Consider the following 72,089-nt stretch of genomic DNA (forward strand, 5'->3'; position numbering starts at 1 on the left):
TTCATCAAGTGACCAGTGCAAATACCATGTCCGACGACAGAAGGCGAGAACGCCGCTGAGGTTCTAAGATGTGTTCCTGTACTGAGCGCGTCGTTTGTCCTATGTAAGATTTACCGCATTCGCACGTGATTCTGTAAACACCTGCTTTGGGCAACTCTAAGTCGTTTTTAACATATGCCAATAGCGTCCTGCGTCCTGTGGCAGTTGGCCTCTCCAGATGGGTCACATTTTGTGCTCCCTTGGACAGATGGCCGTCAGATCGTCGGAAGGACCCAACCGGGGGAGGGAGCGTTATGGCCTGGGAAAGGTCTTCGTCGCATTCCTTGTGTGATCTCGTCGTTCTACAAGGTACAATGGATAAATACATCTACATCTACATGGTTACTCTGCAATTCACACTTAAGTGCTTGGCAGAGGGTTCATCGAACCTACTTCACTACCATTCCACTTTCGAATGGCGCGTGGGAAAAAGGAACAATTGAATCCTTCGAGCTCTGATTTCTGTGATTTTATTATGATGATCATTTCCCCCTACGAAGGTGGGTGTCAAAAAATATTTAGGCATTCGGAAGAGAAAGTTTGTGATTGAAATTTCGTAAATAGATCTCCCCGCAAAAAAAAACCGCCTTTGCTTCAGAGACTGCCACCCCAATTCGCGTATCATATCAGTGACACTCTCACTCCTATTGCGTGACAACGCGAAACGAGCTGCCCTTCTTTGCACTCCGTCAATCCTACCTGGTAAGGATGCCATACTGCGCAGCAATATTCCAGCAGAGGACGGACAAGTGTAATGTAGGGTGTCTCTTTAGGGGGTTTGTCGCATCTTCTAAGTGTTCTGCCAACAAAGCGCAGTCTTTGTTTCGCCTTTCCCACAATATTATCTATGTAGTCTTTCCAATTTAAGTTGCTCGTAATTGTAATTCCTAGGTGTTAAGTCGAAGTGGCAGCCCTTAGATTAGTGCAATTAATCATATACCCAAAATTCATCTGATTTCTGTTAGTACCGATGTGGATGATCTCGCACTTTTGTTTGTTTCGTGCTAATTGCCACTTTTCGCACCATACAGAAATGCTCTCTAGATCATTTTGTAATTGGAATTGTTCGTCTGATGATTTTACGCGAGTGTACCTATTTTTTTCGACCATGTATATTCCTCCACGCAGTCTTTTTTCTCCCTCGGCACGATGGGATCTACCAGCAGAAGAATGCAACGTGTCATGCATCGAGCTGTGGACGTGCGTGATTCGAAGAGCACCAAAAAGAGTTAACCATATTCCCCTGGCCACCAAACTCCGCTAATTTAAACCCATAGAGAATATGTGGGACGACCTCGATCAGGCTGGATCCTCAACTGAGCAACCTAGCGGAGCTGGTCACGGGACGGGAGTCAGCACGACTCCTCATCCCTGTCGGTGCCTTTCACAACCTCAATGACTGTCTTGCTGCTCGTCTCGCGCTATAAAATGTAGTTGTTCAGTCTTTCGATAGGAGGTCACATTAATGTCAGTGGACAGTGTAGTTCAGTTGTTTTGAAGCAGTGTACAATATTATCAGAAGCGAAAGGCATGAGGACAGACGAGAAGACAGTGACAGCGTTGAGAATGCGCAGAGCGTTTCAATAGAGACCTCTGTGGGACAGGGGCTGGGAAGGTGCAGGATTAACTAGCCTCCACCGATTAACTAGCCTCCACCTAGCCGATTTCAGAAACTGTGAAATCCTAAAGGATTATAGCATGAAGAGAACAACCATTTGCCTAACGGGTACAATCCTGTTGTCGTGCCGGTCGTTGTGGCCGAGTGGTTCTAGGCGCTTCAGTCTGGAACCTCGCTGCTGCTACGGTCGCAGGTTCGAATCCTGCCTCGGGCATGGATGTGTGTGATTCCTTAGGTTAGTTAGGTTTAAGTAGTTCTGAGTCTAGGGGACTGATGACCTCATATGTTAAGTCCCATAGTGCTCAGAGCCATTTGAACCATTTTTGAACCTGTTGTCGTAAAAACTGAGCCACGCGTGCAGACGAGTTTGCACCAGCTGCCAGACATCAGGCCACGTCTAATGGACCAAAAAGAATCGCATCGCATGACAGGTGGGAGAATTCGAGGAGCAAGTTCAGCCGCCTAATTGGAAAGATTTTTCTTACCCTTTGTGCACACTGGCACCTTCCCTTTGTGAAATTTGTGTCTTGAGTGTATATGATACGCTTAGATGGTTCAAATGGCTCTGACCACTACGGGACTTAACATCTGACGTCATCAGTACCCTAGACTTAGAACTACTTAAACCTAACTAACCTAAGAACGGCACACACATCAATGCCCGAGGCAGGATACGAACCTGCGACGGTAGCAGCAGCGCTGTTCCGGACTGAAGCGCCTACAACCGCTCGGCCACAACGGCCGGCTACGCTTAGATGACTGTGTGTGTGTGTGTGTGTGTGTGTGTGTGTGTGTGTGTGTGTGTGTGTGTGTGTGTTGTCTGCGTTGTATGGTTTTGAGAGAAGGGAGATGGTGAAACGTGGTACCAGGACACAGCATAGTCGTCTCGAAGAGGCTGCCGAGCTTAACTTACCCATCCCACGTATATATCACGATCAAGTGTCACATGTCCTCCGTCCACGAGACGCTGCAGAGTGTTTTCGAATTTAATCCATGGTATTGGTACAATATCTAGTGATCAGGAACTTTACACCACCACCGCTCCTCCCCTTTGTCGGAAAAGGCAAGAGGAAATTGCCAATAGCGCGTGTCGGCTGCCCTTCCGAGTACTAGCTACGCCCGGCGTTGCTTAACTTCGGTAATCTGATAAGAACCGGTGTATTCAAGGAGGCAAGGCCGTTGGCGAGTAATGGAGTGAAAATCAATAATGAACTGAGATGATGTATTTAAAGCGAAACCGCTTGCAGTGGATTTGACTAAGTAATAATATACTGAAAATCAATACATGAAAGAGAATAAAAGGGAACAACGACACTCTCCTTTGGAATATAGGAGATTCGGTGTCCGTGTACCAGATGAATAACTGATGGCTCCTGTGTAGTTGCCAGAGTTAAATTTTCCCTGGTGTACGAGGAGCGTTCAGTAAATATTGCAACACATTCTTTTTCTCGGTCGATATCGCGTGAAAAAAAAGTGCGGAATTTGTTGCGGGACATAGTGGAATAATCCTGCTTTAGCCTCTATAGTTTCATGAAATTGCGATAGGTTGCGGCGCTATTCGTAGCCTTCAAAATGCCGTTAGTAACATAGGTGCATTCCAGATGGACATCTATCATCGAGTTTCTTTTGGTGGACCCAGAGCATCGGAGACATGCATAGGTGCATTCAGAAAGTCTACGAAGAGCGGGAAGTGAACAAAAGCACGGCGAGTCGTTCGGCGAGGCGTAAAAAGTTACGTAAACCTGTTCGATCTCCCACCAGCCGGAAGGGCGAACACAGCTGTGACTCCAGCAGTGTTGGAATGTGCGGACACTCTCATTCGAAGTGATAGACAGATCACAATCAAACACCTCGCTGCATAACTGGACATCTCTGTTGGTAGTGCTGACACACTCGTCTACCACTTGGGGTACTCAAAGCCCGCTGAGTTCTTCGCCGCCTAACGGAGGACCGTAAAAAACAACGAAGGACCTTCTGTGCGAAATTTGTTGCGCGTTACGATGCTATCGCGATAGTTTTCTTTTTTGACGAATATCGTCACAGGGAATCAAACGTAGTTTCATCACTTCTTACCGGAAACAAAACGGCAATCCACGTAGTGGCGCTACTGCATCTTTTTTTCGAAGAAAAAGTTCAAGTGCGCGCCCTCAGCCAATAAAGTCATGGCGAAGGTCTTCTGGGACTCTGAAGGGCTTATTCTGGTCAGATGTCCTCTACTCCCCCCCCCCCTCCCCCCTCTCCCATTGTGCCATGATCGAGTCGCAAGTGTACTGTGCTGCCTTCAGAAAATTGAAGAAACGAACTGAGCGTGTTGGTTGCCACAAAAATGCAAACGAACCTCTCCTTCTGCATGACAACGCAAGGCCTCACACGAGTCTGCGCAACCGGAAGGAGCTCACAAAACTTCATTGGACTGTTGAAATGAAATGGCTCTGAGCACTATGGGACTTAACATCTGAGCTCATCAGTCCCCCTGATTTAGAACTACTTAAACCTAACTAACCTATGGACATCACACACATCCATGCCCGAGGCAGGATTCGAACCTGCGACCGTAGCGGTCGCGCGGTTCCAGATTGTAGCGCTTAGAACCGCTCGGTCACAGCGGTCGGCTCATTGGACTGTTCTTCCACATCCATCCAACAGCCCGGTTCTCCGCCATTCACCTGTTTGGCCAAATGATGTAAGCACTATGCAGGAAGCAGCACGTGAATGATCGGGAGATTATTGATGCAGCAGGACGTTGGCTCCGACGTCGAGCAATAGACTGGTACCATGCGGGCATACAGGCCCTTCCTGTACAGGTGCTGTAAGGCCGTCGCATTGAACAGAGATTATGCTGAAAAAGAGAGTGAATAATAGGGTCTAATGAATTCTGAATGAAACCAACCTGCTTTCAGAAAAAAAGTGTGCTGCAGTCCCTCGTAAATCTAAAGATTACGGAATATCGCGGTTATCTAAACCGTGGAAGTAGCGTGCGTTCATCTGCCGTTAGAAGAGAAGAATGTGGGGCAGGCGTGCCGACTGCATACAAACAGCACGGGCGTGCCGCGGCAGCGCGCCGTTTGATCCTGCGCGGCGCCCGTTGCTGAGCCTGGAGATCAGACAAAGGACTTATCTGGCGCCCGCGGCACACCGCGTCGCTTTCTTTGTGGCAGCGCGCCGCGCCGCCAATACCAGCCGCCTTCTGCTGCCACAAAGCGGGCGCCACTGCCGTGGACTCCGGCACAAGCCCACAGTTACCGGGGTCTTCTCCAGCCGCACATCTCTGGCCCCACTTCTGCATCTGCCGGGCCGTTATAACTAAAGTACAGCTACTCACAGATGTCCTATGTGGGCCGTAACTATCGTACCACAACGAAATTTGGTGGATATTCTAATGCATTAATGAGGATCAAATTTACACCGGAAAAAATTAGTTTCATTTTTGGCCACCAAGTTCAAATTTGGCGCTGTGAATGCAAGACAGGGGTATAGAAATATTTACGTATGCAGTGGATCAGGAAAGGGACGTGGGTATAAAAGGTCGAACGAGTGAGAAAAGCTTAAATGTTGATTGTATTATTAACCGCCGCTTACACAATTTGTTCTACATGTGCACCGGAGACGTTGACGAAATGCTGTAAAGCGAAAGGTTTGAACCTGGTGGCCAAAACTCAAACTATTTTTTTCCAGCATAAATCAGTTCTTCGTTAACGCATTAGCATATCTACCAAGTTTCGCTGTCCTACGATAATTATAGCCCACATTGGACTCGTGAGTAGCTGCACTTAAATTATTGTAAGCATCTGATGCATCTACATGACTACTCTGCAAATCGCACTGAAGTGTACCGGGTTATATACTTATATGGATATTGTGTCTGTTCTTCCGGACATGTCCGAACGGGGACAGGTGGAAATGTGTGCCCCGACCGGGACTCGAACCCGGGATCTCCTGCTTACGTGGCAGACGCTCTATCCATCTGAGCCACCGAGGGCACAGAGGATAGCGCGACTGCAGGGACTATCTCGCGCACGCCTCCCGCGAGGCCCACATTCTCACCTTGAATGTCGACACACTACATTCGTAGTGTCCCACCCCAACACACACCTTACTCGTGGAAGACATTCTTACTAAATCCCGGAAGAGTTCGGGGAATATGTGTGCATCCGCACACCATATCCATATAAGTATATAGTTCTGGCAACACCGGCCATGACTTCCTTCTTCTGTGCGAATGCACGCATATTTCCCGAGCTCTTACGGGACTTTGTAAGAATTTCTTCCACGAGTAATGAGTGTGTTGGGGTGGGACACCATGAAGGTAGTGTGTGGACATACAAGGTGAGAATATGGGTCTCCCAGGAGGCTTACGTGAGATAGTCCCTGCAGTCGCTCTATTCTCTGCGCCCTCGGTCGCTCAGATGGATAGAGCGTCCACCATGTCAGCAGGAGATCCCGGGTTCGAGTCCCGGTCGGGGCACACATTTTCACCTGTCCCCGTTGATATAATATATCAACGCCCGTTAGCAGCTGAAGGTATTAATATAGTTCTAATTACTTTCAGGTTATTCCTCCATCGTCCCTGTCTCGCATAGCGCGTGCTAAAAATGAATACGTAATTTTTTATGCACCAGATTTTATTTCTATTATTTTATTACGATCATTTTTTCTCCCTGCGCGTGTGCAAGTCAACGAAACATTTTTACATTCGAATGATGAAGTTCATGATTGATATTTTGTGCAAAAATCTCGCAGCAACGAAAAACCCCTTTGCTTTAATGACTGGCACTCCAGCTCACTTGTCATACCCACGACACGCCTTCCCTATTTCGTGATAACACAAAACAAGCTGCTTTTCGATGTTCTACTAGGTACGTTCCCTCTCTTTATTAAGTGTCCTGCCAATAAAACGCCTTACTCGGCACATTTTCTATGTTGTGGTTCCAGTTTAAGTTCTTCGTAACTGTTATCCCTAGCTACTTAACGGGATCGACATAATTTAAATTTGTGTGACGTACGGTATCTCTTACCCGAATTTTATTGGATTTTTTTAGTACTTGTGTACTTTTTATTCTTTAGGCTTAATGTCACTTTTCGCAGCATACAGATATCTTGTCTAAATCATTGTGCGTTTGATTTTGATCATCTGAGGGCTTTCCTAGACACTAAACGAGAGCATTATCTGAAAACAATCTAAGAGGGCTGCTCTCATTGTTGTCTCCTAAATTGTTTACAAAGATTAAGAACATCAGACGGCTATAACACCTGCTTTTGGAACCACAAATATCACATCTGTTTCGCTATATGACTTCCTGTTAAGTAATACAAACTGTGAACTTCCTGACAGCGTTCTCACGCAAAAGCGCTTCCTAAAAGCTCAGTATACGGTAATTTTCATTGCTTCAGTATAGTTAAAGCAGTACGTCATCTTCGCTTATACTGCTGTGCTCGTTCCCGATTTTGGCATCATTTTAATAAGTGGAGATATTTAGAGCAGCTTTCATTATAAGACACCTCCCAGACCATCCGTAGCTATCATTCCGTAAGTTTCAGTAAGCATTAAATCTTCCACTTTTTCTCCAGAGTAGAGATTTTAGAGCTTGTTAAGTAGGCCCATGCTATAGGAACAATCTCTTTCATTAGTATTCAGAACATCGGATCCCGTGTTAGAATCGAGAAACTGCTTAAATATTCAACCAAAATATTCAGAATTGGCAGCCGAAGATTTCTGGTATAAGGACACCCTCGTTCTGCCAACGGACTTGTGAAAGGGGGTGGTGGAGCGGACAGAGTTTCGGGGCACCCTTTTGCCCTTGGCGTGGAAAACTGTCCCTAAAAGATGTAAGCATCAGCAATGATCAGTGACTTTGAGTTGCAGAAGGCAATGGAAGCCACTGCATTAGAGGCACATTCTGTATACCCAGAGATAACGTCACCCGTAACTGAAAATGTATCATGTTGACCACTCCACTGGCAAAAGATTCTGATTTCCCCCCTCCCCCCCCCACTCAAATCTCCGGGAGGGGATTGCCACAGTGGAGCTGACTGTGAGAAAAAGACTGAATAACGAATAATAGTGTGACGTTCTGTGTGTCTAAATGTAGCATAGAGACTAGAAAATCTGAAAATGGAAATGGAAAGGCTCGGTCTGTATAGGGGGAAAGGGGGGGGGGATGGGGTGTCAATTTAGTGAAATGGAAAAAAGATACGGATTTACGATCAGACTAATATAGGGTAATATCAACAGCAGCAGAAAAGTGGTGTAACAGGAGCAGAATACGTTGTGAATTTGGAGGTGGGGGTAGAGAGGCAGTTACTCTGAACAGTTCAGTGATAGGGCTGTTCTCATCAGAATCGATAGAATACCATCGCCAGGAACAATAGTTTAGGTGTAAGTTATATGTCGACGTCACAAGCAGAATATGAACAGGTAGAGAAAGTGTATGTGGATATTTATTATGTAAAGGGAGATGATAATCTAATTGTCATGGGGGGTTGGAACGAGATAGAAGAGGAAGGAACAGGGGGCAGAGTTGTAGATGAATATGGGTTTGGTATTGACAGTGAGAGAGGAGAAAGGCTTACTGAGTTCTATTACAAACTGCAGTAATATATCGAACAAATTACTGAGAGCATAGGGTGCAAAATGGCTCTGAGCACTATGGGACTTAACTTCTGTGGTCATCAGTCCCCTAGAACTTAGAACTACTTAAACCTAACTAACCTAAGGACATCACACACATCCATGCCCGAGGCAGGATTCGAACCTGCGACCGTAGCAGCCCCGCGGTTCCGGACTGCGCGCCTAGAACCACTAACCACCGCGGCCGGCATAGGATGCAAGTGTCACTCTGAGAGAAAGAGGTTGCCACAAGAGGGGAATTGGTGGCGGCCACACCAAACCAGTCAGAAGAGGGGTAATTGAAAAAAAAGGTAATTCACTAAGAGTCTAAGCGAATTGATCGTGATAGTTACTTCTATCTAATCGACAGCCTTTTCACAATACCAAATTTTGTAGCAATCGATACTGTAAAACGCAAATGAGTCTGTAAAAAACTTGGAGTTACGGTACTTTACATAACACTTTTAACTTCTGTTGCTCACTTGCAGCACACTTGAAGAAAACTGAATTCATGAGTTAGGAAGTTTATGGAATCTGATGGATGTTGGAAACATTAGTGATTAGGGGAGGTCGTTTTGGGGTCGTTTTTTAACATGATTGGGGAAGTGACTATACCAAAGTCAGCCACTTGAGCTTCGCTTGATTTCGTTAATCCATTTATGAATATTCTTCAGAAACAAACAATTCATATTTTTAAGAATTACTTGATAAGGTTCAAATGGCTCTGAGCACTATGGGACTCAACTGCTGAGGTCATCAGTCCCCTAGAACGTAGAACTACTTAAACCTAACTAACCTAAGGACATCACACACATCCATGCCCGAGGCAGGATTCGAACCTGCGACCGTAGCGGTCTCGCGGTTCCAGACTGTAGCGCCTAGAACCGCACGCCCACCCCGGCCGGCACTTGATAAGGCGTGGAAAGTAAACACTAACTAAGTAATTCATCGAATGTTTGAAATTGAGAATCAGTCTAAGACTTCTACTATTGAAATTTCACAGTAAAATACGCTGGCAGTCAAATGCCTTATTTATGGGCAACTATCTATCAGGAAAGTTGGACAGCATCTTCATTAATCGTCTGGAAAACAAATTGTTTAAAGGAATCCTAGAAGTCAGGCCACACGGAGATACATAAACTGGCTGACAACAATAATAAACACCAACAATGGAATCACTTTCACCACTCTTCCTGATTGCTAAAAATTAGTTGGCACCTAATTTGCATTTTCACGTCTTTCAGTAACGACAATGGTGTTAAATAGTTCAACATTGTCACCGGAGCACTAGGGCCCCACAACGCTGCGGTGGCACGGCATCTCTGCTGGCATAGCTGCCAGACACTACGCATGGGACTCGATGGAGCCTCCCACGTCTCGCAAATCTACCTGAGCCTGGCAGCACAGCAGCTTCCCTGAGGTTCTGCAGGCAGGCCTGCCCTGACAGCACTACCAGTCGAATGCACAGTGGCTTACGGACACCCCACACCAGCATGCCAGCAGTCTCACCATGCACGACCTGGCACTCACTCGTACGTAGTTTTCTTCGAATTCCAAGTGTGTGCTGTGGATTGCTTGGACATCGAATTTGAGGTACTTCATCTCATTACTATTCAAACCACAAACTGAAAAAAGTTTTGAAAACGAATTCTAGAAATTTTCGGAAGTCAAAATGGAGCCGGGAGTTTCAAAAACATTTTATTTTACTTCATTTTAGTGAACGTAAATATTTTACACCATAAAGGGATCATGTTTAACAGAGCACACTACAAGTCTGTCTCCGATCGCAAGCGCACATCTTCTTCCTGTGCCTTAATATCTAACGCGTTCGTTATTGGTTAAGAAGAGGAAGAATCTCAGGAGTTCTTTTAGTCATGAACTGCACTGCGGGAAATCCGTAGTCAGGATCAGGTGCATCCATAAGGAAAAGAAAGTAAATATTTTTCAGTCATGTGTCAATTCTCCAGGCCTTTAACAGAATAAGAGAAGATGCGCACAAAGACGAAAAAACTCCCGTACCTGGTGCAGCTGCATTATCAAAAAATTTTAAAAAACTGCAGAAAGAAGATAACGATGACTCGTTAATTATGGTACTTAATGCGAGTATACAGCCAAGAGAATTACGCGGTGGACAGAAGAGAGCAAAGACAAAATGTTTGTATCTTCTGAACCCACTCCAAAATATTCCCAAAGAAAAGAACATTTCTACCAAAAATTAGAATAACGGCCGTCGTAAATGAAGCCCAGTTCGAAGAGTATGCCCCAGGACTTAACAGTAAGATTCAAACTACTTATAAAACCGCACTATGGCCGGCCGGTATGGCCGTGCGGTTAAAGGCGCTTCAGTCTGGAACCGCGTGACCGCTACGGTCGCAGGTTCGAATCCTGCCTCGGGCATGGATATGTGTGATGTCCTTAGGTTAGTTAGGTTTAAGTAGTTCTAAGTTCTAGGGGACTGATGACCACAAAAGTTAAGCCCCATAGTGCTCAGAGCCATTTGAACCATTTTTGAACCGCACTATCAAGGCAATTGGCAGTTGGGGAGTGCAGAGATCATCGTCCCTCAGTTTCCTCATAACCTGTTCCTGGTGTTCCAATCCAGTTACAGGAACTTCACATTACAGATAAAGCATATTACAGTCTGGGATGCAAAAGTTTATCTCAAAACCTACTTCCAGACCGAAATAGCACAGCTTCGTCTCCTGCTGCAGTCAGTGTTGCTAATGGGCCCTATACAGGAGATGTCGGAGAACTATATTAAGAAATAACATATGTAAACAAATGAGGCAGGTCTCCTACTTTTTATGTCAAATATTTGTAGTATAAAACTTGAGTTTATAATGAAGTGCGCTTGACATAAAAACTGAAAAATCGCTTACATCTATACGTTACCGTTAACTAAATTGTAAAAAAATCACTTCAAACAACAAATAATTACCTTCTGATAATACATTAATGTAACAAAAACCGTTTCTTCTTGCTACAAAGCTTTCATTAAAACAGTGTCCTTTTTCTTCAGTTCATCTTGGCAGATCTCCAATAACCCGTCGATTGAACATACTGACATTCTCACGTAACTGAAAAATTTATCATACTAGTTTCTAAAATCATTGTACAGTGTGAAGTAACACGTTCATATCACAATCAGCAACGAAGGAATGTACCCAGATCTACTTATTTTTCTGAACTCTCTTTTTATTTCGGAATCGCACACAAAGCTTAACTATTAACTCTTCTACAACCATTTTGATACTGACCTTAAGCGGAAGAAATTTCTTTGGCTTGTCTTCTGGCGTCTCGTACTGGCAGACCGGAGCTCTGCCAGAGGACCTGGAGTGGCGTCCCAGTGCAGTAGGGATTTAACAACGACGTTGAGCACATGTTATCAGCGGCAGCCAAACTTTATCTGTAGAAGGAAGGTACACTATCTGATCAAAAGTATCCGGACACTCTCAAAAACATATGTTTTTCATATTAGGTGCATCGTGATACCACCTACTGCCAGGTACTCCATATCAGCAACCTCAGTAGTCATTAGACATTGTGACAGCAGAATGGGGCGCTCCGTAGAACTCACGGACTTCGAAAGTGGTCAAGTGATTGGGTGTCACTTGTGTCATTACGCGAGATTTCCACACTCCTAAGCATCCCTAGGCCCACTGTTTCTGACGTGATAGTGATGTGGAAACGTGATGGGACACGTACAGCACAAAAGCGCACAGGCCGACCTCGTCAATTGACTGACAGAGACCGTCGACAGTTGAAGAGGTTCATAATGTGTAGTAGGCAGACATCTATCCAGATCATCACACAGAAATTCCAAACTGCATCAGGATCCACTGCAGATACTATGACAGTTAGGCGGGAGGTGAGGAAACTTGGATTTCATGGTCGAGCGGCTGCTCATAAGCCACACACCACGCCGGTAAGTGCCAAACGACGCCTCGCTTGGTGTAACGAGCGTAAACATTGGACCACTGAACAGTGGAAAAACGTTGTGTGGAGTGACGAACCACGGTACACAATGTGGCGATCCGATGGCAGGGTGTGGTTATGGCGACTGCCCGGTGAACGTCATCTGCCAGCGTTATCTGCCAACAGCAAAATTCTGAGGCGGTGGTGTTATGGTGCGGTCGTGTTTTTCATGGAGGGGGCTTGCACCCCTTGTTGTTTTCCGTGGCACTATCACAGCACAGGGCTACATTCATGTTTTAAGCACCTTCTTGCTTCCCTATGTTCAAGAGCAATTCGGGTATGGCGATTGCATCTTTCAAAACTATCGAGCACCTGTTCATAATTCACGGCCTGTGGTGGTGTGGTTACACGACAATAACATCCCTGTCATGGATTGGCCTACGTAGAGTCCTGACCTGAATCCTATAGAACACCTTTGTGATGTTTTCTAACGCGAACTTCGTGCCAGGTCTCACCGATCGATATTGATACCTCTCCTCAGTGCACCACTCAGTGAAGAATGGGCTGCCATTCCCCAAGAAACCTTCCAGCACCTAGTTGAACGTATGCCTTCGAGAGTGGCAGCTGTCATCAAGGCTAAGGGTGGGCGAACACCATATTGAATTTCAGCATTACCGATGGAGGTCACCATGAACTATTAAGTCATTTTCAGTCAGGTGTCTGGATACTTTCTACTACATAGTGTATTCCTGACTCACCTCTCGGAGTCAGGTGAAAATTACTTCTTTCTCTTCGGGTTTCATGGACTCGGAAATCTGGCTATCGACGGCACTTGCGATAACCTGTTGCAAGTACCCCAGGCCGCTAGCCGCTCTGGGTAAGGTAGTGGCTAGCTCGTCATCAGTGGTGTCAACGACGGAGAGGGTCACAATAATATAATTTCATTAATTTTGAAATCTGTGTTGGCGTAGGAGAATGCATACTGGTTCCACGATAAGCGATGCCTGATTCATATGGTCTCTATCAGTCCTACGTCCGACCGTACATTCCTGAAACGCAGGAGATGACTTCGAAAAGTATTAGCGATAAACAGGGCAACTATGCCAATTTGTTGCTCCACAAGCAAAGAAATGGGAATACTACAACTTGCTTTTTAGATACCGGATTGGAACAAAGTGAGTGAAAAAACGACGGGCATAATTAAAAGCCGTTTCAGAGCAAACACTGACACAGTCTTTCCCTCACACAAGGCTCGTGAATAAAATCTTGTAACACAATCTTACATGTCACCAGACAGCAATTCGACTTCCATTTTCCGGCGAAATATGTACTGTTGAGTTTACTTAATGTGGTCGTCTGTGAGTCCGAGAAAATAAATATGAATGATCTAACAACAAGTACCCAAGTTACCCCGTGCGTTTCCACTGGAACGAGAACGGAGACAATATGGTCAGGAACGTTTATGAGGAGTGTGTGGTAATTCAGAGTGCGTTTCCACTACACGATTTTACGTCACGCGTTAGAAGAATGCGTGCGTGCCGGTGGGAGAATGCTGGAGTAACGAACCAACAATCTACCCCAGTTGAAACCCACCACTTAGCAATCACAACCATGATCCCGAACACTCAAACGGATAAAAGTGGTGCTAACAAAACTAAGAAAAGGGCAACGCCCTATCAAATACACCCATCTCCTCCAGGGAGCAGATGCTCCGGTTTCTGGTGTTTGAGACGTGCCGACAACAGTGCGCCACATCTTGACTGATTGCGTTCTGTATTCAGAAAAACAAAACATTTGTCTGCTTAGTGACTAATCGTGTACTTTAATGGATAATATGTTGAGTGTGCAAAATTTTTCCAGTTCTGTGCGTGTTATAGACTCCCACAGCGCGGCCATAAAGCTTTGTGCACACTAACTGTACAATGCGTGGCTACTTGCAAAAATTTGCTTCCTCCGGCAGTTGTTTGCGAAGTGAGCGAGCTTGGTAACGCTATGAATATTTCCTCGCTCTTATAAATTTATTCTGGCGAATGTTCTGACTAGCTCTGTGGTGATTGTTCAGATTCGAACGGAAATAAAATGGTTGGATTGTTTAAATTCAGAACCGGAGTAATGAAATGTGTGGCGAGGGCCTGCCGTCGGGTAGACCGTTCGCCTGGTGCAAGTCTTTCGATTTGACGCCACTTGGGAGACTTGCGCGTCAATGGGGATGAAATAAGATTCCGTTACTCGCCAGCTCCATTGTCACGGTGGTGTTTGAAAGGGACTGCTTTGGGCTCCAAACACAATGTTGCAATTTCCGTCCAGTCTTTGCCTTTCGTGTAGTAGTACTCTCACAGTCCAACCTGTGAAGGCATTATACACTGATGACTTTCTTGCTCGTAGCAGACAGGTAGCGTGTTTTCCGACTCCTCGTCGCAATATCACCTCGTCTTCTGCTCAAAAAATTGGTTCAAATGTCTCTAAGCTCTATGGGACTTAACATCTGAGGTCATCAGTCCCCTAGACTTAGAACTATTTAAACCCAACTAACCTAAGGACATCACACACATCCATGCCCGAGACAGGATTCGAACCTGCGACCGTAGCAGCAGCGGCGTTCCGGACTGAAGCGCCTAGAACCGCTCGGCCACAGCGGTCGGCTCGTCGTCTGCTAACTCCACTTGAGCTGTACCACTTAACCGACTTAACAGGCGCTCCTTCTCAATGTACAAACATATGGTTCAACCAGAAAAATATTTCATTGTGTTTCAGAGCAGCAGTTTAATTCATTCTCTCAATGACGTGCCAACCATGTGTCAGGATTTCTTTTGACGTGAAGACGTTTATTCGCTCGTTGCCCAAACTTCCTTGTGATAAAATACTGTTAGATTTGAGTCACTAATAATTACGAGACTAATAACGCATGAACAATAGCTGAGATCGCAATGGATACGCCATGTCTGTACGTGTTTGTCGCGCGGTTGTTGTTTTGGGTGTGACATCATCGTACCAGTGTAGGGGCATATGCGCGATTGTTACCATTGTGTAAGGTTATAAACTGGTGTAGCGTGGAAATGCGTTTATGACATTGATTCGGGTGTTATTGTGAAGCACTCGCGGAGCACTACTAGGGCCCAATGTGAGGCAACAAAAATATTCGCCGAAATGTAAGTGAAAAACGGTATAAAATTGAAAATTACAAATCATGAATTACGTTGTCTCATATGACTCGAGATACAGTGGGAATTATAGAAAACGCTAGGCACAGGAAAGCTCGCGTCAAAAAAAGTGTCCAAAAAGCATAAAAAGTCCAGTGCTAAGCGAATGCGAAATATGCGGCAGCGTCGAAAAGGAAACGAAAAATGGTGCAAAGCGATTACGTAGCTGGACTATCGGGCACACAGCAACCAGCGACAGTCCAAACCTCTACAGATTACGTGCAGGCATCTTTGGAAGGCAATACTGTGTGTGACCATTGCATTTCAGAGACTGACTGGTAAATTATGTATTGATACGAAAACTTTTTATGGTTTTATCTCGGCGCTTCCACCAAAAGTCTATGGTGCGGACGCGAACTGCGCGCACAGAAGTCTTTTTTATACTTTCACTTGTTTTACACTTTCCTTTTGTAAGAGCTTTAAACAGGACCACACATGTAATTGTGTGTATGTCTCTCACAGCAAACATTATTTAATCATACGTGTGCGACAGCAAGTACCGTATGGGCGCTAATAAACCATATAAACGCAAACCAATTCACTCAGTCGAGGTACAGTGGGATGATGTAATTTGGTTGTCGCCTGTGGCCCAGCCACCAACCACATAGTGCTCTACCGCGGGTTGTCGCCCTTCCAGTACGCTAGCAGCCTATCCGCGGGAGATCACACTTCATTGGTCCCCACAGTACCAAGTGGTGCCTCGTTCGCTGTCTGCAATGCTGCTATCGTCGATACTATCTCTTTTCCGTGATTCATATGCCATCACCACACTTTTCCGGTGTTTTTCCCCTCGGTGGCTTTGTAGGACGCTGGCCGGTCACTCTATAGCAGATCGTCATTGGGAGTTAACAGCTCAGAGTTCGCTGGGCTTAACGCAAACCATGCAAACAGTCCCTCAGTCAGAGCTCCATTCATCGAGCTCGCAGGACAATCTGGGCTTTAGGCCAGTCAGTCAGAGCCCACTGCCTCGCGTACTGTGTTCAGATCACCGAGTAGGACTGACCAGTATACTTTACTCAGTGACCATAACTGACATAAAAAGTGGCTTGTACATTCCAAGAAACTGCTATTGTGTATTCTGTCATTCTCATATCAGATTTAGACGATTTTTAATAGGGTTATTCTCAAGCTGCTTTATGTTGAACTTGTTTGATGTGTTGCGTTAATAAAGTTCCATTCTGCTTTGGCTACCTGGGCCATTCATAAGTAATGTGAAACATCCAAGGCAGAATTTAACATCATACATCACCGATCTCTCCCTTCACTTGAGACTGAGAAGCCGGTTTCAGGTCCCTAGGATTGAGATTACGAAACAATCGAATCTTCTGTCACAACTGATTGTGCGTAGCATAACATATAGGTTACTCGAAAAAATACTGACCCAAAAATTTTTGTAAGACTCAAGTGGAACTGACACTTGTTAATAAACACAAGAGTTGCCCATCACTGAAAATGTTGGTCACCGTGACTTCGAAACAACTATCAGTTTATGCATGCGCATCTCCCGCGAGCTGTTGTGTCTGAATTAAAATGTGGAGAAGAACTTTCACGTGTTGAGTCTTGATGGCGGTTTCTGCGTGAAATGAAATTAGGACTTTTGGAGCCTCAGTTTTTTTTCTTTCTTCCGATAATAGACTATAGCTGTCTCATGTAACTTCTTTATCTACTTATCTGCTAAATGTGGTATGTGTGTCACCACGTTCTTTGATTCAACCTCCATGTAAATATTTGAAGATTTTTCCCTCTTCATTCGTATCGCTGTAATTAACGTATGCATACAATTTGAAAAACCGTGTTCCGTAAAAATACTGAAATCTTGAAATAGTATTTGTAGAACTGGTTCATTCATAGTGAACGTTGGTTTTTACTGATGTAAAACCTGGAGGCAAGCCTTTCCACAACGAAACCCGCATTGGGGGAATTGGAAAGGTGGTTTTTCGTTTAATACCACAGGGAGTCTTTGTGGCACAATCAGTCGCTGACTAGCGTGCAAATTGTCCACATCTCGTATGTTGAAGGGGACAATAAAAGCAGCGAGATTGAGTAATAATGCCGCTGATGTATGAGTACTGGCTAATTATTCATTTATTGGTTGGCTTTGGATCGCAATAACTAAGGCCAAGCACCCAATTGTCAGAGCTTTATGCATCAAGAGCGACGAGTACGTTTGCCGCCGGACGTGGCCGCCACCTACAATTCAAGTAAACGTTTAGCATTGTAATTGTTTGCATGGACCAGATATTTGCCTTATATCTTCGAGAACGTTGAATCACTCCTTAGTCATTTTACCCAGACGGGGTCCTTTTCCTAGCGATGCGATGCATCCGAGTGTCCTGTTTGATTGAACTGCAACGTAATTCTTGTTTCAACTGTTTTCGTTAATTTTTGTGGACAAGTAAATTCCATAAGCGTTCAGTTTTGGAATTCTCCATGTAAAATTTCAAAGGTGAACAGTTACAGTTCTGCAGCAGCTTAGATCCAAAGAAAAGATCTAATTAGTTGACTTAAAAGTCGTTCTTACTAAAATCTCTGTTGTGTTAAAAGTAAAACAGTGATCATCATTAGTGGTTACTGGAAATTGCAGTTTAAGGACCAAATGAAGTGAATGCCTGCTTCATGCGTTAATAAAAGTGTTTAATTTTCGTTTATTTGTGTTTAAAAGTGTTTTCATATTGTGTCTCACCAGAAGTGTTCTGTCCTGATCTCAGTCAACTGATAGAATAGTTTCTGGGTTCCCATGCTAAATGTTGAGTCAGTATTAGAATCATTGTCATAGTGAAAGTACTTATGAATTGCGTCTATCATTTTAATTGGTTTTTGTTATTTAAAGATTAACTGGCTACAACTGTTCAGATTATAACAGATTCACGGACCCAACGTTTCACATGTGCTCTACTTAAACAATATTTGTTAGTCCTATCTGCAAGACAAATTTTTGTACCAAGTAAAGTCAGATACAGTATTTAATTTTCCTAATGAACGGTATTATCACTTGGTAACACCTTGCCTAATTAGCTGGCGACCGTTACCTTTTAAGTAAATTACAGTTTACTTTAAGACAGCCATAACCTTGATTTGAATCCGCGACTTCAATATTGCCCCCTGTCAAGGCGTAATATTTTGGATAACGAAACTTAGTACCTTAACCATCAGTACACAATCACAGTCACTTTTATATTTCTTTCGCAGGAGTGACATTATCACCTAACTGCTCAGGTAGCAGTGGCCGGCAGGGTTATAAGGTCTGGTTCAGCGCGTCAAGGTATTTGAACACACAGAATATACGCCACTATGCACCAGAAAGTACCTATCAGTACTCCGAAGAGGCATATATAAAATCAAGATCGATGTTTGGTACCCAATGCCCGGCGTCCGCATCGTAACACGATCCTTTCACCATACTGTTCATGCTAACCAGTATCTCCAGAAATTGTTTAATCCATATGCAAATCAGCTAATAGAAGATGGGCGCCTGTGTGGATGTTTTCAGCAAGACGGAGCAACAGCACACACCGCCTTGACAACGTTGTCACCAGTGCACGGGAGAGGACAATCAGCATAGGCAGTGCAGTGTCCTGGCCATCTCGATTACGTGCTCCCTCTGTGAATTTTACATGTGGGTCAACGGGAATATCAGGCGTACTCAAACACCCCTCCGACTCTGGAAGCGCTACGGCAGAACACTAACGATATTGCTGCTACTTCTCAGGCAGAACTACCACGCACGTCTCACAGTTTTATAAATCGAGCACATTGCTACATCTACTTCAACGGTGGCCGTTTCCAGCATCTTCTGTAGTGATAAAATTCTCTCGAGCTTCTAGCCTAGCCGCGTCAAGCGGTTTAAAATCCACGAGCTTTCGGCGGAATACCCCTCGACTATTGTCAAGCGTTGAGTGTCTTTTGGATGCTGCTGCCGTTCTTATGTAGCCGTACCGCCTTCTGTGAGGTCGCTGGTGCTCGTCCGGGGCCATCGATATAAACAGGCCCTGCAATTGACATCATACTAGTAGGCTTGTCCGCTGCACTTCGTGAACGCTTGGCTCCATGAAGAGCCAATGGGAAACGAATATTTAATTGGAAAGGTACCCACCAAAGGTCTTCGTGGACCTGGTGCTCACTCCATCGCCATATGAGGTAATGCTTTCGTTGCGCGTCCGCCGCGACCGCTTCGAGCTACCCATGGCCGAATCCCTAGCTGTGCTCAGCTGTCGTCCGCCAGCTTTATCGAGGATGCTTCCACAAATTATTATCTCTATCGCTTTTCTAATTACACTATCCGAGAAAATAATAATCCGTGTGATAACAGATATCTCGTCGAATGCAACACTATGTCCATTTTCCAGAGCATGCTCCTATACCGCCGATTTCTCAGGGTACCGAAGGCGAAAACATCTATCGTGTTCCACACAGCCCTGTTCAATAGCACGAACAGTCTGTCCGACCTAAAGCTGTCCACGCCCACACGATATTTTATATACCCCTGAAGTTCTAAAGCATACATTGTCTTCCCCAAACTTCATGAGTTGTCGAATTTTTATCGGAGTCCTGAAGATCGAATCGATGTTACGCTTCTTTAGGAGCCGGCTAATCTTTCGCGTTACTGAGCCTCTTTACGGCGAAAACACACGTTCTTTCGAGAACTGCTCAGGGTCATTCTGCTTCCGTGTTTTCGGAAAGATGGCTTACGAAAACTGGCAGTAGCCGTAGCCGTTTTCCTTGTATACTTTCCTGAAGTGGCTCAGTTCCTTCGCCAGGAACATTACCTTATATGGCGCTGAATCGAGCACCGGTGAATCACAGAAGACAGCGCGGCAGTACAAGGACGGTAACAGTAATCAAAAAACAGTCATCACTTGACAGTGGCAGAGGAGCACTCGGCCGAAACATCATTGATTTCTGAAGCGGCAGGTTTCAGTACGTATCGCCCCGAAACCATGCATTCGTGTATCTTCTGTGATGTTAACTAGCAAGGTTCAATACAGCTTCAGTCTGATTGTACACTACTGGCCATTAAAATTGCTACACCACGAAGATGACGTGCTACAGACGCGAAATTTAACCGACAAGGAGAAGATGCTGTGATATGCAAATGATTAGCTTTTCAGAACAATCACACAAGGTTGGAGCCGGTGACGACACCTACAACGTGCTGAAATGAGGAAAATGTTCAACCGATACACAAACAGCAGTTGATCGGCGTTGCCTGGTGAAACGTTGTTGTGATGCCTCGTGTAAGGAGGAGAAATGCGTACCATCACGTTCCCGACTTTGATACAGGTCGGATTGTAGCCCATGGCGATGCGGTTTATCGTATCGCGACATTGCTGCTCGCGTTGGTCGAGATCCAATGACTGTTGGCAGAATATGGAATCGGTGGGTTCAGGAGGGTAATACGGAACGCCGTGCTGGATCCCAACGGCCTCGTATCACTAGCAGTCGAGATGACTGGCATCTTATCCGCATGGCTGTAACGGATCGTGCAACCACGTCTCGATCCCTGAGTCAACAGATGGGGACGTTTGCAAGACAACAACCATCTGCACGAACAGTTCGACAACGTTTGCAGCAGCATGGACTATCAGCTCGGAGACCATGGCTGCGGGTACCCTTGACGCTGCATCACAGACAGGAGCTCCTGCGATGGTGTACTCAACGACGAACCTGGGTGCACGAATGGTAAAAAGTCTTTTTTTTCGGACGAATCCAGGTTCTTTTTACAGCATCATGATGTTCGCATCCGTGTTTGGCGACATCGCGGTGAACGCACATTGGAAGCGTGTATTCGTCATCGCCATACTGGCGTATCACCCGGCGTGATGGTATGGGGTGCCATTGGTTACACGTCTCGGTCACCTCTTGTTCGCATTGACGGCACTTCGACCACTGGACGTTACGTTTCAGATGTGTTACGACCCGTGGCTCTACCCTTCATTCGATCCCTGCGAAACCCTACATTTCAGCAGGCTAATGCACGACCGCATGTTGCAGGTCCTGTACGGGCCTTTCTGGATACAGAAAATGGTCGACTGCTGCCTTGGCCAGCACATTCTACAGATCTCTCACCAACTGAAAACGTCGGGTCAATGGTGGCTGAGCAACTGGCTCGTCGCAATACGCCAGTCACTACTCTTGATGAACCGTGGTATCGTGTTGAAGCTGCATGGGCAACTGTACCTGTACACGCCATGCGAGCTCTGTTTGACTCAATGCCAAGGCGTGTCAAGGCCCTTATTACGGCCAGAGGTGGTTGTTCTGGATACTGATTTCTCAGGATCTATGCACCCAAACTGCGTGAAAATGTAATCACATGTCAGTTCTAGTATAATATATTTGTCCAATGATTACCCGTTTATCATCTGCATTTCTTCTTGGTGTAGCAATTTTAATGGCGAGTAGTGTATTTTCTGGGACAGTGCTATTTTGCACAACATGCCCTAGTTTACGGCAACGGAAACGCGGTGATGGGCCGGCAGATGTTCCTTTGCGGTGACTGTATGGCGGTGCAGGGCGTGTCGTGGCGGCAGCTGGCGCTTCCTCAGCACTGTGTGCTGTGCTCTGTGTGCTGTGTGCTGCCGTGTCGCGATCCCCGCCGCTGCCGGCTGCGAGTCACGTTGCGACAAGCCCCACGGCCCCGCCCCCGCCCCCGCCCCCGCCCACGCCCACGCCCCAGAGGCTGTGATTGTTCGCCACCACAACACACACAGGTCGGCTCCGCTCGCAGGCACAGCAAACGCCTCGCCAATCCCGCGCCTCGCCTCCGTGTCGTCGGCACGTCTCCCGTCTCTACTGTGCACCCCGCATCCTCCTACCTCTCTCTGGAGTCTTCACATACACATTGCAGCTCAAAAGAAACTGGTATAGGCATACGTATCCAAATACAAAGATATGTAAACACGCAGAATACGCCACTGCGGTCGGCAACGCCTGTATAAGACAATAAGTGTCTGACGCAGTTGTTAGATCGGTTACTGCTGCTACAAAGGCACGTTATCAAGATTTAAGTGCGTTTCAACGTGTTGCTATAGTCGGCACACGAGAGATGGGACACAGCATCTGCGAAGTAGTGGGAATTTTCCCTTAAGACTATTTCACGAGTGTACCGTGATTATTAAGAATCCGCTAAATCATTAAATCTCCGACATCGTCCGGCCGGAAAAAAAATCCTGCAAGAACGGGGTCAATGACGACTGGAATGAATCGTTTAACGTGACAGAAGTGCAGCCCTTCGCAAATTGCTGCAGATTTCAATTCTGGGCCATCAACAAGTGTCAGCGTGCGAACCAGTCACCGAAATATCATCATTATGGGCTTTCGGAGCCGAAGACCTACTCGTGTACACTTGATGACTGCACGACACAAAGCTTTACACTTCGCCTAGGCCCGTCAACACCGACATTGGACTGTTGATGAGTGGAAACATGTTGCCTGGTCTGACGAGTCTCATTTCAAATTGTATCGATCGGACGGACGTGTACGGGTATGGAGACTATTCAGGGGACTATTCAGGCTGGTGGATGATCTGTAATGGTGCGGGGCGTGTGCCGTTGGAGTGATATGGGTGGGACTCTTGATACGTCTACATACGACTCTGACAGTTGACAAGTACGTAAGCATCCTGCCTGATCACCTGCATCAATTCGTGTCCATTGTGCATTCCGACGGATTTGGGCAATTCCAACAGGACAATGAGACGCCGCACACTTCTATAATTGCTGCAGAGTGGCTCCAGAAACACTCTTCTGAGTTTAAACACTTCCGCCGGCCACCAAACTCTCCACGCATGAACATTATTGAGCATATCTGGGATGCTTTGCACCCGTCGTACTCTTACGGATTTATGGGCAGCCCTGCAGGATTCATGGTGCCAATTCCCTCCAGCACTACTTGAGATATTAGTCGTGTCCATGCCACGTCGTGTTGCGGCACTTCTGCTTACTCGCATGGGCCTTGCACGATATTAGGCGGGTGTACTAGTTTCTCTGGCTCTTCAGTGTATAAATGCTCTAACGGACCTGAATCATACAGTTTGTTAACACAGCTGCTCCTAGAGCTTCAGAAGTAAGATGATTATTTGGCAAACAATGTGACGAAAACATCTGTCTACATTTTCTATGCTGAGGTTGACAAATTATTATATCGCTGATAGCGGGTCCCTCCGCAGAACTGCAAGGCACAAAGCACGCTTTAAGCAACATTATATCATGAAAGTCGAGACTACGTCCGCTGAAACTGTGTATTTACGTGCAGCAGTGTGCTTCTTTTAAACCGTTTTTGGCCAATATCGGTAGTAAAGCCACTCTTAATATTATATTTCCATGTAAAAAGTCATATGACGTCCAGTCAAAACCAGGCTATGTAATAGTGCGACGTACCCCGTCAATCAAAAAGTCTCGATGCTGGGTCAACAAAAAACAGAAAAAGTTAAGTGTATGGTTTGAATACTTCAAGGGCTTTACATGTTCTCCTTTGACTTCAGTACAATTCACAGAACGTTCGTATATGTGGAACTATGTGGAAATGTCAGAAAAGTCCTTTTTTGGAATGTTGTTCAATTTACGCGTCACATTCGCAGCTTCTTTGGTCTTGGCGAATCATCAGAGACCCCCTCTGCAGTTTGTCGTTTTGTGGCAGGATCGTATTTTTAACACCAAGTCTGATCACCCGTGATGATTGCTTCCAGAAAAAAATTGCCCACTTTTTCATTTCAATCAAGTCGCGGTAAACGTCAGCGTGTCGTCTGATAAACATCTGTTGTTTATAGTCGTTAGTTCAAGCTGCCACCGTACTTACTGCGCTGGCGCCGCTTTTAAGCCAGGAATAAAACATAAAACCCGTCTCCACATTTTTTTTTTTTTTTTTTTATGAACTGTGTATCATACATCATACATTCTCCACATATGTGAGCTTAAGTCCTGCAAAACTCTGCACGAACAAATAGTCAGCAACAAGTGAAAACATTTTTATCGATTGTGTGGCACGTCTCAAGATAAAATGCCCTGATTACTGTTTCGATCTCAGCTTTAATTGGTACCCCGAAAAATTGAAGTTAAGTAATTATATGTAAACGTTCTTCATGACAATTCTCGGCCGCACTCTGCAGGACAATGAAGATGGGAAGTGTTTGATCACCCACAATACAGCCTGTAGTTGGCTGGTCCTGAGTTTCACATGGACTGCTGGCTATGTGTCTATGAAGATAACATTTTGGCACAGATAATGAGCTACAGACGAGCATAGAGAATTGGCGGAAACAAAGGCGACTGTCTTCCATGAGGAGGCGTACAAGAGACACTAACCAACACCATCTGTGCAAAATTTCATCGGATTTTAACAGTGGTTTCCATTTCGCAACGCTACGTACTAGAGCCGCCACTCCGACTTAGACAACTGTCGTAGCGCAACCGATCGGAACTTGCTTTCCGAATAGCCCCCTTTACATTATACTGTGTGTCCCGGCCAGCCAACCGGATACCCGGCCTTCTTTGGTGAAATCTGTTGGGTGTAGCCACTGCCCGTAGCGACGACGTCTGCAGATGCCAAACTGTGAGTTCACCGTCTGGGGGCGTAGCTCAGATGGTAGAGCGCTCGCTTAGCATATGAGAGGTACCGGCATCGATACCCGGCGCCTCCAGGAATCTTCTTTTTTATCGAAATTTTTATTGCCTACGATATCTCTAATTTCAGTGACTATAAGGAATTGTTAGTTTATCTTAAACTAAACTTGTTGTCAACTAGTGAATCGCGCCCAGGTGTCCTAAGGGGTCCATTGATAAGCTGGACGGCGTGGCAGGTCGCCTGCAACACTCATACGACGATCACGGCACGTTACTCTTTTCAGTTCTGAGTGCACATTGAACACGTGTAGATGCCTAGAAAACAGTGTTCAAATGGTTCAAATGGCACTGAGCACTATGGGACTTAACATCTTAGGTCATCAGTCTCCTAGAACTTAGAACTACTTAAACCTAACTAACCTAAGGACATCACACACATCCATGCCCGAGGCAGGATTCGAACCTGCGACCGTAGCAGTCCCGCAGAAAACAGTGTCTCCCATCAAGTATGAGAGCCTGGTGAGAGATTTGTCCTGGTGTCGTGCCATCCACATAACATAACCGTCATGCGATCTACAGTCTTAGTACACACTGAATACTACGCCACTAGAGAAGCCAAAACGAAACGGTTACCCGTTGATCAAGCGCAATTTTGGTTTTTGTTTTAGCTCGTCTATCGGTATGCTACGTCAACGCAAGACTAGAGACATGGACATACACGCAGACCAAAAATCGATTGTGTATGTGACAATTACAGTGTTGTAATATTCCTTGGAATATATTCAGGAACTCGTCAATTCGAACGTAGCTAAAAATTTGCATGTAAAAAAACAAACACCGTCAATGTGTTGTACGTTGTGTAGAATGACAAACAAGTCGATTTTCACGAGGGAATCCCTGTCTACAAATTCCTAGTTTCGTCGGCTGCCTCAAGTTTGAAAACGGTGGCTTGAAATCTTTTTCAGATCGTGTTTGGTCCGCCAGTCAGGTATGCAACCGACTAGTCACCAATGCAAAGTGAACGCACGGATTGCGCCTAAGAAGCATCGTCCCAACACGTTTCCGGGCACCCGGGCATAGGTTCTGCTTTGAAATAAAATCATTTGCCGCCATTCTCAACATGGTAAACGTTGCACATGTAGGGACTATGCATTCACTTTACTCATATGACTAATATTTTGCGTAGTTAATTCGCATAACCAAACACATTCCGAAGGAACGTTCACCCAACGGTCCTCAAATTTTTCGATACTTCACAGGGAGGAAACTACGTATTTCTGGAGAGAGGTTACCTCTTTTACCAGATTGCCGTCCAGTTCAACACACCAAGCGTTTTATGTGTAATTTTATAGGCCATGTATAGTCGAAATTAGCCGACAGTGATGTGCATAGGTACTGTTTTATGCAAATATACAGTCTTGGCGCAAATAATGTCGTCTTTCAAGGAATATGAGGAAACAAATCTCCAGGAATTAATTACTAAAACATAAACTGAGCCGAAACTGCTATATCTAGAACTACTTGCAAACCAACATAAAAACGTCGTAGTATCCGTGATGAAAGTGACGCTTAAAAATAAAAATGTCTACATGCTTCAACTTATTGAAGATGCAACATAATGAATCAAACCGAAACAGATATATGGCAAAACTTACATTGTATTTATTTAGCAATCCTTAAATATAACCTGAAAATCAGTAATACAACAAAAATTTATGTCAGGTAAACACAACAAGAGAAAGAAAGCTTTTATGTTGTACAGAATTTGTGTGAATTCCTAAGGGACCAAACTGCTGAGGTCATCGGTCCCTAGACTTACAAACTACTTTAAACTGACTTAAACTAACGTACGCTAAGGACAACACACACCCATGCCCGAGGGAGGAGTGAACCTCCGGCGGGATTACACTTTACAGAGAAATTATGGTTATATGAATCATCTATTCTTTCTCTGACTTGTCAAGCCACTACTCTCGGGCAACTCTTGGGAGATCTGCAGATTAACATTTAATCAATGCAGTGTACGTCCACGAGTTTCTCGAAGTTAGTAGATTAATTTAGTTCATTACGTGGTCCCTGGTTCGTATGTACGATAGAGCGTAATAGCATGAACGACCCACAAGAAAATTCCGGATCCACTAAATTTAAACGCATAGCCAACTCAGCCACCAGAGCATCATAGTAATGTATTTCTTTCATATCAAACATTAAGCCACTGTTCCACATCGATAGCGCGAATCCAGTGCAATTTGCGAAATACCTTCTACTTTTTTAAGAGAACGTACGCAGTAACTACACATTCACGCCTAACGCGAGACTAACCGCAATCTCCGTTTTGCAAGACGGGGACCCCACGCATCGACACATTGTATGCCGCAAAGAAAGAGTTTCATTGGAATTATACACGGCTGTACCCTACATAATGTTTCATGATCATGGCAAGCGATCCTTCAATCGAATTAATTGATAGCAAATCTTTATGGATCATTTTGCCATCCGAAGAATCATACGTGGCTTTGAGTAATTCGTTCTTTAGTGTTGCTCTGTTAACGGGGCGGGACAGAAGGCGTTTTGCGTGTTATTGTCAGTCGCTCTGTAGCGTGTGTGAGTGACACAGTGTCTCATTAGTAATAGTATACATTCATATCGACAAACTTCCCTTAAAAACAATAACACACTAGCAGCGCGGGGTAGCCGCGCAGTCTAAGGGCGCCTTGTCACGGTTCGTACGGCTCCCACCGGCGGAGTTTCGAGTCCTCCCTCGGGCATGGATGTGGGTGTTCTCCTTAGCGTAAGTTAGTCTCAGAAAGATTAAATAGTGTGGAAACTTAGGGACCGATGACTTCAGCAGTTTGGTCCCATAAGATCTTACTACAAAAACGAAAAAGAATAACAGACTGCAACAGCATTAGACTACGTTTAACGTTATTCAGTGCAGATTCTTTTGGAAAGGCTTGTTCCAATTCAATGTGAAATAAAACAGCTGTAGAAAAAAATAAAAATTCTACAGCTGATTTCTGGAAGTGACTCTGTGTCCAAACGTAAGGACCTACTCGAAACAAAACAGACTTTTCCGTGTGAACCCTTTTTTATGGTCTGTTATTATGAGTTCATTAATGAATGACAGTGTCCACTCATACCTTAACACGAGAGACCATCTCAAGATTTCTCGAGATGTATATTATTACTTTCGTCTAAAAACTGAGACTGCACGCTTGTAAAAGCAAAATTATGCATTTCTCGGAACTTGCTGGATCCTACAGCGACATCACCAACACCAATGATTATAATGCCACTGGTTGCAGTTGCTTCCCAAATATTCTCTGTTTTATCAAGCATCCGAAATAAATAATTTCAATTTTTATACTAAACTATCCCTTACTCTTACGTAAATAGTCTCCGTGATGGCCGGCTGCTGTGGCCGAGCGGTTCTAGGCGCTTCAGTCTTGAACCGCGCTGCTGCTACGGTCGCAGGCTAGAATCCTGCCTCGGGCATGGATGTGTGTGATGTCCTTAGGTTGGTTAGGTTTAAGTAGTTCTAAGTTTAGGGGACTGATGACCTCAATGACCTCAGATGTAAAAGTCCCATTTTTTTTTTTTTTTGTAACGTAATAAACTTTTATTTACAAATTAACAAATACATTGCTTGATCAATGGCACGTTTAGGTTTTACACATACAGTAATCGTACCTTTTCTTTTCCTGTAGTCTTTCTTGTATTTTCTTTATGATTTAGTTCTCTCTATTAAGCAAATTTTGTTTCTAAGTATGTACTTTTTATTTTATTATTTTTGATTTTTATATTTGTCTGTTTTCTAGTCTTCTTTTCAGCTCAGTTATGTGTGCACTTATTAGTGCTGTATTTTTTTATGACTATTCAATGGCATTTAATGAGATTAATTTGGTTGGCGCCAAAAGGTGGCGTCCTTTAAATTTGGTTGAACCTATTGACTATGACATATTTCTATAGTACATTCAACAAAACAATGTATATACATATATATGGATAGTAAATTTAGGGAGAGTTATTCGATTGTGGTTGGTTGAGAGAGCGATTGGGAGGGAGGGAGGGAGAGAGAGAGATAGTGTGTGTGTGTGTGTGAGAGAGAGAGAGAGAGAGAGAGAGAGAGAGAGAGAGAGAGAGAAAGTGAGAGGAAATCATTTGATATATGCTAATAAATCATTGAGAATCGTCGTCTTGCATTTAGTCACAACTGTTTATGGTTTCCACGATTATTAAAATGAATGTTAGTTGAATTTGTGCAGTACTTACATAATCACCTCTTGGACACGCAAGAGGTCACCAATATTTAAGCACTTTCTCTAGTTGTGTGACGATGTGATTGCTGTATCGCGTTCTTAGAGCCATTTAAACCATCTCCGTGATGCAAAGGGAAAATAAAACAAAGCTGGAGGCGCCGGGTATCGATCCCGGTACCTCTCACATGCTAAGCGAGCGCTCTACCATCTGAGCTACGCCCCCAGTGTGGCAGCTAGTCCTCCTTTGCATTATACTGTATATCCCGGCCAGCCAACCGGTTACCTGGCCTCCTCTGGCGAAACCTGTTGGGTGTGGACACTGCCCGGAGGGCCAACGTCTGCAGTTGCCAAACTGTGAGACAGAAAGTGAGATCGTCGGTCCACTGTCTGGGGGCGTAGCTCAGATGGTAGAGCGCTCGCTTAGCATGTGAGAGGTACCGGGATCGATACCCGGCGCCTCCAGGAACTTTCTTTTTTCTGGAAATTTTTATTGCCTACGATATCTCCAATTTCAGTGACTATAAGGAATTGTTTGTTTATCTTAAACTTAACTTGTAGTCAACTAGTGACTCGCGTCCAGGTGTCGTAAAAGGGTCCATTTATAAGCCGGACGGTGTGGCAGGTCGCCTACAGCACTCATTCGCCGCACAGCGCCGCCTGGCTGTGTAGCCACTGCCGACCTTCTGCCCAGACTGTGTTAAGCGGACGGGCAGGTGGAATCCGTCGTGTGCGACTGCAGGTCGAACAGACGAAGCTCACAGCTACGCTGACGTGTGCATCTATGAGTGAGCAGAAGTGCTTCCCAGACAGTAACGACACGTTGCTTACCTAGTTGCAGCGTAAATCTCCAAGGAGTCGAAGGTTTATTCCTTCATAGTAGAAGACAGCAACCAGCTACTATTGATAATGCTGTTTGATTACGTGAATAGCGCCGTAACCGATTTCGAACCGACGGATTCATGTTCAAATGTGCGTGAATTCCTAAGGGACCAAACTGCAGAGGTCATCGGTCCCTAGACTTACACACTACGTAAACTAACTTAAACTAACCTATGCTAAGAACAACACACACACCCATGCCCGAGGGAGGACTCGAACCTCCGGCGGAAGGGGCCGCGCAGTCAGTGACTTGGAGCCTCTAACCACGCGGCTGCGGATTCATCTTCAGACGGCTGTTCTCATCAAGATACACATTTGTCAAAGTTTACATACTTTTTGACTCTTTATTCCCCCTTGATCCTTTATTCCCCTTTGTGGTGAAAGATTTTTGGGATGGTGATGCTTCTAAAATCCAGGGTGATGCTTCTAAAATCCAGGGAAATTTTTTTTTTTATTTCGTTGACTTGAATTCACGAAGTATTGTAGAGTATATGAAGCAGGTATACAACTGTATACAACCATATTGCGTCAAGCACCAAAAAGTTTTTTTTTTTTTCAGATGGGAAATGTACACAAAAATGACGATATCGCAAATACAAGAATGCCAAATAAATTCTATCTCACAGACATTACAATGTATGCATTGATCTGACAGTACAAAATGTACAAAGAATAAATGTCACGTTATATGTAAGTAACATTCAATGAGCATTAATTACAAATAAAGTCAATAGATGTAGCAACCAGTTTGTTAGGAAATGTTACTTGAATGGTATTATGTAAAAAATGTGGTCCACTCAGGGAACAAAATAAGTAATGAGAAATAAATAAATATTACGATAGTGGAAATTATAATAACGTACGGTGGCTCCTTGAAACTTTAAATTAATTTACCAATTTTATTAATCTGATACTGAACAAGCTGATATGTGTTTGTGTATTATTTATATTGGAGTACTAAGAAAATAGTTGCTGACATTGTCAGTATCACCGAACTATCAGTTTAATAATTAATTTTTGCAAAATACAAGCACAAATTCCTTACAGAAGAATGGGAAAACTAGTTGAAGTGTAGAGATACAGCAAGAGGTGAATGCATAAAGCAGATTCAGAAGGACGTAGGTTGCAGTACTCGGATGCAGAGTAGGATGGAGAGCTGCATCAAACCAGTCTGCGGACTGAAGACTACAACAACAACAGACTGATTGCTTGTTGTTGCCAAGTGAAGCAGGGTTTATTTATGTTTTAAACTGGAAATTTTGTAGAAGGCTACGTTAGTAACTCTGTCTGTTGACTGAGGGGATGATGTGGTGGTTTGTTTTTATGTACATATATCTCTGTCTACTACCTTTTCAGCTGGGTGTGGTCTTCAATGATTCTTACTCTATGTCTATTGAGAGTCGTATGCATTGTAAGAGCAGATTTTGATGAGTTGTCCAAACGTATGACCTCTAAATGATCTTTTAACCCAGTGTCGATGGTTTTCTCTGTTTGTCCGATACAGTAGAAGCTGCAACTTCGGCACGTGAGTTTATGTATATCTGACATTTTGTATCGGGGAGCATTGATACTCCTTAAGCTTTAAGCTTACATTTATTTTTTTATTTTTAAGATAACCTATGTAAATTTCAAATAATTTGCTTCTTGATGCGTGCAACTGTATGAAAATGAACCTGTCGGTTCGAAACCGGTTACGGTGCTATTTACATAAGTTAGGAGCATTATCTGTAGTGTCTACTTGCTGTCTCCTACTTGGAAAGAATCAGCCTATATTTTGTACGCAGACACGTTCTCAAAATGTCTGTTTTCGACGAAATAGCTCAGAGGAATTTCAGAAGTAAAGTACTAACGGCATACGTAAAAATCTGAACTACGAAATTCCTTCGTCGGGAAATCCTGAGACAAGTGCACAGCGAGTTTTTCAGCTCGATTTTGCATCTTCTGTAAGCAATAGCTATAAGCATCGGCTGCGGTTCCCCAGGCGCCAACTGCATATTCCGAAACTGGGCGCAGTCTCGTAATTGTGTAACCGCGGTGTCGGCTGTGAGGTCGCTGGTGTTCACCCTAACGTCATAAGAGGCAACGTCTTAGTCCAGCGCCAGCCGAGCCCACTTTATTGTAGCCGGGTTTTCGGCTGCAAGCCACCGTCTTTACTGTAACTGTTACCGGATATTTCGATCTCCATAGCTTCTTCTATTACGCTACGCCTGAAGACGTTAGCCTGGGTGGTGATAGAGGTGTCGTAAAATGCAGTTTTATGTCAGTTTCCCAAGCATGTTCAGTTGCAGTTGATTTCCGTGGATACCGTAGTCACAGAATCTTATGACGCCCAAACGGCAGTATTCGTGCATGTAATACCACACGATATGGCTGAAAACCCGGCCGCGAGATTAAGTATTCATATTTCACGCTTCGCTTGCTTCAATCGGGCTCTTTCTGCTTTTGCCACCTTAATGACATGTTGTTCAATAAAGGTATTTCTCGTTAGAGTTCTTCATACTACTTCTGGAGTCACCAGTCTTCTGACTGGGTCAATACGGCCCGCCACGCCACCCCTCCTGCGCCAACCTCTTCATCTCACAGTAGCACTTACAACCTATGTCCTCAATTATTTGCTGGCTGTATTCCAGTCTCTGCATTCCCCTACAGTTTTTAACTTCCACAGCACTCTCGAGTACAACAGTGGCTAAAATGCCTTGCTGTCTTAACACAGGTCTGTTCTTCTTGTCAGTGATCTCGATAAGTTTCTTTCCTCGACAGTTCTGCGGAGAACCTCCTTATTTCTTATTTTACCTGTCCAACAAATTTTCTACATCCTTCTACAGTATCTGGTCTCAGATTTTTGGATTCTCTTCTTCTCCGGTGTTCTCACAGTCCATGATTCACTATCACACAGTAACGTGCTTCATCTGTACATTCCCAGAAATTTCTTCAGCAAATTAGGGCGTGCATTCGATACTTGGCCAGGAATGACCTCTTCGCCTACGCTGGTCTACTTTTTCTGCCCCCTTGCCTCGTGTCAGGTACTATTTTGCTTAGAAAGTGCCAGATTCCTGCACTTAATCTTGTTATTGATCACCAGTTCTGATGTTAAGTTCATCGCTAATTGCATTGCTATTACGCCTCATTAATACCGTCTTTCTTCGGTTTACTCTCAATTCACATTCTGTACCCGTTGGACTGCTGATTTCATTCAACACATCCTGTAGCCGGCCGCTGTGGTAGAGAGGTTCTAGGCGGTTCAGTCTGGAACCGCGCTACCACTACGGTTGCAGGTTCGAAACCTGCCTCGGGCATGGATGTGTGTGATGTCCTTAGGTTAGTAAGGTTTAAGTAGTCCTAAGTTCTAGGAGACTGATGACCTCAGATGTTAAGTCCCATAGTGCTCAGAGCCATTTGAACCATTTGAACATCCTATAATTCTTCACTTTCACTAGGGATAATAACGTCATCAGCGAATCTTACCAGCGAAATTCTTTAACCCTAAATTATAATCCCACACCTGAACTTTTCTTTTATTTCAGTCATTGCATCTTCGATGTATGCTTGAACATTAGTGGTGAAAGACTGAATCCATTTTTCCTGAGCGCTCTTCGTTCTTGGTCTTCTATTCTTACTGTCCCCTATCGGTTTTTGCGCATGTAGTATATTATCTGCCTTTCCTAAAGTGTACTCCTATTTCTCTCAGAATTTCGAATATATTGAGCGAGCTTACATTGTAGGACGTTTTTTCTAGCTCGACAAATCTTGAAGTTGTCTTGACCATGGTGGTCTCCATTTATTCATCTTCTTATAGAGCGACAAAGTCTGAAATGTAATTGCAGCTTTTGAGAATTAATAATGAAATCTCAATCAGTCTGTATATGACTGGACGGGGCACAAGAAAGATGAAAAAAGATAGCAGAAGGTACGATGCAAAACAACCGATTTTCAATGTCTCTCAGATACCAGACACACTGCACTGGGGTTACAGGCGGGACTGACCAGGAGATGAATGGCTGTGGGAGGACACGCGCAAGAAAGGTAGATTTTCTTTTAAAGTAACAACTATGAAGAGGTCGTTTGAAAAGGTCCACCAGCTTGTATCGGAAAAGAATGGAGGAGACGATCGACCTTCTGCTCTTCGTGGAATTATTACACCATTTTCTTCAAGAGATTTAGAGAAACCACGTAAAACTTCAATCGAGGTGGCTGGACGGATATTTGAAGCACGGTCCTTCCGAAAAGATTCAGTTGCCTCTCCGCCACCTCGCTCGGAGAAAGTCAAATGGATGTCCTCCTGATACCTTGCGAACTCTGGTTTTAAACAGCATTGCTGCCGTCACTTGGGACTTTCGTGCAGTGGATATCTAGTCGATAGGTCTTCGTGGGACATCATCATCATCATCATCATCATTTAAGACTGATTATGCCTTTCAGCGTTCAGTCTGGAGCATAGCCCCCCTTATACAGTTCCTCCATGATCCCCTATTCAGTGCTAACATTGGTGCCTCTTCTGATGTTAAACCTATTATTTCAAAATCATTCTTAACCGAATCCAGGTACCTTCTCCTCGGTCTGCCCCGACTCCTCCTACCCTCTACTGCTGAATCCATGAGTCTCTTGGGTAACCTTGCTTCTCCCATGCGAGTAACATGACCCCACCATCTAAGCCTGTTCGCCCTGACTGCTACATCTATGGAGTTCATTCCCAGTTTTTCTTTGATTTCCTCATTGTGGACACCCTCCTGCCATTGTTCCCATCTACTAGTACCTGCAATCATCCTAGCTACTTTCATATCCGTAACCTCAACCTTGTTGATAAGGTAACCTGAATCCACCCAGCTTTCGCTCCCATACAACAAAGTTGGTCGAAAGATTGAACGGTGCACAGATAACTTAGTCTTGGTACTGACTTCCTTCTTGCAGAAGAGAGTAGACCGTAGCTGAGCGCTCACTGCATTAGCTTTGCTACACCTCGCTTCCAGTTCTTTCACTATGTTGCCATCCTGTGAGAATATGCATCCTAAGTACTTGAAACCGTCCACCTGTTCTAACTTTGTTCCTCCTATTTGGCACTCAATCCGTTTATATTTCTTTCTCACTGACATCACTTTCGTTTTGGAGATGCTAATCTTCATACCATAGTCCTTACATTTCTGATCTAGCTCTGAAATATTACATTGCAAACTTTCAATCGAATCTGCCATCACAACTACGTCATCCGCATATGCAAGACTGCTTATTTTGTGTTCACATATCTTAATCTCACCCAGCCAGTCTATTGTTTTCAACATATGATCCATAAATAATATGAACAAGAGGGGAGACAGGTTGCAGCCTTGTCTTACCCCTGAAACTACTCTGAACCATGAACTCAATTTACCGTCAACTCTAACTGCTGCCTGACTATCCATGTAAAGACCTTTAATTGCTTGCAAAAGTTTGCCTCCTATTCCATAATCTTGTAGAACAGACAATAACTTCCTCCTAGGAACCCGGTCATATGCCTTTTCTAGATCTATAAAGCATAGATACAATTCCCTGTTCCACTCATAACACTTCTCCATTATTCGCCGTAAGCTAACGATCTGGTCCTGACAACCTCTAAGAGGCCTAAACCCACACTGATTTTCATCCAATTGCTCCTCAACTAATACTCGCACTTTCCTTTCAACAATACCTGAGAAGATTTTACCCACAACACTGATTAAAGAGATACCTCTGTAGTTGTTACAATCTTTTCTGTTTCCATGTTTAAAGATTGGTGTGATTACTGCTTTTGCCCAGTCTGATGGAACCTGTCCTGACTCCCAGGCCATTTCAATTATCCTGTGTAGCCATTTAAGACCTGACATTCCACTGTATTTGATGAGTTCCGACTTAATTTCATCCACCCCAGCCGCTTTATTGCACTGCAATCTATTGACCATTTTTTCCACTTCCTCAAATGTGATCCTATTTCCATCATCATTCCTATCCCATGCTACCTCGAAATCTGAAAGATTACTGATCGCATTTTCACCTACATTGAGCAACTCTTCAAAATATTCCCTCCATCTGCCCAAGGCATCCACAGGATTCACCAGCAGTTTTCCTGACCTGTCCAAAAGACTTGTCATTTTCTTCTTACCTCCCTTTCGAAGACTGCTAATTACACTCCAGAATGGTTTTCCAGCAGCTTGACCCATAGTCTCCAACCTGTTTCCAAAGTCTTCCCACGATTTCTTCTTGGATGCTGCAATTATCTGTTTGGCTTTGTTTCTTTCTTCAACATAACTTTCTCTGTCTACCTGGGTTCTGGTATGTAGCCATTTTTGATACGCCTTCTTTTTCCTTTTACAGGCTGCCTTGACTGTATCATTCCACCAAGCTGTTTGCTTCATCCTACTTTTACACACTACTGTTCCAAGACATTCTTTAGCCACTTCTAGTACTGTGTCCCTGTACCTTGTCCATTCCTTTTCCAATGACTGTAATTGACTACATTCAACTAACTGGTACCTTTCTGAGATCGCTGTTATGTACTTGTGCCTGATTTCCTTATCCTGAAGCTTCTCCACTCTTATCCTCCTACATATGGACCTGACCTCCTGCACTTTCGGCCTCACAATCCCAATTTCACTGCAGATTAAATAATGATCAGTGTCATCAAAGAATCCCCTGAATACACGTGTGTCCCTCACAGTCTTTCTGAATTCCTGATCTGTTATTATATAGTCAATGACAGATCTGGTTCCCCTGCCTTCGCAAGTATACCGGTGAATGTTCTTATGTTTAAAAAAGGAGTTTGTGATTAGTAAGCCTATACTGGCACAGAAACCCAATAGTTGTTTCCCGTTCCTGTTGGCCTCCATATCCTCTCCAAATTTACCCATAACCTTTTCATACTCTTCAGTTCGATTTCCAATCCTGGCGTTAAAATCACCCATGAGCAGAACACTGTCCTTGTTCTTTACTCTAACAACTACATCACTGAGTGCCTCATAAAAACTATCCATCTTATCTTCATCTGTCCCTACACAATGCGAATATACTGACACAATCCTAATTTTCTTGCTAGACACTGTCAAATCTATCCACATCAGTCGTTCGTTTACATACCTTATTGCAACTACGCTGGGTTCCATTTCTTTCCTGATGTAAAGCCCTACACCCCATTGTGCTATTCCTGCTTTGACTCCTGACAGGTAGACCTTGTATTCTCCCACTACCTCTTCTTTCTCACTCCTTACCCGAATGTCACTAACAGCTAAAACGTCCAGCCCCATCTTACTTGCAGCCTCTGCCAGTTCTACCTTCTTCCCAGAGTAGCCCCCATTGATATTAATAGCTCCCCATCTCATTACCATTTGTTTGCCAAGTCGTATCTTAGGAGTCCCTGGTTTGTCAGTTAGAGGTGGGACTCCGTCACCTCCAAAGGTCCGAGGCATTTTGCTCTGATTGTTGCCAGCATCATATTTAAAGTACCAGGGAAGCAGGTTGCTAGCCTTACTTGCCCCGAGTCCCATTGGGTTTTGCCCCTACCGGCTGAGGGACTAACCGGTGGATTTGGTAGTCTTTGCCGTATGAGCACAAAGGTGACCACGACTCAGAATATGTCCGAGATGCCCAGCCTTATTCCAAAGTAACTGGTAACCCGACTGTCGGGACCACTTACTTGGCCACTCATACGTTGCCCGTGGTTCATGAACTAGGACATGACTACAAGAACCCACACCATGAACCACACTTCGTGGGACAAACATGATGAAAACCAGAAGTAATACACTACTAGCCATTAAAATTGCTATACCAAGAAGAAATGCAGATGATAAACGGGTATTCATTGGACAAATATATTATACTAGAACTGACATGTGATTACATTTTCACACAATTTCGATGCATAGATCCTGAGAAATCAGTACCCAGAACAACCACCTCTGGCCGTAATAACGGCCTTGATACGCCTGGGAATTGAGTCAAACAGAGCTTGGATGGCGTGTACAGGTACAGCTGCCCATGTAGCTTCAACACGATACCACAGTTCATCAAGAGTAGTGACGGGCGTATTGTGACGAGTCAGTTGCTCGGCCACTATTGACCAGACGTTTTCAATTCCTGAGAGATCTCAAAAATGTGCTGGCCAGGGCAGCAGTCGAACATTTTCTGTATCCAGAAAGGCTCTTACAGGACCTGCAACTTGCGGTCGTGCATTATCCTGCTGAAATGTAGGGTTTCGCAGGGACCGAATGAAGGGTAGAGCCACGGGTCGTAACACATCTGAAATGTAGCGTCCACTGTTCAAAGTGCCGTCAATGCGAACAAGAGGTGACCGAGACGTGTAACCAGTGGCACCCCATACCATCACGCCGGGCGATGACGAATACACGCTCCCAATGTGCGTTCACCGCGATGTCGCCACACACGGATGCGACCATCATGATGCTGTAAACAGAACCTGGATTCATCCGAAAAAATAACGTTTTGCCATTCGTGCACCCATGTTAGTCGTTTACAACACCATCGCTGACGCTCCTGTCTGTGATGCAGCGTCAAGGATACCCGCAGCCATGGTCTCCGAGCTGATAGTTCATGCTGCTGCAAACGTTGTCGAACTGTTCGTGCAGATGGTTGTTGTCTTGCAAACGTCCCCATCTGTTGACTCACGGATCGAGACGTGGCTGCACGATCCCTTACAGCCATGCGGATAAGATGCCTGTCATCTCGACTGCTAGTGATACGAGGCCGTTGGGATCCAGCACGGCGTTCCGTATTACCCTCCTGAACCCACCGATTCCATATTCTGCTAACAGTCATTGGATCTCGACCAACGCGAGCAGCAATGTCGGGATGCGATAAACCGCAATCGCGATAGGCTACAATCCGACCTTTATCAAAGTCGGGACCGTGATGGTACGCATTTCTCCTCCTTACACGAGGCATCACAACAACGTTTCACCAGGCAACGCCGGTCAACTGCTGTTTGTGTTTGAGAAATCGGTTGGAAACTTTCCTCATGTGAGCACATTGTAGGTGTCGCCACTGGCACCAGTCTTGTGTGAATGCTCTGGAAAGCTAATCATTTGCATATCACAGTATCTTCTTCCTGTCCGTTAAATTTCGCGTCTGTAGCACGTCATCTTTGTGGTGTAGCAATTCTAATGGCCAGTAGTGTACTTACAGAGAAGCACTTGAGAACTGGTTTCCATTGGTTGGATTTGGTGTTGGGTGGGGAGAGACAACGAATGGCTATCTCCCAGAATCAAGTCTGCAACATGGGCGAATTCATTACGAAATACAGTTGATGGCACGACGAAGCTATCACGTACTGCGGAGGCCGAGTGACCCGTGCTGGACTGCTATAACGGCGTACGACATAGACAGGTAGCAGGAGCGAACAAGTATTGCAAGACAAGTATTTTCTTACTTGTTCATATTGAAACGAGGCAACAATGCGTTTCAGGCGAACTACCTCTTAGATTCTGTCATCTCCAAATTAAAAGTGGCTGACCACGTATTTATTCGAAAACACTATGGCAGTTCGGATCACATTTGATCTACTGATTAAACGTGCATTTCCTTGCATGACTTTATTAATTTTGAGCATTAGTGACTGTAATAACAATACTTTGTGACTGACGCCGGATGTCGTGATTATTTCTTATCTCATACAACCAACTGAACAGTTACATTTTTAGGAATCATACTTACGTCGTACGCCCCACATTGATTCCTGTGGTTATTTCATGCATTGTTGCTTACCTGTTAGCACTGACAATTCTACGGAAACGCCGCAGATCTCATCGTTAAGCGATGGCTAGTGGCCACCGCGTTGTCCGTGGTGAGAGGTAGTGCCTGAAATGTGGTATTCTCGGCACACCCTTGACACTGTGGATCTCGGAATATTGAATCTAACGATTTTCGAAATGGAATTTCCCATGCGTCTAGCTCCAACTACCATTCCACGTTCAAAGTCTGTTAATTCCAGCCGTGCAGCCATAATAACGCCTGAAACGATTTTCACATGAACCACCTGAGTACAAATGACAGCTCCGTCAATAAATTGCCCTTTTATAACTTTTGTACGCGATAGTACCACCACCTGTATATGTGCGCATCGCTGTCCCATGACTTTTGTCACCTCAGTGTCGTACAGTGACGTAATTTTGCCGGTACATTCAGCGGTATATGTGGATACGGGCTGTAAAATGAGTTGTAAATTGAGTTAGTAGTAAGGAAGTAATAAAACCTAATGCGAGGTGCTGAAATTTTATTGCATGAATAGCGAATATGTAGCAGAGCATAAACTTTTTTCCTGTTGTTATTTTGTGGGGTGGGGCTGTGACAGCGAGGAAAAGTTCCGAAAAGATTTCAAATTCTATGTAAAGCTCATTGGAAGCCGCTAACTGCTCTCATTCTCAAATACTGGGTGAATAAAGTGTGCGTATTTGCGCGCTTTGACACTGTCTCAGTACATGTACTTAGTCTAAAACTTCTACCTTTAACGTAACATTCCATATTTTAATGAGCAGATTATTACAACAATTTAAATTTTTAAATGCTGCCAACAATTATAGGAAATACTGAAAATCAAATTCTTGTTGGTCCTGGAAGCCAACAGACAGGCAGCTTGCAAATGGGACTGCCTGTTTAGTAACAATCACTTCGTGAATGTGGCTCCTTAAATTTTTTCCTGCCTTTGTGGATGCGTTACTCTGTTCGAAAATGTTGAAATGTGTGTGACATCTTATGGGACTTAACTGCTAAGGTCATCAGTCCCTAAGCTTACACACAGAGTTAACTACTTCTTTCTTCTGGTAGACAAAACAAATGGCATACTTGGAACAAGAGTACCATATGGGACTTTTGCTAGTATCCCTTCTGTCTCTCGATACTCCATGTCTTTCAGGCCAGAATGTTAGCATCTGGAAATGCTTCAAGGCCACCACAGTCTGCATGATTACCCCATACAACAGCCAAGGTAAGCCATGTTGACACTCCAAACACAGCTTGTACATCACAAGTGAAGTTCAGACGAATCCACGAAAAAACACTTGGGCCTCCAATCAATTGCTGTTTGTAAAACTGCCCAGCCAAGTCAATATCAATAGCCTTTAATGACCTGTACACAGGTACACTGCGCCGCCAGCGACGACGGTAACCTAGACGTCGCAGAGGCATTGCTGTTACTTGTGTTAACGTGCCTCAGCAATGCCTCTGCGACGTCTAGGTTACCGTCGTCGCTGGCGGCGCAGTGTACCTGTGTACAGGTCATTAAAGGCTATTGATATTGACTTTGCTGGGCAGTTTTCCAAACAGCAAGAAGTTAAATGCTGATGAGTACCTTTTGATATGGGCTAAAGTTGGCAATAACAATTGTAAATCCTAAGGACAAAGACACACACACCCATGCCCGAGGGAGGACTCGAACCTCCGCCGGGACCAGCCGCCGTTACTCTGTAACAATGATGTCATGTTAGTCGTTTATTAAATCACCTTGTGACCAGTTGCTATGATCCATATGTACAAAAGGCATATATTAAGTCTCTCTGCTTTTAATCTGTGTATTACACTGTCCAGTCATCTTAATGTGACCAACTGCTAAAAGCCTGAATAACCACCTTCTGTAGCGTGAGACGTGCAGGAAGAGAATAAATGAGATACTGGAAGGCACCAACAGGGACGTGGCCAGCTGCGCTAGGTTTCTCGGCTGAGGATCGATAGCGCGAACGGCCCGATCGAGGTGATCCTCTAGATTCACGACTGGGTTTAAATCCGGTGACTTTGAAGACCAGAGGTGTTCGGTAAACTCAGCCCTGGTGCTCTTCGAACCACACACGTACACTGTGTGCTCTGTGCCACGTTGCATTGTCCTGCATGTAGGGATAGACACGCTCCTCAAGGAAAGATGCATATTTGTGTTGATCCATTGTGTCTTCAAAAATGAGGAGGGAATGTCACAGACCATAAGGCTCCTTCCTCCGGCCAGGACCCTTCCGACAACTGTTGCAGAGCCGTACACGCCAATGACCGTGTGTCAGATGGACCATAAAACATCATTGATTTGAAGAGTTCACCTTTCGCCACTCAGTGGACTTCCAGTTTCGGTACTGGCGTGCGAATTCCAGCCTCTGTCGCCGACGAACAGCAGTCAGCATGTGGATGCATAAACTAGGCGCCTCCTGCTGAGGCCCAAACGCACCAGCGTCCACTGCACGATCGTTGAGAAGACACTGTTGATAGCCCCTTGGTTCATCTGGACGGTTGCTCAACAGTTGCACGTCTATCCGCTCGTACACGTCTCTAAAGCCGTCATCCAAGCCTGTCACCTGTCACCTATAGTGTGCCACAGCTGCCCTGGTGCTAGTTTTGGATAGCGCAATTTTGCCACACACGGTTCACTTTTCCACGACGGCATGCGAACAGTTTACAAACTAGAAATGCTTCCAACCTTGGCCCAAAAGCGAATGATCAAGCGCTTCTGGACGTCAGATTACGACAACGGCACTGTGATCCGCGTCCGCACGAAACGCTTACGTACTATCCATTGACAACCGAGCGAGGTAGCGCAGTGGTTAGAACACTGGACTCGCATTCGGAAGGACGACGGTTCAATCCCGCGTCCGAACCTCTTGATTTTAGGTTTTCCATGATTTTCCTAAATCGCCCCAGGAAAATGTCGGTATGGTTCCTTTGAAACGGCACGGTCGACTTCCTTCCCCATTCTTCCCTAATCCGATGAGACCGATGACCTCGCTGTTTGGTCTCATCCCCCAAACAACCCAATCCAACTATCCACTGCTAGTGCTGCCACTTTCCGTCTGTGAGTGTTTGTTGTACGTTGACATCGAATATAACTTGTGTTCACATTAATGTAACTGTACTGTATACATTTATTTTAATTTTTTCGCATATTGTGAATATACTTTGCATCATCACCATTTTGGACAAACTGTGCTTCTCAGCAGTATATATGACTAACTTAATTTCAAGATTTTAAACATTGCTGAAACAGCAACTGTTGAAATTCTTCACGATAAAGGATGACAGCCAAAACAGTTGCAGGATAAAGATTTATTAAAATTCTTGACCAAGGTTTCGGTATATATAAATATACCTTCATCAGAACTAAAAAATCCTGAACAGGATGACACTTTCATTAGCAAAACCTTAGCATCGGAAATGAGAAACACTAAAGCTTAAGTAACAGTGAAATTACCAGAGTAATACAGGCACAAAATCTTTTAGTTACTTACTAAAATTAAATCAAGCAATGGAGATAATAATTTTAGTAAGTAACTAAAAGATTTTATGCCTGTATTACTCTGGTAATTTCACTGTTACTTCAGCTTTAGTGTTTCTCATTTCCGATGCTAAGGTTTTGCCAATGAAAGTGTCTTCCTGTTCAGGATTTTTTACTTCTGATGAAGGTATATTTATATATACCGAAACCTTGGTCAAGAATTTTAATAAATCTTTATCCTGCAACTGTCCGGGCTGTCATCCATTATCGTGATGAACTAACTTAATTATTAGACGTTTCCTTAATAATGGCTCTGTGTCATTTAATGTTACATTCCCGTAACTTTTTTAACACACTGACGAACAAAAATATTTTTGTGTAGATATTTTAATTTCCAGCATTCTTTTAAAGACAACTGAAACTTTTTAATTCGTAAAATCGAAACCACTTGTCCTGATTAGTCTCATTCCTTAAGGTGTGCGACATCCCCCACTGACGAGTCATAACACTATGTACACCTTCTTAACAGCGTGCTGGTCCATATTCAGAACACAGTGCAGCAGCGACTATGTGTGGCATGGATTCGACAAATCCTCATAGGTTTCAAGACGTGTGTGGCACCAGATGTCAACGAAGTCAGAAAATATTCGTAAATTACGGGACGGTGGTTTGTGGGTGCGAAGCTGGCGACCGCTAGCTTCCCAGACATGTTACACGGGGTTCAGATCAGGCAAATTTGGTGTCTAAGATATGATGTGATTTTACTACCATGCTCGTTAGATCACTGTCGCACGATTCTGGCATCGTGAACTGGACAGTTTTCCTGCTGGAAGAGCCCATTGCCTTCAGAACAGGCATCAAGTGTAAAGGCCTGCAGGTGGTCAGCCGTAGTGCTCACCTAATCCACAGCGGCCATCGTGCCTTCGCTTTTAGCACAAATTCGATGGAAGCCCAAGTGAATGTCCCGTAGCATAATACTGCCTGCATCGGCCTGTGCCCGTGGCGAAGCACACGCTTCAAGCAGACATTCACATGGGTACTGCTGTTTCAGGGCTCGATCATCGAACTGATGTAACAGGAAGAGCGATTTATCCGACAGGGTCATTTGTTCCCACTGATCCACGGCCTAATATTGATGATCTCGTGCCTACTGCAGTTGACTTACACAAGCTCCATCTCGGTAATAGCCTCCTATTCCGCAATTTCATCAGTTTTAATCTGTAGTTCGTAACCAATAAAGGTCACTTCCAGGTATACAGCTTTCTTTCACGATGTTAAACCAGTGTTAAACTAAGTGGTAGCGCTGATTACATTACGTTCTGTGCATATTTCTGCCACTTCCTCTTTCACTCATGTTGAATTCATGCAAATTTTGGACTGAATATGTGGCAGACTTCTGGTCCATAGTTGAGCTAAGAAAGAAAGAGATTCTGGCGGGGCAGGCGGATCTTAGAAGCTCACAAACAGGATTTATGCGCTTGCCAGCTGAAGCTGACGAGTATAATTTGTAAGTAGGCTGTTTAGGTTTCCTTATTGGTAACGCCACGTAGCGCTCTGTATGAAAATCACTGGCTGTGCTGTGTGCAGTCTGTGGCTAGTTTGCATTGTTGTCTGCCATTGTAGTGTTGGGCAGTTGGAGGTGAGCTGCCAGCAGTGGTGGATGTGGGGAGAGAGATGGCGGAGTTTCGAAATTTGTAAGACTGAAGGTCATGAACTGCTATGTATATTATGAGTTTTCAACACTATTAAGGTAAATACATTGTTTGTTCTCCATTAAAATCTTTCATTTGCTAACTATGCCTATCAGTAGTCAGTGCCTTCCGTAGTTTGAATCTTTTATTTAGCTGGCAGTAGTGGCGCTCGCTGTATTGCAGTAGTTCGAGTAACCAAGATTTTTGTGAGGTAAGTGATTTGTGAAAGGTATAGGTTAATGTTAGTCAGGGCCATTCTTTTGTAGGGGTTATTGAAAGTCAGATTGCGTTGCGCTAAAAATATTGTGTGTCAGTTTAAGCACAGTCTTGTATAATTGTTCAAAGGGGACGTTTCAAATTATTGTTGAGGAGCTTTCTAGCAATCACCAGAAATTATTAGGGAAAAATTAAAAGAAACCGTAATTGGGATGGCTAGACGAAGCACTAATCCTGAAATCTCATTATAAAAACAAATTTTCTAATTTTCGTAACAAGTAATTAGACTTTAAGTAACCCTGCAGAGAGTAGAAAGTGTTTTTAAAAGAATATTATCCAAGTTTTTATTCAGAATGCGAGATTTTTCGTTGACTGCCTTCAGTTCTAGTGGAAACTCAGTAAAATACAGGAAACTGAATTTTATATTATGTTTGTAATATTTTTCAGTAAGAATATATTAGTAGTGTAGAGAACATCAACTATAGGTTTCGAAAAATCTTGAGACATCCCTCAACGTATCTTGTGTCTTACTTTCAGACATCAGAGAGATTTCTAGTTGCACTACCCCTTATTTCGTAACCTGATTACACATGCCCCTACAAGCTATATGTTGTTCAGGTTAACTTTCAGGGTGTCCGGCGAAGGAGTCTCTGATTTCAGAACTAAATATCTCGTAAACTAAGATAGATAGAGGAGTGCAACGAAATGTATGTTTATCCTGAAAGCTGTAAGATTTGTATTCAGAACTTATACAGAAGTTTCGAAATAGCCAGGAAAGATGGTAACACTTGGCGCTGTGCAGAGCGCACAGTATCAGAGTTCATAATTAAACTTGTCCTCTTCAAGCAGTCTTAGCAATCGCAAAACAATCTTTTCGAAACGACCATCACTCGCTGTATGGAGGTGAAGCAAACGAACAATGAAATTTCCCATTATATCCTGTAGAGCCTCAACGGAAATGGATTCAGATGCCACAAATTTCCAACTTAAGTTCGTCTAGTGTGGTGGAATGGTTACGGTAAACAGTGTCTATCAATGTGCCCCACAAAAAGTGGTCACAAGGAGTTAGGTCGGGCGGATATGGGGGCCAATCCATCCCTGCACCAGTAAATTTGCAATAATCTAACGCAATTATTTTATTCCAGAAGTATTCATCGAGAAAGCGAAACATCTCTTCAGTGCATGAACCACTCGGTATCTGGTCGATCCTCAAACCTTAGCTGTGTGGCGACAAACTGTCCGAAAATCGCCATGTAACTTTCACTAATGATCATTTCTAGTATGAAAAAAGGGCCAATAACGCCTCTGCTGCGTACCGCAACCCAAACAGTAACTTTGGGACAAAACAGTGGTTTCACTCCACACAAATGGGGATTAACATCAAAACCCATCATTGTCAATCATTTTGAGAACCTGGTTCCCACAGTCAGCCCTCTGTCGCACAGCTCGGTAGGTGGTTTTGGATTTTGAGCGGAAATATCTGTAGGCTCTATCTCCGTATCTTTTGCATGCTGGAACACTTCAAACCAGTCTCTGCTGTGTTTCGTCAAACGGATTTCCCTGGATTTTGCTGAATAATTCCAGAAACTGTGGTGACATTTTCAAGAGTAACAACTGTTTGCCTGGGGTCTCACTAGATCATTAGCCACGCTGCCTGCACTTTGGAATTTGACAAATAACTTGCGAATGGCTTAAGCATCAGATCCTTCTTGAACATTAAATCGTACTTGCCATAGGACTGTGTTCTAACCTGTGGTATTCCAGTAACAGAAAAACACTTTATTCAGTGGAATAAATTATTTCAGCCTTTTTCTTTGGCTCGTGAAAGTCATTTCACGTTTCAGTAGTGGAACTAGTCTCTCTCCCTCTCCCCCTCTCTCCCCTCTCCCCATCTTCCTCCCTCTCCCCCTCCCCGCCCCCTCCCCCTTTCCCTCTCTCGTGAATTCGCAAGGCTCCCTAGTGTCGTCCCTACAAGCAGCTCGAATAGGAGGCCGTCATGCCACAAGCTGTCTAACGCTTTGGAGACGTCGGGGCTCTGCGCTACGGTGCACTACTTATAGCCACTATGTATTGCTACTACTGGAAGGTATCAGATAGATTATATAATGGTAAGACAGAGATTTAGGAACCAGGTTTTAAATTGTAAGACATTTCCAGGGGCAGATGTGGACTATGACCACAATCTATTGGTTATGAACTGTAGATTAAAACTGAGGAAACTGCAAAAAGGTGGGAATTTAAGGAGATGGAACCTGGATAAACTGACAAAGTTTCAGGCAGAGCGTAAGGGAACAATTGACAGGAATGGGGAAAAGAAATACAGTAGAAGAAGATGGATAGCTCTGAGGGATGAAGTAGTGAAGGCAGCAGACGATCAAGTAGGTAAAAAGACGAGGGCTAGTAGAAATCCTTGGGTAACAGAAGAAATATTGAATTTAATTGATGAAAGGAGAAAATATAAAAATGCAGTAAATGAAGCAGGCAAAAAGGAATACAAACGTCTCAAAAATGAGATCGACAATAAGTGCAAAATGGCTAAGCAGGGATGGCTAGAGGACAAATGTAAGGATGTAGAGGCCTATCTCACTAGGGGTAAGATAGATACTGCTTACAGGAAAATTAGAGAGACCGTTGTAGAAAAGAGTGTCACTTGTATGAATATAAAGATCACAGATGGAAACCCAGTTCTAAGCAAAGAATGGAAAGCAGAAAGGTGGAAGGAGTATATAGACGGTTAATAAGTCACAGCCGCAAAATACTAACGCGAATTCTTTACAGACGAATAGAAAAACTGGTAGAAGCCGACCTCGGGGAAGATCAGTTTGGATTCCGCAGAAATGTTGGAACACGTGAGGCAATACTGACCTTACGACTTATCTTAGAAGAAAGATTAAGGAAAGGCAAACCTACGTTTCTAGCATTTGTAGACTTAGAGAAAGCTTTTGACACTGGAATACTCTCTTTCAAATTCTAAAGGTGGCAGGGGTAAAATACAGGGAGCGAAAGGCTATTTACAATTTGTACAGCAAACAGATGGCAGTTACAAGAGTGGAGGGGCATGAAAGGGAAGCAGTGGTTGGGAAGGGAGTGAGACAGGGTTGTAGCCCCTCCTTGATGTTATTCAATCTGTATATTGAGCAAGCAGTAAAGGAAACAAAAGAAAAATTCGGAGTAGGTATTAAATCCATGGAGAAGAAATAAAATCTTTGAGGTTCGCCGATGACATTGTAATTCTGTCAGAGACAGCAAAGGACTTGGAAGAGCAGCTGAACGGAATGGACAGTGTCTTGAAAGGAGGATATAAGATGAACATCAACAAAAGCAAAACGAGGGTAATGGAATGTAGTCGAATTAAGTCGGGTGATGCTGAGGGAATTAGATTAGGAAATGAGACACTTAAAGCAGTAAAGGAGTTTTGCTATTTGGGAAACAAAATAACTGACAATGGTCGAAGTAGAGAGGATATAAAATGTAGACTGGCAATGGCAAGGAAAGCGTTTCTGAAGAAGAGAAATTTGGTAACATCGAGTATGGATTTAAGTGTCAGGAAGTCGTTTCTGAAAGTATTTGTATGGAGTGTAGCCATGTATGAAAGTGAAACATGGACGATAAATAGTTTGGACAAGAAGAGAATAGAAGCTTTCGAAATGTGGTGCTGCAGAAGAATGCTGAAGATTAGATGGGTAGATCACATAACTAATGAGGAGGTATTGAATAGAATTGGGGAGAAGAGGAGTTTGTGGCACAACTTGACAAGAAGAAGGGACCAGTTGGTAGGACATGTTCTGAGGCATCAAGGGATCACAAATTTAGCATGGAGGGCAACTTGGAGGGTAAAAATCGTAGAGGGAGACCTATAGATGAATACACTTAGCAGATTCAGAAGGATGTAAGTTGCAGTAAGTACTGGGAGATGAAGAAGCTTGTGCGTGATAGAGTAGCATGGAGAGCTGCATCAAACCAGTCTCAGGACTGAAGACCACAACAACAACAACATGTATTGCAATTACAGCGCCATCTATTAGTAGCTGTTCGAGCTATTTCTAATTTCTGTATAGCTGCTGTATAAAATTCTAACCGCTTTCACAATACACATACCGTTCGTTGCACTTCTCTATCGAGTTCGCAGGTTGTGGTCTAGTACCGGCACAGTAGGTCAGCGTGTTCGGATAGAGGGTTCGCTGGCCTCTGTAATAAAAAAAACTGAGTGAAAGGATCAGCAATCAACTTCAACATGTGTCAGAGGACGTCCGCCCCGATCGAATGCAATGAGCAATAACGAACAAAATAAGATCAAAAACAAAAGTGGTTAGCGTTACTGCCTCCCCATTACGGGGTCATGAGTTCGACTCCCAACTGTGTAGGGGATTTTCTCCACCCAGGATTAGGTGTTTGTGTTGTCATTACTATTCAGGTTAATGGTGAGAATGGAAAGTGTAAAGATTGGGAAAATGTACGGGCGCTGATAATCATGCCGTTGAGCGCCCCACAAACCAAAACAATCAACATCTATTGATTTTAGTTATCGAGATATTTCATTTTAAAATCAGGAACTCCTGCGCTGAACACCCTGTATCAACAGTGTATTCATGGTTAAATTGCTACTGACTAAGCTCCTGAATTCCGTGGTACTATAAGGTACCAGTGACCATTGGCAGCGATTTTGAAAATTCTTGAAATGCGGAGAAAACTTAACGGTGGACCACATTGTTATTCATTGAACTACATAAAATCACTCAGCAAATTAATATCTAGATTATACGTAGTTTTAGTTGTTATAATGGTGCAGCTTATATTGCCGCGCGGGATTGGCCGAGCGGTCTAAAGCGGTGCAGTCATGGACTGTGCGGCTGATCCCGGCGGAGGTTCGAGTCCTCCCTCGGGCATGGATGTGTGTGTTTGTCCTTAGGATCATTTAGGGTAAGCAGTGTGTAAGCTTACGGACTGATGACCTTAGCAGTTAAGTCCCATAAGATTTCACACACATTTTTTGTGCAACTTATATTGATGACTCACAAACAGTACCAACAAACTGTTGTGTGGTGTACTTTTTATTGTTTATCCGACGAGTTGCAGTTTGATAAACGGTACTGTCGAATAGTCGTATGTAGCTGGCTTAAGCCGATTATGCAGCTGGCACTTAGTATGATGGTGGGTGTACAGAAAATTGTTCGCGAATCTCATAGGCCAGATGATACCTGCCGTTGTTCGTTCATCACTTAATGTAAAGCAACGTAAAAGTAGCTTTCTGAATAATGTAAATATAGTCATTTTCTAGGTTCCAGATGCTATGTCCTTTTTAAACAGAGATTGTAGATGCACATAAAGGAATAACTAATTAGGTTTGGAACTTAGAGGAATGGCTATTATGCTTTAACGGCCGTCGACGAAGAGTTGATTAGTGGCAGATAACAATCTCGGGAAGAACGAGAATATGGAAGCGTATCGGGCATATGATTTTCAAAGGAATGATCCCCGAAATTTATAGGAACAGTTTACTGGTACCGAATGCCAATGCCGTGTCGACGTAGCGTTCCGTTGAACGACGTAAAGCGTTAGTTTCCACGACTTTTTGATCACATGTGTGGCTGGCGGCTGCTAGGACAAACAGCAAAGATATCATTCTTTTGGCAGCAAATATTAAGGAACAGTCTCCATTAGATGTAACGTGAAGGAACTGAATTACTTAAGGCGTTAAAGTTGTAATCGTAATGGCGTTCCGTTTGTTTATGAATAATTTCTTACAGACACATTTTTTTCAAATTTCAAGTGTCTGACTGATCATTTGTGAAACATAATGGTTTGAATAGCGGTGATGAGATACTTGTCTTTCAGTGTAATAATTTAGTAATTTTCCAGAATAATACTTACAAAGGTTGCTTGAATGTGTGAACCCTTTTTAGTGGGAACTGGCTAGTTTAGTGATCTGTAACAAAGTATTTTCAGAAGTTTGTGAACCTAGTGTGAGGCTAATCGCTGTTGTCTGCCAGGATGAACTTGGTAAGGCACAATCCGGAACAGTTGAGCCCTTAATGGTAACATAATTTTATCGTAACATTTTTGTGTGTCCTTTTGTTAACACTAAATGCAGGTAATCACATTACACGTTCGCAGATTAATGTAGCGTAAATATTAAAATAGTGCATGATACAAATACAGTTTATGTAATTGCGACAACAAGAAAAACCTTTACCACCAACAGCCAATCTGCGGCTGATAGATTGAGTGCGAGCTATACTGCCGGAGATAGGTAGGAACGTGAACAACCAAATAAGCTGTAAACGGAAAGAGGGGAAACCCACTGGTGATAGTGTAACATCACCGAAACATACATGGATAGAGAGAAACATCAAAATGTTATGCTGAGTACGTATTTATTGTTCGAACAAACAAGGACGTAAATAATTAGTTATTATGCAGAAAAAAGCCACGTGGCGAATAAAAAGATATGTGTACTCTCTATAAGATACAAAGAACCTCAATCTGTACCAACATGATCGTAATGTGACTCTACTTGAATTAAAAGTTAATCCTGTGAGTGAAGACGGAATATATATACTGTATGTAGGAGGGGGTCTTAAAAAGTAATTCCTCTAAATTTTTGAAGTGAAAATTCTGAAAGCCTATCACAAACGTTTTAACATTCTACATCTTTATTCTTCATGTCTACATATTCACACCCCCTGTTGCCAGGGGGCTACGAATTGTGTTGTGTAACATGGCGGTGTTAAACGTTACTATGTTGGTGCGTGAGAAACAGTGTGTTGTAATCGAGTGTAGAATTCGAAGGATTCGTCCAGATATGGGGCACCCTCTCCTTCAGCATCGCCGGCCGCTGTGGCCGAGCGGTTCTAGGCACTACAGTCTGGAACCGCACGACCGCTACGGTTGCAGGTTCGAATCCTGCCTTGGGCATGGATGTGAGTGTGATGTCCTTAGGTTAGTTAGGTTTAAGTAGTTCTAAGTTCTAGGGGACTGATGACCTCAGAAGTTAAGTCCCATAGTGCTCAGAGGCATTTGAACCATTTTCGTTCAGCATCGCAATGCCAGATTAGACACGAGCTCTGCGATATCTGCAACAATCCAATGTCTTGGCTTCGCTGTCATCGATTATCCTCTGCAGTCACGACTTGGCCCCACCCGATTTTCATCTGTTCCCAAAACTTAAAGAACACCTTCGAGGACTTCACTTTGATTTGGAGGGGGGGGGGGGGAGAGCGGTACAAGGGGGGGGGGGGGAGAGCGGTACAAGCAGAGGTGAGCATGTAGCTCCGTCAACAGTCAGCCATTCTTAAGTAACGGAATGAAAAAGCTGGTTTTTCGTTGGGAGAAATGTGTTAGTCGCCAGGATGACTCTGTTGAGAAATAAATATGTGTAAGTGAAGATTGAACACGTAGCATGTTATTAACTTTTTTATTAAAAAAGGTTAGGAGTTTTCACATAAAAAATTCGGAGCCATTACTTTTCGATAAGCCCTCGTAGAACCATCTGAATGACGAAAGTCAGAATTATTTTAAAAATAGTGGAAAAAATGAAAAATTTTCTGGAGGCGCCGGGTATCGATCCCGGTACCTCTCACATGCTAAGCGAGCGCTCTACCATCTGAGCTACGCCCCCAGACACAAAGGTTTGCGATATGGCCATGAGACACTGCAGTGGCCGCCGCGGCTGCTGGAAGTGGGCCAGCCACAGCGCCAGCGTGGGCTTTCACCTGGGCGCCGCGTGGCGCACGCAGGTGCTCTGGCCTCCAGCAGGCTTCCAATCCTGGGCGACGAGCACACGGACGATTCTGGCTGCTGCTCGTACATCCAGACACCTCAAAGAATGTCCTCACTCACCCAAGATATTGCTCACACCAGAAGAAGTGACAGTTTCCAACCACTCAGTTCCTGTCGCTGTTACTGCTTTCAGAAAGTTTTGTTGGCATTAGATAGTTTCATTGCATTCCATGGTGAGCCCTACTATGTTTAGAATGTCATAATGTCCCACAGTGACAAACAGTTAAATCGGTATCCATACGGCAACATACGTACCCAACATATTCCAAAATGCCGCGTATATGAACTGGATTTTCTGGTGTTCATAGCTCGGGTTCTGATGGTGATTTAAAGATAAGGTCAAGTGTTCTGGATAGCCCTTGGGTTAGGCACCATTTATATGTCCAACAGAAAGATCGTGTTAGTGTCACTATCCTACGGTTCATGTTCGGAGTATGAATTTTACACACTTCCTCGTGCTTAGCCAAATGGAGAAAATCAGTTTCTCCTTTTTGTTTTTCATGTGGACGGTGGACTTGATGCAACTTATGGAGGCACCATTATTTCATGGGCGCTTGCTTGGAAAATCGCAAAAAATATTTTTTATCTGTATTTTCGCCGTCACCAGCAGAACAAAACCCTGCCGCGGATTCAGAGGCGGCTATGCACAACAAATGGCTCTAATTTTTAAGATGTGTTCCTAAAATCCCGATCTCTAACAACCTTGAAAACTTTTTTACATCTTTATCCGTCACTGAGATACAAAGGTTCAAAGTTACCTTATTTGTACAAGTAAAATACGCACTAAAAATCCTGTGTGAGGCGAGAACGTAGTTTATAAAGTGACGTATCAAGGAGAAATATGCTGCAATGTGTACCCGTTATCATCTGGGAAATCCATGTTGTACTATTGGAGCGCATGCAAATTACTGTGCAGTTAGAGGCATAAAATTAGTTTTGCATTATTTCAGTTCCATGTAAGTAAACTATCTGAATATTACAGACCAATAAATTTATTTCCGTATGAATTGCATGCCCTGCTGTAGCAGCGAAGAGAAGGGAACCAGAAGGAAACTGCTTCTATCAGAGCACAAAAAATATGAATACCTTCCTGTTTATTTAAAAAACTCTGACTGAACAATGCGGCACCAGCTGCCCCATTCTACCTTCCTCAGTACCTTTAACAATTTTCCCACGAATTTCGTCATGAGAGCATATTCGGGCTTTTTTTATACTGAAAGAGAAGAAGACAGTGGCAGTGACAGTGGCAAAAAGATAGAAAAGTAATAAATACTGGAAGATAGTAGACATTGGTTGTGTTATAGAAAGAGCGAAGCAGACCATGGCAGCGTGAGAACAAGAGAGAGAGACAGTGGCAACGGAACATAGTTTTGACAGTGACTGAACAGTGCTGGGAAAAGAGTGAAGGAAACTACGCTAGAGGGGGAGAATAAAGAGAACGAGAAAGTGGAAGTGGGTAAAAGCAAGTGATAATGGGAGACACAGTATATGACATTGACAACGAGGAAGAGAAAGATAGCGACAGTCAGAAGAGAGGAGAGAGGTGGGAAGGAAGGAACGAGATATTAGCTGTAAGATGGAGCAAGAGGAGACGGTAGTAGTAGGACAGAACAAAGGGGAGTAGGGAGTTAGAGAGACAGAAAGAGATGATAACAATGAGATGGGCTTAATGAATGAGTGAGAAAGGGCAGGTGGGAGCGGATGGGTATGAGTCACTTAACAACGATGGAGTAGCAAAGTTGCAGGATTGTTCTGTGTCCTCACAAAAACATTTGATTGTATACACCATCAATTGCTCCTGTATAGAATGGAAAAATAGGGAATTGGAGGTCGTGTTTTAGAGTTGTTCCGGTCATATTTCACAAAGAGAAAACAAAGAGTAGTTATATCATCAAGCAAGGGAAATTTCTTCTCTGAATGGATGATTATTTCACAAGGCGTTACACATGGCTCAATTCTGAGTCCAATTTCATTCTTACTTTATATAAATGACTTGCCACTAAACATAAATTAGAACTCAGTTTTATTCGCTGATGATACATCTGCCCTCATCGAAAGCAATCACTCAGAACAAATTCCCTCGACTGTCACAAATCTACTAGACAGTTTAGAAAACTAGTTCCAACTAAATGGGTTAAAACTGCATATTGGAAAAACACATTTACTATAGTTTAAAACTAAAAACTCTAAGATACATGAAATTCATATTACCTGCAGTAACCAGGAACTGAAAGAATTTTTAGGAATACATTTGGACCAAAATTTATCCTTATCTTCACATATAGAATATATAGACCTTTGCTATGAAGATTTTGTCATATTCAGCTAGCATGGAGATAAGAAAAGTAGTTTATCACAGCTATTTTGAAGCTGTTATAAGGTATTGCATTATCTTTTGCGGTAATACAAGCAACATCATTAGAATGTTAAAATTACAAAAATCAATTGTTAGAAATACCTGTAACGCAAGACCAAAAGAATCTTGTCGCCCACTGTTAAGAAATCTAAAAATATTATGTACCCCCCTGTTTGTACATCTATGAACTGATTATTTTAGTATACAGTAACCCTACGTAATTCACAGGCAACAATTTTAAGCATCAATACAGCACTAGGAATAAGACAAACTTCATGCCTCCTATTCATGGGTTAAAGTTATATGAACAAACCCCAGAATATATGGGCATCAAAATCTACAACATGCTAAAAAAGAAACAAATAAACAGCATGGAGCTAGGCCAACTAAAACCAAAGCTGCACAAGTTATTAGTGGAGAAATTTTCTTACTCAATAGATGAATTTATGAATGATGATGTGGAAGTATGAGCAAGGAAACATCACCTGCAAATTAAGCTTAGCAGTTTTGTGTCAAATAAATGACCGTAAAAATATGTTCACTAATAAACGCTGTTGTTATATATTACTTTGTAATACATGTAAACTGTAGTGTTGATATATTGCTTTTGTAATACTGTATATACAAATTGTAATTTTAATGTAAATGTAATGATGACGAGTCCTCAGTACATCAGATCTGTGATTTAACTTTTATGTTATGGGATATCAAAAATTCTGATTCTGAGTGAGTTACAGTTAAGGAAGACTGTGGGAGTTTGAGAATAGTTTCGTGTTAAAAATGCGTGAATACGTTCACATGCCAAAATTTTTGGGAAAATTTTCAAAGGTGCTAGTGCCCCACCTTTTAGTCATAGTCTTTTATGTAAAAAAGAACATGCTCGCATTTTTTGTGCTCCGATGGGAACATTTTCCCCCTGCTTGAAACATGTGCGAGATTAGAGGTTGTCAAAACTGCCTTTTTGCGAAGCAAGTTTATTCAGTTTTATAATTTACTAATTATATTAAACGAAAATAAAACTTCATTAAGAAATATTTCTTAAATCGTATGTGTTAATGAAAAATATTCCATTTAACAAATGAAATGTACCATCGTAGCAAACAATGATGAACCGCATAAACTTTATAAAAATACTGAAATTTAAACAAAACCTGTACCTTAGAGTTTACTTATTGATCGTTGTGTAATAAAGAACAGCATTTATATGGTCCTCGTGAACTGCTGGCCGGCATAAGTTATTAGTTAGAATTTAATGTTGAGGAGATATCCCTTTTCAGGGAGATACCACTTTGCATTTCCTGGCTTTGAGCGATGCAGACTAATTTTTTATGGAAGTCACGTTTAGCAGCTGTGTCGTGTTCTATAGACACGATAGCTAAATACGACGAGTAGTAACTTCAGTAATATTATTAATCAGCAACAACAGGACTGTTCTTGAACTCTTCTTTCTTTGCACAGCAGATCGTATCAATCTGGGAGCAGCAAAAGTACTAGCTAGAGAAAGAAGAAAATTACGTATTCCCTCCACTTTTTCTGTTTGCCCCACCACCGTCTCTTCTCGGTTTAGTCCTCAGTCGGTACAGATCGGCAAAAATCTGAAGCCTTCGGTGAAATACACTACTGGCCGTTAAAATTGCTACACCACGAAGATGACGTGCTACAGACGCGAAATTTAACCGACAGGAAGAAGATGCTGTGATATACAAATGATTAGTTTTTCAGAGCATTCACACAAGGTTGGCGCCAGTGGCGACACCTACAACGTGGTGACGTGAGGAAAGATTTCAACCGATTTCTCATACACAAACAGCAGCTGACCGGCGTTGACTACTGAAGCGTTGTTATGATGACTCGTGCAAGGAGGAGAAATGTGTACCATCACGTTTCCGACTTTGATAAAGGTCGGATTGTAGCCTATCTCGATTGTGGTATATCATATCGCGACATTGCTGCTCGCGTTGGTCGATCTGCAATAACTATTAGCAGAATATGGAATCGGTGGGTTGAGGAGGGTAATACGGAACGCCGTGTTGGATTCCAGGGGTCTCGTATCACTAGCAGTCGAGATGACAGGTATCTTATCCGCATGGCTGTAACGGATCGTGCAACTACGTCTCGATCCCTGAGTCAACAGATGGGGACGTTTGCAAGACAACAACCATCTGCACGAACAGTTCGACAACGTTTGCAGCAGCATGGACTATCAGTTCGGAGACCATGGCTGCGGTTACCCTTGACGCTGCATCACAGACAGGAGCGCCTGAGATGGTGTACTCAACGACGAACCTGGGTGCATAAATGGCAAAACGCCATTTTTTCGGATGAATCCAGATTCCGTTTACAGCATCAAGATGGTCGCATCCGTGTTTGGCGACATCGCGGTGAACGCACATTGGAAGCGTGTATTCGTCATCGTCATACTGGCGTATCACTCGGCGTGATGGTATGGGGTGTCATTGGTTACACATCTCGGTCACCTTTTGTTCGCATTGACGGCACTTTGAACAGCGGACGTTACATTTCAGATGTGTTACAACCCGTGGCTCTACCCTTCATTCGATCGCTGCGAAACCCTACATTTCAGCAGGATAATGCACGACCGCATGTTGCAGGTCCTGTACGGGGGCCTTTCTGGATACAGAAAATGTTCTGCTGCTGCCGTGGCCAGCACATTCTCCAGATCTCTCACCAATTGAAAACGTCTGGTCAATGGTGGCCGTGCAACTGGCACGTCAGAATACGCCAATCACTACTCACGATGAACTGTGGTATCGTGTTGAAGCTGCATGGGCAGCTGTACCTGTACACGCCATCCAAGCTCTTTTTGACCCATTGCCCAGGCGTATCAAGGCCGTTATTACGGCCAGAAGTGGTTGTTCTGGATACTGATTTCTCAGGATCTATGCACTCAAATTGAGTGAAAATGTAATCACATGTCAGTTCTAGTAGAATATATTTGTCCAATGAATACCCGTTTATCATCTGCATTTCTTCTTTATTTGTTACAGCAGCCGATCTCCGGCCTTTAAAGCGTACTCTACTGTACCGAAGTGGCACGGCAGCTGTGCAGAACAGGCGGACAGTTACGCATTAACTACAGCAGCGACTAACGTATGTTCAGTAGTAGCTGTCTCTAGGAGGAATTGACACCGTGACGATATCGCGCGTTTACAGTCTGCGTCCAAGGGAAAGGCTGCTTCTCGTATGCTGAACATATGACTCGCGTAACTCTCCAGATTAATTCTTAAAGCGTATTTTCTTTATTTTTTTTTTATCAGTTTTTGCGCACCCGCTACACATCCCTACACCCTTGGTCAGCCATACCTCTCCTCCCCTTCGGTACAGCCCAGTTCGAAATGGAAATGAAAATCGAGGATAAACTCAAGACAGCAACAACAAATAAATGTATGACCCACATATTACCCGACAAAGCGAACTGAAGATATGGCCAGTGTGACAGCACAATCATGTTTAAACCATAGATGGTTCTAGTGGCTCTGAGCACTATGGGACTTAACTTCTGAGGTCATCAGTCCCCCAGAACCTAGAGATACTTAAACCTAACTAACCTAAAGACATCACACACACCCATGCCCGAGGCAGGATTCGAACCTGCGACCGTAGCGGTCACGCGGTTCCAGACTGTAGCACCTAGAACCGCTCGGCCACCTCGGCCGGCAAAACCTAGATGCACACAGGGGATGTATCGATAGCTTTACTCAGGAATTCTTACAATTGGAGCGGTCACCCACTACACGTTGCTGAGTGCCGCGATGAAGTGTACATTTAGAACAAGAACACAAACAGGTCATACAGTATACATCTCATCTCTGCTGTTCAAGACGCTTCGCTGTGAGTATCCGTCAACTATATTCTCCGGTTTCGTCGCTATATTCCTCAGCTACACCCGTCGATTCATCATTGTTTCAATAGGGGATCATTATGCCAACTGATATTATTATATTTATATTCCTTCACAGGTATCTGTTCGACGGTACTATCTATTTCCATGCGATTAATGCTATTCAGTGAAATTGTATTATGGCGTTATTTTCTTCAGGAAAAACATTACAGAATTAATACCACGAGTCATGACGACAAACATATTATATAGCTGGCGCAAATCCATGTAACGGCGCTTCCTTTTGATTTATTATTTAGAGAAAGCGTAGGCATTCTGTCAGCAACATCTGAAATTATAATTTTATTACGTCAAAGAATATCAAATACTGCATCGTTGAATCATGACTTGAGTTGACAAACAATTTTAAACTACTATGCCAAGTTACGACAGTAAAACAAAGCTGAAAGATTAATTCTGTTCTCATTCCGCAATTTGATCAAGACCCACGGGTCATAAATGAAATACACGATATTGTGTATGTTATACATAATTAGTTTATTTTGTTAGCCGTTTTTCGGCTTACAAGTTCATCATCGAACTTTAACTGACAGTTACAGTCAAAGAAGATACAATACTCATGAGCAGCACAGAAAAAGTCTCATGAAGACTGAAGCACGACCATAGAGTAAATGTGCAGAGGTAATTGAATTAAAAAGTTAAAAAAGTTAAACAATTACAAAAACAACAAACTAGAAAAACGCCAACACTAAACTAGAAGAAAACAGTGCCCATACAAGAATTTAAAATAAGTTAACAATCCCAGTATTATAAAACTATTATCTGACAAGAGTAATGAAGAATAGCTTGAAGAGGGACCACATATGAAAAGTGATACAGAAACAGAGTAAAAGATAGAACTGACAGTCGTAACAACATAAATATGAAGTACATAGAGAATCACAATGGAATTAGCAAATACAAGAAAAATGGAGACACAAGAATGGATCAGGCATTGTGCGAAGCAATAGAAACTGAGAGGATTAAGTGAAGTTTAGAAGACGGCGAAATATTGAGCTGAGTTTCTTCATTCAATGTTAACTCAAGACTGGGGTCAGATGTTTGTTGATCACCAACCCTCCCAACAGGTTACTTCTTTGGCCTTTGTTTTCTGTGTGGAGGCCTTGGGACATTGGTTGGCAACTGTGGCCCTCACTCAGTATATGATCGGCAAATGCGGAGTCTAATTCTCCAGCCTCCAGCTACATTCATTTTCAGCCGACGTAGTTCCTACGTCTCTGTCTGACTGGCCACCATAAAACTTATCATCTAATCAGGACAAGTACTTTTCCATACCCCAGTGTAGACTACTAATTGGGTTTTATCTTTATTCCTGAAAATGCACAGCGCTATGTTGCTTCTCACGCAGAAGGAAATTCCATAGTTGAGGGTTTCAGTGTTTTTGCTACATTCTGCGATACCTGTTTAAGGTATAGGATTTTACACCTCTTTCTGCAAACATTCGAAGGAACAACAGAGAGGGTAGAGAGAAGGGGTCTAATTTTCTATTTTTGTTTCCTTTAAGATGTGGTCAACAAGGCTATAGTCATTAATTGAGACAGTAAATTTTGTTATGTCTAACTTTTCTTTCTATCATTGTTTGGACGTGGGAACAGATGTGAGACAGTACACTACTGCGTGTAAAGCTGCACGCTAGTTTGTCACTGGGTGTTGTGAGCAAGAAGGTACTGTTGCCTTTGTAGTTGTAGTTTTTTTAATAATATTGAAACGATGTGTCTGTATATTGATGTCAATGGTTATTTATATCTAGGAAGTTGTTGGTTTCCACTGTGAGTGACTGTCTTTAAGTTGTCTATTTAAATTATGAAAAAAAGCGTTGAGCTGTCTTGTAGTGCCTGTCCACATACACAGTACACCATCCACATGTCTGAAACAAGATGTAATATTTCCACTTAAAAAAATCTTTATTGAAAACAATGTTGTTCAAAATTTATCCTGAATATTTCAGCCAAAAGTGGACTAGGAGATCATGTAAGTGATGATACAGAGTGTCTAGTGAATAGTTTTGTGCTATGTATGTCTGAGTAGCCAATCTTCAACCCATTCATTTCCACATGGCTAACATCAGACCCGTACATCAACTCTAGCAGAATATCAACACCTTCCCATAGTGGTATATTGGCGGACAAACTGCAGACAACAGTCTACACTAATTTAGCAATGTAACATGGACATATCTCTTCTCTTATTTACAGGTCCATTGATTAAACGTATTAAAGTCCACTGAGTTTGAAATGCCACGATTAGGTTTTAATTTTGTCTTAGCTATAAAAGCATATTTTCAGATTTTGAAACAAAGCTGTAAATTGACATGGACTTTCACACTACATAAGCAAGGTGTACCCATTCGTCCAGTCGTATCCCCATTCACTGCTCTATCTGGCAAGTAAATTGACCACTTAAATAAAAGTAAACCAAAATTACAGCGTTTCAAGGCATGAGTGGAAGAAGGGCCTGCCGGCCGTGGTGGCCAAGCGCTTAAAGGCGCTACAGTCTGGAACCGCGCGGCCGCTACGGTCGCAGATTCGAATTCTGCCTCGGGCATGGATGTGTGTGATGTCCTTAGGTTAGTTAGGTTTAAGTAGTTCTAAGTTCTAGGGGACTGATGAGCTTAGAAGTTAAGTCCCCATAGTGCTCAGAGCCATTTGAAGAAGGGCCCAGTCCAACCGAGAGCACGTTTCTACGTTGTTACGGCAGTGGAAGGTGATTTCTTATATTTTGGTAGTGGCTGCGGTAATGCTAATTTAATAGATGTTTCAGCTAACATAGGTAGTGATTACTGATAGTGCAAGTAAATGCAAGCAAAGAAAATGTAATGCATGATAACGGAAGAAATTTGAGAATAAAATTTTGTGCAGTAGCAAAACGAAAACATTTCTGCCACTCAAAATGTATTTCCTGCACCGATGTATCTGCTTAATATGATACCCTTGATTCTGGTAGGGGTGAGGCTCTTAAGAGTTCTCAGTAATGTGGCTATGGCAGTACAGCGCTATGGCTTGAGGAAATCGAAGTTTCTTGTGCTAGTGCATACGTTGGTTCCTAGCTTGTAGAACAGAAAAGTTAATAAAAGAAAAACGCAAGTAGTTTACGCACATAGGCATCGGTTTGAATACATAAAGAAGAACCGACGAAAGAACACGTCCAGAATCATCAAAATGAATAAATAAAATGTTGGACATTGGTAAATGGTTAATCACTAATTGCTCTTGTTGGGCATCGAAGTTTTGATTTTACAGATATGAATGAGCAGTGTATGTTAAGGTTTTTTTTTCTTTTTTTTTACGGAGAAAAACAAAGAGTCTTCAAAATGGGGAAAGGAAATTGTCTGTCCTGTTTGATGGCAGATCAATTAAAAGTCGAAATACGATGGTAGTATGTTCCACATGCAATTTATACCTTTTCTGTTCAGATGTTCTACAGAAATCGCAAGGCAAGTACCGATGACCTTTCTAAATCTGACGTTGAGGATATTAATTGCGACACTGACCTAGTAGCCAATGTTTAAGAAACAAAGGCATTTCGATTTTCTTCACGTGTTTCCTCTGTGCAATAAAATTAAAAATTAGAACCCTAAGAAAAAATTTTCAATGGATAATTTTCTTATGACATTCTAGAATTTGTGTGTGAGAGATCTGAAAAGCAACAATTAGCGATAAATTATTTCAAAAATTACTCGAACTGCACGTAAAATGCTTGCAGAGATTTGTAGTCCTGTGCCAAGAGGATCTTTCGTAAAATTCACGTGCCCGCTGAACCCTTGATTCTCCAAAAGAAAGTATTTTTAGTCGAAACTAACATTAGTTTCAATGATTTCATATCCCACTGAGACATTATTGAGTGCGCAGTAGCTTCAGCCCGAACCAAATAACAATAGCACCGGGAACGCTGGGATGTTTCATCTACGTTTAGTTCTATCCCAATCCACAAAAAATAATGCAAATTGTTTTCGTTACGACTGGGTACAGAATGAATAATTTGCAGGCGATGTGCTACTACTAACTGCACGGGGCACCGAGTCACACGGGTGACCAGATTTTCGGGGTTGTACTAGTATCTGGAAGGGAGTGGATTAATGTAGACCATAGGTTCCTCACAGGCCATAGTCTGCTTAAATCGGACGGCGCAACAGTTTCCTTGATCAGTTGGCAGCTCCTGGTGCTGTAGGTAAAGATAACCACCCAAACCTCGGTATTCGTCGGATGATACGCAACGTGGCAACCGAGAAGCATAATTTAAAGAATTCCGCTACTGGAAACTGGCAGTCCAATTTGCAGTACCGGATTATGCTTCGATTATAGACAAAAAACATACTTACTATTTTCTCCGTGTGTACAACAACGATAACATACTTACTATTTTCTCCGTGTGTACAACAATGATAACGCGTGTCGTGCAAATCCTGTTCGGGTAAAAGGCAATTCTGCTTGTAAGTGGACGTGATGGATGGCCGGGAGTTTCCATTAGGGCTGCAGGTTGTTTTATTTTCGAGGTGTTTAGCCGATAAAGTGAATAAAGTTACGGTCAGTAATTGTGCCGTTAATGAGTCTGCTCTGACATTTTGAGGAGACAGTGAAGGATGTAGCTACAGTTAGGCTCCGGAACTCGTTGACCGGCTGGGGGTGTACTCGAGAAAAAGCCTGCGACGCACCTCGACAAGCTATTGTAAGGGCCGCACAATGTCGTCCATCTTCACGCAGAGCCTGCTGTTAACGTTCGGATTACACTACTTGTTTATTTGTTTCTCTATCATCTGGTTACCTTATTATTTACACGGATATGATCCTGGTGTTCAACTTCCCTGTTAGATCTGATCAAACTCGCAAATTTTACCTGACTTGTGTACATACTCCATAAATAATTTATGGCAGTACACGAGAATAGACTCGTACTTCTTCTTGATATAACAACAGTAAAATAAAATTAAAAATTGCTTAAGAGGAAATAAATCATTATAGCTCTGAAAAGGACGCGTCCAGAATCGTGATTTGAAAGAGCCCTAATGCACGGTGCCTATTTGAACTAGGCACTTGGGGTGAAAAGTTTTTGGTTTAGCGCGGACCAATGGCCGTGTGTATAGCTACTGGAACATCTGCCTTACTGTAGCCATGTTACAGTATATTAAACAAGGGTAGAACGACGAACCGGAGCTGGCGCCCAGGCAATTTGTGCGAATCGATTAATTCTTTTTTGCAAAAGATTTTAATTGGGCTGAAATTAATGCTCAACTAATGGCTTCATTTCTATGTGCACCGTTCGGATTTTAATGTGCGAAAAGTCACTCTCTTTCAGAATTTAGGTGCAAAATCAGTAACGCTTAAATAACTCCAGACTGGAGCGAGACTTACGTTCCACCCGTGAATCGGACCTTAGTCAAAGATAAGTTTTAACCGTTTGAAAAATATTGCTTCGTTTCGATTTTACATGCGAAAAACACGTTTTTCCGGGAGATTTCTTAAGCACACTGCTTCTATACGACTCGGTTCAAACTTTGTATGAAGGTAGATAAATAGATAAAGTAGAAACGAAAGGTTTATCCTATAATCTTCATCGTTGTTGAGATACGATGGTTTAACGTTTCTCCGGAAGATTTTTGAAGCTGCCACTTCTAAAGTTTAAAATGGCACGAACCGATTCAAACTGGGCATGTAGCCAGATAAACCAATAAAGTCTAAACGAAATTTTGTTTTATTCAATAATCTTCATCCATTGTCGAGATACAACGGTTTAAAGTCAAGCTAAATATAGCACGTAAAATTTTCTTACGTGAAACGAATACATGGAAACTAAATAAAAAATGTGTTCTTGCAATAAAATTGAAAACTCGCTTTCAAAAATGTAGCTTCATTCGGATTTTAAGTGCAGAAAACACGTTTTTCGTGAGGTGTTTTAACTCCACCACTTCTGTGTTCCAGATTTTTGCGAATCTGTTCAAATTTTGCAAGAAGGTAGACAAATACATGTAATTAATGATCTCCCTATTGTTTTGTGAGAGCTTTATCCGTCGCCGCGAAAGAAGGTGAAAAACCTACACCGGATCAGTCGTCGCCCGAGTCCACAAAATTCCACATCGAGTGTCAAGCTATGGCGGTGTGATGTCAAAATTACGGTAGAGTAAAAGCACAAAGATAAGACGAATATTTCCTGGGCAGAGTTACGGATGTCTAAAAGGGAATTATCTTCAAATACATTTAAATCAAAACATCTCAAAATATTCGCGCTTCTTTTACGAGTTAAGCCTACTTACCCAGCGCAATGAACCCTCTTAGATTCACCGCCTCTTACATGTATGGTGAGGGTTGTAAGAAAAAATAGACACAAATTAATGTTCTTCTACAGACTAGGATGTATCTATAGTAGAAAGCATCCGGGAGTGGGAAGTATCCCAGAATGGGGAGACATGCATCCTACACGTACTGTCACACTGCACGACATGACAAATGCCTTGTTGGATGACATTATGGCTTGTCTCATGTTATACGAAATGGAATCATGTATCATGTTACTTTACTCGCCACAATACATTATATTTCATGAAATGGATACTAATACTATCAAATAAAAAGGGCGGATACGTCACGATGTTTCGATTTAAATGTCTTTGACGCTTCCAGATAAGTCAAAAAGCCAGTTCCCTTCTTTTACATCCCTAACTCTCCCCTGGACATAATCGCCTTTTTGTGCTACGACACGAGCATTTTTGATTCTGGTAAAACAATAGGAAAATTAAAAAATATTAGAAGAGAATTGGCCTAATGTATCTAATACCGTGGCAAATTAATTACCAGAAATTGCAGTTTGCGATGTACAGGCAAATGCTGAATGTGCGGAATCATCCACCACGTTTGACCAGCCACATCATCAAAATGTCGGACATTAACCATTCTATGGAACTGAGTAAAATTTGTGTCATAATGATAATTTTAATTATTCTCGCGACATAACATCTGTTGGCTTCACCAACTTGCAACCAAACTTGCACCTTTCATTTCAACCTAGAGCTCAGGGCCGCTACAGCTCATTCGGTTACAGCAACTTATGTTTGAAAAACTAATATAGTAGCAAAAAAAATATTGTAAGCGTTCTGTTCTATCTATGTTTGCATATGCATGATGCTACACACCTCACCAATAGTACGTCACGAGTCAAAGCTGACGTCTACTGGTAGATTCAACCAACCCTCGTACAAAGAGGCAATAAGAAGGAAACCTTAGCTACGTTGATTGAAGAAATAACTTGTTAGTTTATTTTGAATACATTATGGAAGTGACAGTGATCAATGTGTTACAAATATTTACTATTAAAAACAGTATTGCTCACGATTTATTTATTAATAAATAAATCGTTATCAAGACTGTTTTTAATAGTAAAAAGAACTTGTTAGTTTATTTTGTAAAGTGAAGAAATTCGTTGCTACTTTAACGTCACGAACTAGATTATTCCACAATTGAATTCTTGTCACAATAAGGAAAAGGGGAATAAAGTCTTTCGAGTATGAGAGTAGAACGAAAGTAAATTACACTCGCGAACCATTGCATTTGAAATAACTATAGTGTTGGAAAGAACGGCAACTGGAACAGTTCGTAGTGTCGCTTGTCTGGAATATACACTCCTGGAAATGGAAAAAAGAACACATTGACACCGGTGTGTCAGACCCACCATACTTGCTCCGGACACTGCGAGAGGGCTGTACAAGCAATGATCACACGCACGGCACAGCGGACACACCAGGAACCGCGGTGTTGGCCGTCGAATGGCGCTAGCTGCGCAGCATTTATGCACCGCCGCCGTCAGTGTCAGCCAGTTTGCCGTGGCATACGGAGCTCCATCGCAGTCTTTAAGACTGGTAGCATGCCGCGACAGCGTGGACGTGAACCGTATGTGCAGTTGACGGACTTTGAGCGAGGGCGTATAGTGGGCATGCGGGAGGCCGGGTGGACGTACCGCCGAATTGCTCAACACGTGGGGCGTGAGGTCTCCACAGTACATCGATGTTGTCGCCAGTGGTCGGCGGAAGGTGCACGTGCCCGTCGACCTGGGACCAGACCGCAGCGACGCACGGATGCACGGCAAGACCGTAGGATCCCACGCAGTGCCGTAGGGGACCGCACCGCCACTTCCCAGCAAATTAGGGACACTGTTGCTCCTGGGGTATCGGCGGGGACCATTCGCAACCGTCTCCATGAAGCTGGGCTACGGTCCCGCACACCGTTAGGCCGTCTTCCGCTCACGCCCCAACATCGTGCAGCCCGCCTCCAGTGGTGTCGCGACAGGCGTGAATGGAGGGACGAATGGAGACGTGTCGTCTTCAGCGATGAGAGTCGCTTCTTCCTTGGTGCCAATGATGGTCGTATGCGTGTTTGGCGCCGTGCAGGTGAGCGCCACAATCAGGACTGCATACGACCGAGGCACACAGGGCCAACACCCGGCATCATGGTGTGGGGAGCGATCTCCTACACTGGCCGTACACCACTGGTGATCGTCGAGGGGACACTGAATAGTGCACGGTACATCCAAACCGTCATCGAACCCATCGTTCTACCATTCCTAGACCGGCAAGGGAACTTGCTGTTCCAACAGGACAATGCACGTCCGCATGTATCCCGTGCCACCCAACGTGCTCTAGAAGGTGTAAGTCAACTACCCTGGCCAGCAAGATCTCCGGATCTGTCCCCCATTGAGCATGTTTGGGACTGGATGAAGCGTCGTCTCACGCGGTCTGCACGTCCAGCACAAACGCTGGTCCAACTGAGGCGCCAGGTGGAAATGGCATGGCAAGCCGTTCCACAGGACTATATCCAGCATCTCTACGATCGTCTCCATGGGAGAACAGCAGCCTGCATTGCTGCGAAAGGTGGATATACACTGTACTAGTGCCGACATTGTGCATGCTCTGTTGCCTGTGTCTATGTGCCTGTGGTTCTGTCAGTGTGATCATGTGATGTATCTGACCCCAGGAATGTGTCAATAAAGTTTCCCCTTCCTGGGACAATGAATTCACGGTGTTCTTATTTCAATTTCCAGGAGTGTAGTTAGACCTTGTGCTGCCATCCAACACGGCAGTCCAACACAGGAGTGATCAAATGCACAACATTGGCGCACTTGGTCGTGGCAAGGTCGCGGATGGCTGCCTTACAGGACACGCTGCCTCCGAGCTCGTACATGCATCAGGTTTTTCGAGTACCATCATGTCAATGGTGCAACGAAAGTACTTCGATTCAGAGAAAACTGCCGCCTCAGGGCCAACTCCCATCGGTAACAACGTTTTGGCGTGACGTACGTGCGCGTGCACCTCAGTCTGTTTGTTAACGGAACCACCAGACGACAGTTCATAATGAGCTTACACTTGCATACAGTGCAGGTAAAATTAACTCGCTGCTAAGATTTAAATTACCTTCCCGCACAGTAAATCATGAACTTCGTACCTGATTCTTTAGGAGTCTGAAGGAAGTGGATAAGAGTAACATGTCGATTTTAGAAAAAAAAGGAAAACAAGTTAAACAATGAAATACATTCTGATACCTGAGAGTTATACAAATGAGCCAAGGGCAGCCATCACAGCACAAACAAAGAAGCAAACGTACAATAATAGAGACCTGAACCAGAGATTAATATTGCAGAGGACAAAGAAACGACGTTCTGTCATGAAGACCTGAACCAGAGATTAATAACAACACAACGCACGGTATAGGAAAGCCGTTGCCATCCAAAAAAAATTTCCATCATTTTCGGACTAGATAAATACACGTCCTGTATGGTATTCAAGGGAATCTTTTACCATTATTCCTACAAAACATTCTTCCTACAAGTTCAAGTAACTGTGGTGGAGGTGGACAGCGATGACGCAACCGTTCCACCAGAGTACACAGCAAAGGCCCAATAATATTGAGATCTGGGGACTGTGGTAGCCACGGGAGATGCGAAAATTCACTCTTATGCTCAAGAAACCAATCCTGGAGGAGGTGATCTGGATGGTCAGGGGCCCTGTGGTCTCGAAAAACAGTATTACCACTGGGAAACAAACATTGTACCATCGGATGCACCAGATCATCCAAAATGGTTACCTAATCTTTGGTCGTAATGTGACCTTGCAGAATAACTGTGGGGCCCATGGAATTCCACGACGTGGCTGCCCAAATCATCACTGAACCACCTCTATGTTTCACTCTTGGTATGAAAACTCGGCGAGAAGGTGCGAATCAAGACTCATGACTCATGACGAAATGACTTACTTCCATTTCACCGTAGTCCAGGTTTCGTAGCTTCGGCACCACGTTTCCCTACTACGGACATTTGCATCATTGATGAGTGATTTTGGAATTATAGCTCGCCCTGAAATTCGCTGCTTATGGAGCTCCCTTCATGTTGTTTTGGTACTGGCAGGTTTTGCGACTTTGACATTCAGTTCCGCAGTGACTTTTGCAGCTATCGTCCCCTTATTTTTCCTAACTGGCTAACTTCAGTTCTAATTAACTTAGAAACGTAGCAACGTATCGAATTCTTTACTAACGATTTTTATCAGCAAACGCCTCTACAAGCAACACAACACCCTTGCAAGCTTTTCAGACTGTTTCTGACCACTCTGTGCCAAAACCTTTAATGTGTCTATTTTTTACAATGAAAAGACAACCCTTAGCTGCTTACAGGCGTTGACATACGTCAACGGGTACAGATGAAAATGTTTGCCCCGATCGGGACTCGAACCCGGGATCTCTTGCTTATGTGGCAGACGCTCTATCCATCTTTTCTTTTTTCTCATTTTGTTCAATATAGTTCGTTGCGTTTGGTCGGGGTGGACGTCACAAGACATCCGTTCAAATTTATCGTTGGTTCCTTGACTCAGTTTTTTTTTATTACGGAGAGCACGCAGCCCTCTGGCCGAACACGCTGAGCTACCGTGCCGGCTGCTCCATCTGAGCCACCGAGGACACAGAGGATAGTGCGACTGCAGGGACTTACCTTTGGCACGCCTTTCGCGACACCCACATTCTCAACGTAAGGAGCTAAGGGTTGTCTTTTCATTGTAATTTCATTCTAACGAGCTGCTTGGTCACTGATGCGGACATGTCCAATAGAACAGATACCATCTTAGTATATATATGTCTATTTTTATTATTATTATTAAAATGATAGTAAACTGTATTACGTTAAAAGTGTGAGTGACAGTAAGCTGTACACATGAGTGGCGGGGGGGGGGGGGGGGGGGGGCGGGAGGGGTTTGTATAGTAAGAAACTGTAACACCCTCCAGGACCAATTCCTGAGTCTGCATCTGTTGCAGGTTGACGTGACTGTAAAAAGATCACTGGAGGCGACACATCACGCTTGCCAATCGTGCACCGTTCTAGCAGGTTAAGGTTTTATTCTCGTTTAGTGTATGTGTACCAGGGGTGACAAAGAGTTCTTGATATTTCTGATAATTGTGTGCCAGACCAGCACTCGATCTTGCGACTATTATAAAAATCAAAGTGTGGCAAACTTTATTCGTTTAGCCAGCAACACAGATTTCGAGAGTCGCTCTGCACAAAGCGGAGGTTCAGTATACTGCATCAGTAAATAGGTCTAGTATTTACGACTACCAGCTATGTAGAATTTCCTGCTAACTAGTGTTCAGTACGAAGTTAACGTACTCGCTCACCCAGAATGTCAAATATCCTGATAGTCAACATCTCGCATGTCATCCCCATTCTCACGACGTACCGTCGGTACATTACTGTGATTAAAACTAGAACTCATTCGTTTTCAGTTTTACTCTTTGTGATTCTGTGACCATCTGCACGTGCAACGTTTGCAGACATTGAACTGAAGTGTGGAAAAAGAGTCACTCAAAGCTAGAAATTCCGCTGTGAAACTTTCCGCCCCTTTCCGCGTGCCCCACATGGCACGGAGCTTTGTTTGTGCAGCTCAGGCCTGCGCGGGCACCAGTTCGATACTTGCTCGGTTTGCTCTCATCGCTTGCCAACCTAGAAGCTAACAGAAGAATTTCTCTGCATCCCTCCTAGTCTTTTTCTTCTTTACTTCTCCCTTCATGAAACGGAATAAACGCACTGCCTGACAAAAGTGAAACACATAGAAGGGAGGAGGGGAATTAAATGAAACCTCACGGGTTGAGAGGGTATATAAAAAGGTGGAATTTGCTACAGACTTTGTAAATACTATAAAAACAACTTCCTGCGGTAAAAAAATTCCAAAGTGCATTACTGTCGAATTTATTTAAATTTTTGCGGAATAAAAATTTTATACGACACACACAAAATTAAATAGTTATCGCGAGTGCTCTGAGACTGATATTAAAAAACTGGTAAACATATTTGTTTTTATCTAAATGTTAAAAACAACCTAGCCCATTTTCAACGTGATAAGTATGGTAACCTTGGAGAAAATGTTCTTCGTGCGATAGTGAGTGTTCTGAAAGTATCCTGCAACAAAAAATGAAACTTTCCACATTATAGCCAATAACATAATGACAACATGTCCAAAATTTGGTTCAATTATCTCTCAAACAGTGAAAGTTACATTACTTCATATATACCCGTGTATTTTTTCGTACGTCTCCCCTCAAGTGAATCTGTCGTTAGTGAAAGCGTTCAGAAGCGGTCCTCGTGACGACTTTCTATACTGTGCTTGAAGAAATTTGCGATAATTTTTCGCAAACTGACAACTAATTGATATCGAGAAAAAATCGTTTAATCTGTCTGGAAATTCTTTAAGAACTGCATCAGACTTTGCCTTTCGCATGATGCAGCCACGGTGTTGATCCCTGGGATCTACAGACTCTGCATCTCGATACATCCTCCGTTACCCACTGTATTGTGCACGGCGGAGGATTAGATGTAGATGTAGGTG

The 72,089-nt window shown here is 43.3% G+C and overlaps 4 non-coding genes across 4 annotated transcripts; 1 reads left to right on the top strand and 3 right to left on the bottom strand.

Annotated features, from left to right (window-relative positions):
• Positions 1-5,562: 5,562 nt before the first annotated feature.
• Trnat-cgu lies at positions 5,563-5,637 on the bottom strand. Its single transcript has one exon. It is a non-coding gene; the product is annotated as a tRNA-Thr (tRNA).
• Positions 5,638-29,345: 23,708 nt separating this feature from the next.
• Positions 29,346-29,418, bottom strand: Trnaa-agc. The gene has a single exon. It is a non-coding gene; the product is annotated as a tRNA-Ala (tRNA).
• A 166-nt stretch (positions 29,419-29,584) lies between these two features.
• On the top strand, positions 29,585-29,657 carry Trnaa-agc. Its single transcript has one exon. It is a non-coding gene; the product is annotated as a tRNA-Ala (tRNA).
• Positions 29,658-52,733: 23,076 nt separating this feature from the next.
• On the bottom strand, positions 52,734-52,806 carry Trnaa-agc. Its single transcript has one exon. It is a non-coding gene; the product is annotated as a tRNA-Ala (tRNA).
• Positions 52,807-72,089: the final 19,283 nt, after the last annotated feature.

This window comes from Schistocerca piceifrons, chromosome 1 (genome assembly GCF_021461385.2).
Source record: "Schistocerca piceifrons isolate TAMUIC-IGC-003096 chromosome 1, iqSchPice1.1, whole genome shotgun sequence".
Taxonomy (NCBI): Eukaryota; Metazoa; Arthropoda; class Insecta; order Orthoptera; family Acrididae; genus Schistocerca; species Schistocerca piceifrons.